Source organism: Peromyscus eremicus, chromosome 18, assembly GCF_949786415.1.
Source record: "Peromyscus eremicus chromosome 18, PerEre_H2_v1, whole genome shotgun sequence".
NCBI classification, from domain to species: Eukaryota; Metazoa; Chordata; class Mammalia; order Rodentia; family Cricetidae; genus Peromyscus; species Peromyscus eremicus.
In genome coordinates, this window is record NC_081434.1 from 10,638,035 (window position 1) to 10,710,123 (window position 72,089).

A 72,089-nucleotide genomic window follows, 5' to 3' on the forward strand; every position below is an offset into this window, starting at 1 on the left:
TCTCTATTGCTAACATATGGTAAGGAATTTGGACTTTATCCTGAGAGCAATGCGAAGCCATGGAAACATTGAAATACAGGAGTAACAGGGCCAGCTTTGCATATTAGAGCACAATTTCCTCTGATTCTCGAGGCGTGTTTTTAACTTCAGTAATCTGGAATGAACCCTGAGTATAATCACAATGCTGCCCCTTCGTGCTTTGAGGAAAATGAGAACAGAAGGCTATGAATTTTCAAAACGTTGCTAACCTATGTTTTAAGCATGAGAAGAAGAAGTACTTCAGGGAGGTTTTATTTTTTTTTTCCAATTTAATTGCAATCCGTTTATATGGCGCACTTAGAGCAAATATTCAAAATGCCTAGTGAGAAAGCAAAAAAAACACATTTATAACTTGACATGTGGGGAGACTGTGTTTACACAGATGTGTGGCAGAGCCAACTTCACATGTGACTAGACTCCATGACCAGGTGAAGCCATGCTCTCTGTGAGCCCTGAGCCTTTCCTGTCTAAACAGCAGCTGTTCTGTAACACATTACCATCAGGGCTACAAAGTGTGTGGACAGCAACCACATCCACCCTCTTCCTGTGTCCAGTGGTCTCATTAGAGCCGCTGAACTAGATGTAACAAAGGCATTCTGGGACATGGGACCTGCCGTGCCCTTATGCCATTTTTTTTTCTTAATATTACATGATAAGCTAATCACCTCTGAGATGGTAGGGAAAAAGTCATTTCCATAGGAATTTATTTATTTACTTGAGGTTAGAGTTTTGCATTTTTGGATCGATTTCCCTGTTTAAATATTATCATCAAATTCACAATAGTGCTTTTGAAACTTTTTAGGTCTTGTTACTGGAGATTGGACCAATGCCTTTGTGTGCTGCTGGCAACTGTTTTACCACTGAGACGTAGTGTCAGTGCTTTACATTTTAAAAATTTTGTTATGAGGCAAGATCACAGGATGCTTCGGCTGCCCTGGCACGTTCTCTGTAGCCAAGTAGGCCTTAAACTCGTGATCCTCTTGTTCCAGCCTTCAGAATAACTAGAATTATAGTCTATAGCACTGTTTCTCAACTTGTGGGTCACAACCCCCTTGGGGGTCACCTAAGGTCACATGAGAAAACACAGATGTGTTTACATTACAATTTATAACAGTAGCAAAACTTCAGTTAGGAAGTAGCAATGAAAATAATTTTATGGTGGGGGGAGTCACTACAACATGAAGAACTGTATTAAAGGGTCACAGCATTAGGAAGGTTGAGAACCCCTGGGATGTAGAATTATTTCTCCTGTGAATTCTGGTCCCAACAGTGCTTTTGACTGTGCAAGGGGTAGATCTCATTATCATAGAATTAAATTTCACTATCTTGTGTCTCCTGCTGAATGCTCTGCCTTTAATTAGAAGTTTACAAATACCCAGATTAATTAGTTCCATTTGCATACTATCTCCTCCTCATCGCTTTTCCCCTCCTCTCATACTGCAATCATCAAGAACCTGAACTCTAACGCTGGGTGACTTGGGTCAAAAACTAGGTCCTGCAACTGAGTTTTTTACCTTTCTGCTTTAGTTTCCTCGATGGACAATGGGGAGGTTCGAATCCCCCACTGCCTGCCCTGTGGTCAGGTACAGTAGGACCATCCACAGTAACTATACAGCGAGAGCATGGGATAAATTGAGCCTCAGGGTTTTCAAGAAAAGCCCGTTTGAAAAGCAAACTCCACAGGATGACTAAATGCCAGCTCTGCAGGTGAGTACCAGATGTGACAACAGATCATTTCTTGACAAAATTCAACTTCTTTCATGGAGTTTGTCGGAACAGTGGATACAACCGACTCTTGTCCCCGCTAACACATCAACACCTGATAGAAACTTGAACATGTTGTCCATTGTTGGTCTTATTTAATAATCATTCAGGTTGAGGCAACAGACTCTTACACTGTTTTATATTATTTCTTACACCATTTTATTTTTTCATCTTCGGAAGATGTAAGGTGCATTTAGATAATATAGGCCCAAGAGTTGTAACATCTTACGGGAAGATGTTAAAGCAAATGTGTGTAATTCTGCTGAATTCATAGAGTAAAGACAGATCAAGAGCCATGCCCAGCTCCACAGTGGCCTATGAAGGACCTTCTTAAGATGCATGAGAATCCTGTATTGAGCTGACTCAAGTGGGCAGCCGCTGAAATATCAGCTTGAGCCCCTGGTGGCATAATTCAAAGAACAAACTTTTCTTTATTCGTCTATAGACATTCCACAAGCTTGGGACCAAGAAAAGGGCCTTGGTTTTGATAAACTAGAAATTGTGGGTCATGTCCAAAGAATGTAAGAACTAAACATTTTTATTTTGGCTGCTCTACTTCTGAAGATTGTATAAACACACGCATGATTGGATGCATACATTTTTTTTCCTTACAGATTTTAACTCGGAAAATAAAAGAATTTAAATAATGGCATTTCTACCTCATTTATTCATTGAATATTTATTAGGAAACTCTCATTCCCACGAACTATTCTAGGCACTGGAAAAACAGCAGGTGGGAAAAAAAAAGTACAGTGAGATTCCCTGTTCTGAGAAAGCCTGTATTCTAGAAGAAGACAAGGAGAAGACACAGAGGCAAAGACACACGATATGCCAGATGGTGACAGCATAAAAGGTGTGTGTGTGTGTGTACGCGCGCGCATGCATGCGTGCGTGCGTGCGTGTGTGTGTGTGTGTGTGTGTGTGTGTGCAGAGTGACTAGGGACGACTCCAGCAAACAGGTAACATGTAGCAAAGACTTGAAAGAGGTAAGGGCTTTTTAGAGAATGAACAGTCAAGGCAAGGGAGCTGATACAAATAAGGCCCTGGGCATGTGGGGGGGAGGGGCAGAGTGAGTGTGGCATGTTATTTTGTGTGTCTGTGTGTATTATATACATACATGTATGTGCACACATCTGTTCTCCCATGTCTGAGCACATGGAAGCCCGAGATTAACTTCGAGAGTCCTCCTCTATGACTTTCCAAGTTAAATTTTAAGATATGGTCTTTCCATCACTGAACCTAGCGTTTGCCTCTTTGGCTAGAGCTGACTGGCCAGTGAGCCTCGAGGATCTCCCTTCCTTCTCCTTGGTCCCCTCCTCCCCAGAGCTTGAGTTATAAGCAGAGACTGCAACACTAGCTGTTTTATGAGTGCTGGGGGTTTGAACTCACGCCTTTGTGTTTGTAACAGCAAGTGCGCTACCCCCTGAGCCGCGTGGAGTGTGGTGTTTTTTTTGAGCGGCAATCACAAAGGCCTGTGTTGCTGAAGCGGCACGCAAGGAAGGCGCTTCGCATCAGCAGGTGAAATGGGAGGATGAGAATCATTTGGGAGCCTTTCCCGACACCAAGAACTTCGGCTTTTACTCTGGCCAGTGGGAAATATCAGGAGATTTGGCGAAGTGGTGTGACAGAGTCATCAGAAAGAGACATCTAAAGCGGACACGGGAAAGATAATCTGAAGAGATCCCCGTGGTTACTATGCTGAGAATAAATGGAGCGACGCTGACCAGGTAAGAAGATATTTCTCATGATACAGTTGTGCAAGAGCATGGCCTTCGATGATGATAATATTAGTGCTAGTGAGAAGTGAGTGAATGGTAGAATTTTTTTAAGTGTAAAATTAATAGGTTTTATAGATAGTTAGGATAGATGGATAAAAGCAAAGGGGGAATAAAGAACCATGTTCTGTTATGCTCAGATCGCGGGGACCCCCAAAAGACCACCACGGAGACTGAATCCCGCATGTAAAAGCAAAGAGCCTTTATTGTTTTCAAGCTCTGACCTTGGTCTCTCTGCCTGTCCGATGCAGCGGTGAGGGCAGAGAGCCCAGAGCCCAGGTAGGGTGGGGTTTTTATCATGGCAAAGGTTGGGGTGAGGGAATTTCCAGGGTTCAGGACCCTGATTGGCTGACATTTGTCTGGGGGTATGGGGAATGTTTGGAATATCAGTTATTTCCTCTTAGATTCAGGCCCCACTGGGTGGAGTCAACTTATGACTCTTCCTGGGTCCCAGTGTTCCCTGCCAGAAGCTGTGTCTGGGCCTCTAAGCCTGTCATGGCAGCTGGGTGGTCAAGCTGTTTTGGGGCCCTCCACAGTTCTACTCACTTTTCTGTGGCGGTGATAAAACACTGACCAAAAGTAACCTGGGGAGGAAAGGATTTATTTGGCTTACACTTCCAGGTCACAGTTCATCACTGAAGGAAGTGAGAACAGAATCTTGAGCAGTAGCTGAAGCAGAAACAGTTGCTCTCTGGCTCATGCTCAGTTAACTTCCTTCCATAGAGTAGGCCCATAGTAGGCTGGGCCCTCCCACATCAATCACCAACCAAGACAAACCCTCACAGACACCATCCCAGACGACTGTGATCTGGGAATTCCTCAACTGAAGTTCCTCCTTTCAAGGTGACTCTTGGTTGTGTCAAGCGGACAAATAGAACTAACCAGCACAAACAAGGCACTTGGCCTGAGTGGCTGGAACATTGGAACTTCCCTGGGCTGAGAAGGGAAACACCCTGGGGAAAAACCCTTTGGAAAGGTTGAAGTCCGTCATGTAATGCTGGCTAGGATCTGTTTAGATGCGCACTAGATACTTAATGCAGCGCTGTTGAATAAGCAGGCTGTTTTAAGAGTCACTCTTGTCCTAAACGTGTTCATCATCTCAGCTCTTGTCCACTGTAGTGAGACACATGGGAGTTTCTACCCTTTTCAAAACACATTTATGAAATTCTACAGAAACTTCAGGCCCCTAATTACTTCCAGACAAAGCAAGCTGGTAACAGTAAGGAAACAATGTATGCTCTTACAGAGAAGGATGAATCCCCATAGAGCTGTCTCCAGGAGCTGCACCAGATCACCCCGGTAGATCTCACACAGGCCGTGGTTTTAGAGCCCCTACACCTAACTACAAAGCAAAACAGTAGTTTTTGTCACCAATATGTCTTTATAAACAAAACTGGTTTGAACACTCTCTGTGAATACTCAAATCAGCAGAGTTAAGAGAGTGTGTGTGGCGGGGGCGCGGGGCTGGGGGGATTTACATCTGCGGAACCAAAGTGATGAGGAAATTTCATTAATGACAAAACTCATGTAAGAGGTTACAGAAATGCCAGAAGAGCAGGTACCACCAAAAGCAAAGACTCTGGCACATACAAAAACAGGAAGTGGTAGGGACTGCGGTGACCTGCAAGGCACAGGGTGGAGGTGGGGATAGGGAGGCTCACGTGTATGTCCTTGCTCTGATTTTTGCGTTGTTTCTAGAAAGAACAGAAATATGGGTGTTTACATGAAATCTACTTTTAAAATGCGGGACTTGAGTTCATGTGAACAAAAGGCCCCATTTAAGAGTGGAACAAAACATCTGCAGAAATGCTATTGATTTATAGCTTTTAACTTTCACTTTCTAAATTTGCCGCTTTACATGCACACAGTTTTAATTATTGACGGAACCGATCTATTAAATCCCTACATGGCTTTGAGAATTATTTCCCCTGCACAGGAGAAACTATACATTTTATATATGACCCAAAGTTTTTATTTCCATACGAAGTGCTAATATTCACATATACAGGAGTAAAAGCATAATAATAATACAATACACATAATTCCTTACCTTTTCAGGATTTCTCAGAATGAAAGTTGTGAGCTTTGTTATTTTTTTATGTAAAAATTTCTCAGATTATAGTTCTTTGCATAAAGCTCATACAATATGGCAGATGCATGCTTGCTGACTCCAAAATAGGTTGACATTTTGAAAGATTGTCATGAAATATTTCTCCAAAGGATATTTCAGAAATTACAAAGGTTGAGGAAGAAGGACTGACTCTGACTAGATTCAGCACATGGTAGAAAGGAATTTCCTTATGATCCTGGGTGTTTTTCATAGATTTTCCTAGCAAGTCATTTTCTCCATCATTCTCTCTGGAAATCTTCACTGAAAAGAGGGAATCCAAGGTGACTGAATAGACTTCATGGGATATTTAACCTTTATTCATCCTAATAGGTGACTGGACCCTGGTTCAGGGACCCCGTGGTAACTAGTGTTAATTGTTAACTTGCTACAATCTAGACTTATCTAAGAAAGAAGTCCTGATGAGGGATTGTCTAGATTAGGTTAGATTGTGGGCATATCTGGGAGGGACTATTATGATTATATTGATCTCAGTTGGAAGACCCACCTACAGTGGGTGGCACCATTCCCTACCAGGGGATGCTAGGCTCGGTAAGAGTGGGAGAAAGTGAGCTGAGCACTATTATGAGAGAAGAGATGCCCGTGTGGGGTGAGTTCTTACAATTCTAATAGCTGGCACCTGAGGTGGGTGAATGACTTCTTTTTCCCTATAGTTAAACGCAAGGTTACACGGAATGGCAGAAGTTGCCACAGTCAGGGGATAAACTGGAGGCATCAGGACGTCAACCATGTCTTCCTCACCCAAAGCCTTTACTCTGAGTGATGAGCAATGGCGGAGTCTGCAGGGGCACAGTGCAAAGCGGGGTTCCACATCCACTACCTGAATGGGCTGACAGTCTTGGTAAGGAGAGGGGATTGTTTCAAACACATTTTATGCTCTTGTGCTATGCCTGTTACAGGGTGAGGTACCTATCTTTGATAAATATTAGTTTAAATGAATGCAATATCTTCAGGTAAATTTGTGACTCTTGTGGCAAACTATTATATACATTATCATCTGACATTTCAAATTCTAGAATATCAAAAGGCCACAATGCCTTATATCCTTTGCATGTTTTTTAAATAATTTATCTCTTTCCTTATTGTGATTATTGATGTCTGTTTTACTGGCAGAACACCTTTCTACCTCTCTTGATTTGCTAATCCTGATGGGCAATAATCTAGGTGCATCTCTGTTTACCCACAGGGTTATCAAACGATACTAAGTCATATGTATTGTGCCCTTTCTATGTGCTACGTTCTGTTGTGTGCATCAGAAACAGATTATATTACTTAAGCTTCATAGGAAGGCTATGATAAAGATGGTATTTTAGGAATTAGGAACTAAGATGGCGAAATTGAGAAACAGGCCAATGGACATACTATTAGTCCATAGCTGAGTCACAATGGTATTTAGACCACGTGACCCTTGTACTACATTTTACACAAAGCAAAGAGATGAAGAAGTCTTTCGTTAATAAGATGCCTGGATCGCAATACGTGGACTTTGCAGCACCACCTGTATTTATCTAGATTTTTTAAATGCCTTCTTTTCTTCCTCTGTGTCCTGGAGAGTTGATGCTGTCACTGGAAAGGCCGTGAAATTGCTGCCAGCCAAATGCAGCCCGATGGATTTCTTTGGCATGTTCTAGGCTTCAGGATATTAGCATTTCCCCTGACTCACTCTTTACAAACAGTCCCTTTAGAGTCCCTTTAGAGTTTAGACAGTTTTTGCTGCCAATTAGCTGCATGGAAAAGTCAATCTATTACTTTTTTTTTCTTTTTTTAAGAAAAGAAAATCCAATGCCTTTCTCTTTTCTGTTGTCTTTCCAAGTAGAGAACATTTGGACTTGGAGGACCATCATGTTATTTGTGTGTGTGTGTGTGTGTGTGTGTGTGTGTGTGTGTGTGTGTGTGTGTGAGAGAGAGAGAGAGAGAGAGAGAGAGAGAGAGAGAGAGAGAGAGAGAGAGAGAGAGAGAAATAACTAGATTTTGGCTATTTCCTCATCTAATGGGATCTGTGTTCTCAATCCATAACAACTTTATACCTAGTAATGATTTCATCACAAGTTTATGTCAACTGTTTTTTTTTTTCAAAGAGAGATCTGGCTTGATGACATGCCAACACACACTTTATTTCAAATATTTGAAACATACCATTGATTTTTGAGCATTAATTTTTTTTTTTTTTTTTGCTAGCAATTTTCATTGTTCACCAACATTCCAACTTGAAGGTGTTTGAGTTAACCGTATAGGAAATGAATGATTCTAGGCCAGCTTTCATATTGGATTGACTACTACATTGGGCCCCTGGGTCTTCATTTTCTTATATACTGTCTGGATAATTCTGATTACGCATCTTGGGTGTTAACTTGACCACATTTGGAATTCACTAAAACTCAAGCAGCTGGACACCCCTGTGAGAGATTTGTCTTAGTTGGATTCTTTGAGTTGGGTGACCCACACTAAATCCAGATAATCTGAGGTCAGAAGACCGGTCTTCCATCTGGGCCACACCTTCTGGTGGCAGCCCACATAAAAGGACATGGAAGAAAAGGAAGCTTTTGCATTTTGCCTGCTTGTCCTCACTCTGGCCAGCAAGTTCATCTGGCCTGTTGCCAAGACACCCCTACTTTGGTGTTAGAACCTACTTCTTTAGGATTCTAATATAGACTAAAAACCGACAGCTCCCTAGGACTTCCCTGTACCAGAGAGGAACTGCTGAGATGTCCAGTCTCACGGACGGGACAACTAAAGGAGCAGTGGCCTTTCTGTCAGGAGGCAGCCACTGTTGGACTACTCAGACCCTAGCCTGTAAGTCACTCTAATAAATCCCTTTTGGGTATATGGAAAATGATTCTATCAGTTCTGTCAGAGAACCCTGACTGATACAATAGACCGTATGATAGAGGGAGCAATTCTGGCCAGAGATAAGCACATTAGTGAAGGCAAATTGAGAACACACTAGAAAACAGAACCATGGAAACAGGCACACAGAAAGGATTTGACCCTGATACACTCGGGCGGGGCGTGCTGACACAGGACTTTCGTTATAGGGACTTTAACTTCCTGCTTCTCGGTCATTAGGGAAGGATGAAGGTGGCATTCGGCACTGCTAAGTCAGATGAAAATTTGCAGGCAGAGAGCAGAAGACCGGGACCTAGTCTCCATGCCCCACAACATCTGAACAACTAGCAACCTGGGCTGAGCAGGGAAGCATGAGCTCCATTAGATTTCCCCAAATTCAAATGCACTCGCAACCAATCACAAGCCCCCTAGCCATTCAATCCAGGAGTCCTTGTCTCTAAAGTCAGGCTAATGATGGATCTGCTGCACTGACTAGCTGTAAGAATACAAGGGGCAGTTCAGGCAAACCACTTCATCCAGAGCCCCGCAAGTAAGTCGAGAATAAAGCACATAGGAATTCTTCCCTTAAGTATACATTCTATGATGGGTTGCGTGGGTCCACCATTCACAATGGATTAATTAGGCACAGGAGTCCGTGCTGTATGAGAGTCGAGAGAGGAGGAAGACAGAGAGCAACCTCCTTAGTGAGGGAGCGGACACAGATTGCCAGCCAGGGGAGGAGACCAAAGCAAGAAAGCCCTTGAAAGATGAGCTCCAGGCAACGTGTATGACTAGAGAATAGTTCAATCCCAGGATTCGAATCACGTTTCTGTGTTCTGTTTTCTTACCTTTTATCTCATGCACAGCCTCACCTGACACTTCATCACGCACTCATCAGTCTTATAAAAAGTTTCTATAAAGCTCCTCTCATCCTCTCCCTCCTTCCCCTCATTCCCCACATACCCCCATTTTCTTGTTCTCCCTTCTGTCAAGCACCCCCTGATGACTTCTTTCCCCTCTCTGTTCTCTTAGAGCGTACTTCTATAGAGCCCTCCAGCTGCTTTATGGTTTGCCTCCTCGAAATCATAAGAAAGCTGTCCGCTTCTTCTTCCCCAGAGCAATGCTCACGCAGCAAGCTCCCTCTTAATCTTGTTCCCATTTCAGTTATTTTCTGCCTACCGGCAGTTCATTATTTTTTGGCTAATTTCTATTATTTGTGCCAGTTGGAGATGATGATCCGGGGCTGTTTGTCCCCGTGTGTGCTGAATGCAAGTGTTTGTTTTAGAGTTTCTGGGTTTCAAACTTTGCTCAGAGGATGATGCTTATGGGTTTCTGAAGTGTCAACCCTGGAAAGATGACTGACAAGAATGAAATACAGTCTGTAATGATATTGGAAGTGGATTTTGATTGATCAAAGAAATACGGGGAAAGTTTTAAAACTTATGTAGGGCTGTAAACAATAGTTACTCAAATTATTCAGTCACTACAGATAATTCCTCTTGCTCCTGACCAATTAATTAAACACAAAGGCTTTTGTTGTTGTTGTTTTTTATTTTTATTTTTCTTTCGGGCAGTGGGGAGTGGTCATTGCTCTTAGCTGCTGATTATAAATAAGTCAGCACACTATCAACCTAGTCTTTAACTTGAAGAAGAACGTAGGTACGGACAAGTGTATACTTTATTTTTTAAAATAATTTATTTTTACTTTATGTGCATTGGTGTTTTTCCTGAGGATGTCAGATCCCCTGGAACTGGAGTTACAGACAGCTGTGAGCTGTCATGTGGGTGCTGGGAATTGAACCCCGGTCCCTGGAAGAACAGTCAGTGCTCTTAAGCACTGAGCCACCTCTCCAGCCCTGCATACTTCATTAAAAGCAACCCTATAAGACTCTGGTGTGTAGATTACTGAGTCAAAGGCCACGTTGGTAGAAAACACTCATTCCTAGTGCCGTGGAGACCTCTTCTCTGTTCAGTTGAAGCACAGGGCCAAGATTTTCTATAATAAGGTCATAGGAAACAATGAACTTATGTTTAGTCATTTGTGTGTGAGTATGAATCTGACAGACTATTTTTAAAAATCAGACTCATTTGGGGGAATCATAGGAATCCCACCCCACCCTAAGTCAAAACATCATCACAGATTTGACCAACCTATGGCAAGTGATTTTAAGAATCCTTGGGAAATTTTGTAAAAAAAAAAAAAAAACTTAGGGGCCAGCAAAGTGGCTCAGCAAGCAAAGGTACTTGCAGCAAAACCTGGCAGTTTGAGTTCAATCCTGGGGTCCACATGATGGAAGGAGAGAGCCAATTACAGTTTGTCCTCTACACAGAGCCATCACACACACACACACACACACACACACACACACACACACACACACACACGCACACGCACACGCACACGCGCGCACACACACACACACTAAATAAATACTGTAATAAAAAATTTAAATTTGATTTATTAGTCGCCATAAAATATGACGTCTAACTCAATGCTCCTCTCCCACGCCTATGACGCTGAGCATGTGGCTTCATTCTTTGTACCTCACTGAGCATCTGTGGAGGAAGCTTGCCCTGGGCAGTGGGTTAAAGATGGCCGTATAGGCGTAAGGCGCTGCACTGGAGAGTTCATTTTGTGCTGAAATGTTACTCGTGGTGATAAGGAGTTTGAGGCGATGCTGGTAGTTAGCTGACTGGTCAAAAACAGTCTGAAAACTAACTACATAGACTCTTGTTATGGATCTGGGGAAGGTAGTTAATCCCTCACTGCTCTGACAGTCTTGTCTTTAATGACTAATAGTATGTAATAGTATATGTACATGAGATAGTCGATATAGGCAGAGTTACAAGAACAATAACATAATAAGTGTGGTGTGGTTTGGATCTGAAATGTCCCCCCACTGGGTAAAAAACTTTTCCTGGAGAGATGCAGCATACATATCTACTCACCCAAGATAGGGAGCCCAAGACAGACCAAAGTAAAGATACCACCAAAGTCCAACTTGGTGAAGCAATGCGTTTTATTGGTGCTATTTGCAGGAATATGGGTGAGGGGTCACTTACAGGAGCAGAAATGACTCAGAGACAGCTACGTCACCACACCCACCCCACCACGGGTGCCGTCCCACAAAGCTAGGAACCTGGAGCACAGTGCACAGCCTGCAGGCAGCTCCATAGGTTGGAGAGTCTTTCCTAGGTGCCTCAGTTGGTCTAAACCTCTTCCAGGTAGTGTGGCTGGTGTTTAGCTTTCTCTGGTTGCCTGGTCTGGTCTCAGAGTCTTCTTCACAGCTTGGCTCTCTTCTGTCTCAGGTACTCTCGGCTTTTATTACTTGCTCTGGCAGGAAGGGGCCTAGTGAATCTGGCCAATTTCAGGGACTTCCTGAAGCTGTTTTGTGTGTTTGCTTTCCTGTAGGATGAAATGTTTTGATCTTGGAGGAAACCGTTTTTACCCCCTCCCCACCCCCAAAAGGTTCAAGTGTTAAAAACTACCTATTGATGCTATTTTTGTAGGTGAAGCCTAGCTAGAAGGTCAGTCATTAGGTAGGACTTTGAAGAATATATATGTGTGTGTGTGTGTGTGTGTGTGTGTGTGTGTGTGTGTGTGTGTATGAAAGATATATATATTATATATATAGTATATGAAGGATATATATGTGAAGGATATATATATATAATATATAACACATATACATATGTATGTGAAGGATATATATATATATAATATGCCCAGTCCCTGGTTTCTGCCTTGCTCTTTATTTCCTGGTCCACCATGATGTGAATATCTTCCACCACATACCTCTGCCACCATGACCTGAGTTGTTCCATCCATCATGTCTCGTTAGACTGAAACTCTCTGAATCCGTCAATCAAAACAAATTCTTTTCTCCCTTAAGTTGTCTCTGTCAAGTATCTGTCTTGGTGACACCAAGGCAATCTATACAAAGTGTCACGTAAAAATAAAAATACTGTGTACTGTTGTGAGAGCACTCTGGAAGGGCCCATTCGCCTTGGGTCTTATAGCATCTCTTTCCATCTAAACTAGTCTAAGATGCCCTTAGATTGAGGGATATTTTAGAAATCTTGGGTTATACCCCTAATAATTAGGGGGTATAGTGATCTGGACTTTGCTGTACTTTCTTTAAAATGGACCTGCATTCAAAGACAGAATCAATTTGTGTCCTGTTCTGAGCTATGCAACCTGGAGCTGGAGGACCCGAGCTTGTAGTAGGCTGTATCACATCCACAAGCAGTGGAAACTCTGCGGTCCAGGGTTTCCAGGGAACCAGGGTTGTTCTAAGCATCTTACTCTTCCTGTGTCTTCTCCATCCTGCCTTCCTTTTAGCTCTTTTAAAAGCAAGATGGTAGAGGGGCATCTTCTGAGTTTTGCATATTCTTTTAATTATATTAACTCTTCAATTTATAATTGAACATTCTAGATACAATGCCATCCAGAAGCTAGTGCACCAATCCATTCTTGGTGTACTAGTACACCGTGAGCCAGGAACCCAGAAGGGCTCCAGAACACAGACACTATTTCTCCCTCATTTGTGGTCTCTCATAGCCTTCTCTTAGGTCTGTGCCCAGGCTACTAGGAAAGAATGTAACTAGCAGGGCACTTTGAATTCTAAACCTTTTTTCTTTTCCTTTCTTTGTTGGTTGTCCAGCCCAGGCTAGACTCTACCTCTGAGGCACAGCCACAATCCCAAGATCATTCACTGGCTATCTTGCAATTGTACCTCATGTCCAGTAACTACGCCAGTCAGCTTTATGATAAGCAGGCTGAAGAAATAAGGTCAGTTCTCAAAGCATATGGTATCAGAAAACAAAGCAAAATAAAAACCACCCGGCCTCTTTAGGCCTCTCCTGGCGTCAGAATGTAGGCAGGTCTCTTGGACCCCAGAGGAAGCATCAAAATAAATGGCACTGATTTGGGTACCACCCTCAGCTCTTCCTAGAAATGGCCTCCAAACCGGTGCCTTGGCTGCAGTCTGCCTTCCATGGCAGTCAAACCAATGCACAATGTATGCTCTACACTTTCCTGTAGTCAATGCATGGCCTGTGAACTCCATCTACAGCGTGCGTCAACTCCTCCCCAGCGTTCAATGTGCCTGACCTGCGTGCCTTGTACCCTGCCCCTCAGTATCATTGTCCGTTTTAGGGATGATATAGTTTGGATCTAGGTGTGTGTATGTGTGTGTGTGTGTGTGTGTGTGTGTGTGTGTGTGTGTGTGTGTGTGTATGGTTTTCCTTTTGTTTATTGAAACACTGTACTGTGTAGCCTTGGCTGTCCTGGAACTCACAGTATAGAGCAGGCTCGCATTGAACTCATAGAGATCCACCTGCCCCTGCTTCCCGAGTGCTGGAATTAAGGGCTCTGTGTGGCAGGCTTTGTCTCCTTCATGAAACTATCCAAAAATGTTAGAAACGGTGGAAGCTTTACAAGGTTGGACTTGTGGGAGGTCCTTATGTCACTGGGGAATTCCCCTGAGGAAAACTGGTGACATCAGCTCCTTCTTCTTGTGCCCTTTCACCCTCTGATGATGACAGGAATGGTCTTGTTCTACCACACAGAGTTGCCATGATGTTGTCCTCATCACAGGTCCCAAAGTAACGGGACCATTGATCGGTGATTAAAAATATCCAAAACGGAACAAAACAACCATTCCTCCTTAGAAGAGAGTTATCCTGTGGATTCTGGCAGTGGTGGAGAGCTGAGTCACACATGAGCATCTCTGTCTGTGGTCCTTACTTTTTGTCTCCATCTACTCTTTGCCTTCTGCATGGAATGCCCATTCTTTTGCCTATGAAAAGCCTGTCTGTCCATTTTCTTAAGCCATGATGCAATTCTCCCTCTTGGAGGAATCCACTCTGACTCCTCCAAAGAACCCATATTCTCTAGCCGTGTGTAGTTATCTGGTACTTAGCCTCTGCAATCTACAGGGCAGAGTACTTAGAGAGGTGCTTTTTGATTTGCTCTCAGGGTAAAGTCAGATAAAGCCATCCTAAACTGAAAATATCGTTAAGTCAAAAACCACGTTAAGTCTGCCTAATCTAGGAACCCCCCAGAGCTCAGGCAAACTGGGCCTTGAAGAATATCGGTGGCTTACCCTTGAGATCTCATGCCTGCTGCGGCTCACTGCTGCCGCACATTCCGCTGAGAAAATTACTCCACATGTCGCTGTCCTGGGAAAAGATACAAAAACCAAAGAGGTTTCTACTGAAGTCGTCTCACTTTCGCACCCTCATAAAAGTGGAAAAATCCCAAACCAGGAACTGTATGAGTCATGATCAGTATCAGCCAGAACATGGCGTAACAAAACACGGCACAGTCGCTGCTTGACTGAAGGATTCTGCCCAGTAGTGTAGGGCAAAGGGCCACTGATAAAAGAAAATCAAGAACGCCTGAGTTAGCGACTGCAAGGAGTCCTTGCTACCTCTAGGCTTGAAGGGGGCAGGGGATGGCAAAAGGGCTGCCCAACAGGGGCTGAGGGCCTTCAGTCAAGGGCACATCCAGGGCTGGAGTGTAGCTGAGTGGTGACATTATCACTGGACATGCGCAAGGTACCAGGCTCCATGCCTAGCACACAGAACGAATAAGTTGGGAGATGACAGCTCACTGGTGGGCTGACATGGAAGATTCAGGGAGATGTGTGGCTGACCTCATTGTCCCTAGGCCCTTTGATCTCTGGCTGGGAGTGCCTGTTGGTCCAATCCTCTGGGAGCCAGTGGGCAAGAGAGCCCTGGCTGCCGTCCATCAGGTCTCCTGCCGTAGGGAGTGGGTGGAAGTGTAGAGAGCGAGTTTGAGAGAGAGAGGGTATGTCTTCAGTGTGCAACAGATGCGTTTGTTAATGGTGGCTTTTCTTCTCCTAGTCTGCCCTGGAAGTTCCTTGAGAGCTGAGACCATGTCTTACACTTACATGGTTCCTAATATCTCATAATGCTTACTTAGATCAGTGAGAATTGCAGTGTGCATGTGCATGTGTGTGCATGTGTGTGTGTGTGTGTGTGTGTGTGTGTATGCGTGTGCGCGTGCACGCGTGTGGGGAGAGAGAGAGAGAGAGAGAGAGAGAGAGAGAGAGGTGTGTGGAGAGAGAGAGAGAGAGAGAGAGAGAGAGAGAGAGAGAGAGAGAGAGAGAGAGAGAGAGGGGTGGGGGAGAGAGCGAGTTTTTATCCTCCATCTTCCATCCTGGTTTGATGCGTCTCCCAGCACCCATCTTTCAAATGCTCCTGTGTCCAGTGGAAGGTCCGGTCTCACCATGCGGCCTGTCACCTGGCTTTCTGCCTTGTTCACTTTGTCCCTTCAGCTGCCTGATTTCCTTTTATTGTCCTCCAAATGTGCTGCGAACTGAACACCGTGTGTCTGGTAGGCTCTCTTCTGAGAGATTTACACTTTTTCCTCACCTCTTTCAAGTCTACTGCCATGTTGCCTTGAGAGAAATGCCCTAGCAGTGACCCGCAGTGACCCTCAGTGACACTGAACCATGTCCCCCTCTCTTTGCCCTCTCTTCATTTTCTAGGGAGTACCATTCCCCACCAGACATGTGATGTATGGATTGTGGGTTAAATGTATTCTCCTTATGCTAGGGCAGTGGTTCTTACTCTTCCTAACACTGTGACCCTTTAATACAGTTCCTCATGGTGTGCTGACCCCAACCACAAAATCACTTTCGTTGCTACTTCATAACTGTAATCTTGCTACTGTTATGAATTGTAATGTAAATACCTGTGTTTTCCGTTGGTCTTAGGTGACCCTCCCAGTAAAGGGTTGTTTGAGCCCCAAAGGGGTCGAGGCTCATAGGTTGAGAACCACCATACTAGATTGTAAGCTGCACGAAGGAAGACTTTATCTGGTTTGTTCCAAATACCAAATCAGTACCCGACCCAGAATAATTCATATGCCTGTACACACACACACACACACACACACACACACACACACACACACACGCACACACAGACGACAGAACCAAAGAATCAAGTTTTATTTTTACCAGAAGTCCCGACAGTCCAAAGTTAGATGATTGCCCATAGCTGAACCTTGCCCACCTTTAGCTAAAATAAACTAGTTCCATTCAGTAAATTTTATTTAGTCTGTGCTAAGACAAGCCAGCAGCAACATCTGGTGTAAGAATGTTCCCAGACAGATTCCTTCCTCCTCACCTGTCCCTCACTACTAGAGGCCATCACTTCTGGTAAATGACACCAAAGACTCAGAACACCTGAGCCACGGGACCCTTCCCCTCTCTCTTCTCTGTGAGGTAGTCATTAGTTCCCCAACAGCAAACTCCACGCTGGTTTTCATCATTTCCGTTTCTCCTTCTGCAGGTTCATCTCCTCCCAGGTGCAGCCGTCAGCAGAAATTCCCCGGTGCCCTGGAATCATCCTGTTCCAGGCTGGTTGCTTTAACTGCAGCCCTGGGCTTCTCTGTGGGAGACTAGCTCCATCAACCACCGCTCTCTGGGATGGCAGTGCTGTGGCCGGGCCCACAAGGAAGGAGAGGGGGTCCAGCTGCTGGGAGCCCCATGTAGTCACAGCACTCCTGTTCCCCAGCAACTCTGGGACAGCTGGGCCTTCCCAGGCTAGCATTTGTCTGGGTGCTATTGAGGTAGAGGTTAAGTAGAAGTTCCTCTGGGCTGTGTCTTCCAGCCTTTTTATCTAATGGGGCTGGAAAGATGGCTTAGTAGTCAATGTCATTTGATACTCTTGTAGAGTACCTAGGTTTGGTTCCCAGCACCCCGGGGTGACTGACAAGCATCTATAATTCCAGTTCCAGTGTGTTCAATGCATTTTTCTGATCTCCTTGGAAACCAGGCATGTACATGATGCACACTCATACATGTAGGCAAAACACTTACATATAAAATGAAATTATCTGAAAGGGTTTTTTTTTCAAATAAATCTCTGTGTGTGTGTGTGTGTGTGTGTGTGTGTGTGTGTGTGTGTGTGTACATGTGCATGCACCCCTGAATGTGTATATGTTCTCACATATGAATTAGTACAGGCATGAGCTTGCTCCAACATACATATGGAGGCTGTCTTAGTTAGGGTTTCTATTCCTGCGACAAAACACCATGACCAAAGAGCAAGTTGGGGAGGAAAGGGTTTATTAGGCTTACACTTCAGAGTTGCTGTTCATCACTGAAGGAAGTCAGGACAAGAACATACACAGGGCAGGAACCTGGAGGCAGGAGCTGATGCAGAGGCCATGGGCGGGTGCTGCTTACTGCCTTGCTTCCCATGGCTTGCAACTACCTTCTTATAGCACCCAGGACTAACACCCCAGCAATGGCCCCATCCAGCATGGGCTGGGCCCTCCCCCATTGATCACTAGTTGAGAAAATGCCTTACAGCTGGATCTCAGGGAGGCATTTCCTCAACTGAGGCTCCTTCCTCTGATGACTCTAGCTTGTGTCAAGTTGACACACAAAACCAGCCAGTACAGAGGTCAAAGGGCAGCTCCTTGGGTCAGTCCTTGGCTTCTACGTTGTTTGAGACAAGGTCTTTTGTTGTTTAGTACTGCATAAGCCAGGTTAGCTGGCCATGAGCTTCTGTCAAGATCCCTCTGTCTCCACCTCCCATCTCCATGTAAGAGTGCTGGGATTACAGATGTGCTACTGTGTCCATCTTGGTGTGGATCCCGAAGATCTAAGTACAAGTCCTCAGGCTTGACTAGCAAGTTCTTCACCCTTTGAACCATCTCCCCAGTCCTCGGTGAGCCCTTTATTAAAGCACCTGTACTTCTAGGACATGGCTCCCCCCCCCCCCCCCCCCACCCCCCCACCCCCCACCCCCCCCCCCCGTGTTGTTGGTTCCATCGCGGTGACAAATTACCTTAGGTGAACAGTTTATATGGAAGAAGAAGTTATTTAAGCTCGGTGTTACAGAGGGCTCAGTTGATGGTTGTGTGTGTGGGGGGTGTCTGTGGCAAGATGTTATACCATGGTGAGAAGTATGTGGTAGAGCAAAACTCCCCACCTCTAAGTTTGGGAAGCAGACAGACAACAGATGTAAGAGGAGACTGGAGTCTCAACATCCACTCACAGGACACGTCTCTAAAGACCCAATTTTTTCCATCAGCCCATGTCTTAAAGGTCCCACCACCTTATTGCCCCAGCCTAGCATTACATATCTTCTCTCTCCTACCGGACACTGAACTCTAAACAGGGTTCTGGCAGCCATGACTATTTGCTTAAATGTGTAGCCTTCTGTCTTAGTCCACTCAAGATGCTATAACAAAATACCAGAAACTTGATAGCCTTAAGAAAGCACTAAAATTAATTTCTCACAGATCCAGAGGCTGAAAAATCCAGATAAACGAGCCAGCAGATTTAATGTTTGGTGAGGGCCTGTTTTCTGATTCACAGATGGCGTCGCTCACTATAAACCCACCTAATGGAAAGGCTACATGCTTCCTGGAATCTCTTGTGTCAAGGCACTATTCCCAATCTTGAGGGAATTGAGTGCCTGCTCTTGGGATTGAATCGTCCCCTAGAGACCAGCCTCCTGAACAGTCATTTTGTTGGCTAGGATCAGAACATATGCATTCTGGGGTGATAGAAACATTCAGACTTTAGCAACCCACCACTAATGGGGTCAAAATATGCTAGTTGATTACTATTGTTTGCTTAAATGGATAAAGGAATGCGGTCCTAACAGATTATCAGACTGAAATCTAGCCCACTACGTCTGATGAGTCCTTATGTCTTCTATGCCTAGCATATACTAAGTTCTTTGAAAATGCTTCCGGGATAAAGGGGTTAAATGAGAGTGGGTAGTTGGAAGCCATTTTCTTGCTCATTTACATGTTGTTTCCTGTGATCAGTATTTTTCCCAGTACAAAATCAACTTCTTTCTACAGCTGCCATTCTAAGCTCCTGTGAGTCTCCCTCTTTGCTCTTGCCAATACCTGTCTACCTGCTGGTAATTTGGCTTTCGAGATTATGAACATTCCAGAACACAAAGAGGATCTACAATGGGCAAAAGTCAAAAAAAAAAAAAAAAAAAAAAAAAACGGGGCTGCTAACTGAATGGAGCCCCTGAGAGGGTTACTGTCCAAAGTCAAATCAGCTCTGGTCTGGTTGCAGGTTATGAAGATTAAGTACTAGTTATAGCATTTAATGAAGAGATACATGTATCCTATGATTATATAGTATAATTACTACTGATACAGTTTGGGGAAAGTATCTCCCAGAATTTCCCAGTTTCTTCTTTCTCCAAGGCCTATACTTCTCTTGGGCAGTCATCAACGCTCAGATCACCAGCACATAACAGAATGAGGGAAATCCAAGCTATTTTAGAAGTCAGTATGAATTAATATGGTTTTCAAAAGTGTGCCATTTATAATCAAAATAGCTAAAAATTAGGTTGGCTGCAAATTTCCCTTAAGCATGCACACACACACATGGACATGGACATGGCATGGACAAACACACACACACACACACACACACACACACACACACACACACACACACCATTGAAATCATGTTTGTCCTGCCATCTAAAATAATATCCTAAACTTGGCCTATTTGGTATAGAGCAGTAATTCCAATTACTCAAGAGCACAAGCTTAAGGCTTGCATGACTGGAGTGAGTTCAAGGCCAGCCTCTGCAGCTTAGCAAGACTCTGTCTCAAAATAAAAAGTTAAAACAGCAACAATAGCAAAGCAGACCCCCCCCCCCAAAAAAAAAGAAGAAGAAGAAGAAAAAAGCAACCCGGATCAGAGTATAGATCAGTTGTAGGAGTGTTTGCCCAATATGCATCTGGCCCTAGGCTCAATGACCAGAACTGCAAAAAATTTAAACATATTACGTCTATCTATCTATCTATCTATCTATCTATCTATCTATCTATCTATCTATCTATCTTCTATCTAGCTATCTCTCATCTATCTATCTATATCTATGTTCCTATGATTTATTGGTCAGGGAAGCCCAGAGGCACCCCAAACAACACAGGCCATTGTCTCTGTCCATGGTTGCCTACCAGACCTAGAGAGTAAGAGGAGCTTACTGCTGGAGACACAGCGCACTTGAGTGTAGGATACAATCATGGTGGAACTGACCTGAAAATATCTTCCGTGCTGGCTAGCTAGGGGATAAAGGTGCTAGAAGGTTCTATACAGACCACTGGAGGAGAAGAGCCTTCAGTGACATTACACAATAATGAATTACACAGTAATGGATCCTGCTGGTTACAGTACCAATCTGCCAGGAACAGTGTATCTAGTGGTGCAACAGAGGCCTGAAGGTTATGGGGGGTTACCGATCACCCTTGCAATGGATTTGAGACCTGCTCCATCACAAGGAATCCATTCCTGTTATTGTTAACCTGCTCAAAAGACCTTGGCTTGGGGGAACCTACTTCCTAAGGGGAATCTCCTACTACTAATTGTCATGATAAATTGAGGTATTCTCAAACTGCTTCTAAGTGGTTACATTTGTATACATAGGGTAGTACTGTTGAGTCTTTGCCCTGAAACACTTCACATCAGTGACCTGCAGTTAATCCAGCAACTGAGTGCTGCGAATAAGTGACTCTACTCAGTAGTCACTTAGCTCTAAATGGGGAGTCTATATTGATTCCATCCCTCCCCCTACAAGGCTTAGACGACATCTTGGAAGATAGGGCGGAAAGACTGGAAGAGCTGGAGGGTTGGGAGGAAGGCTGTGAAATGCTGTTTGCTAGACATAGCTGCATGACGTGGCCATTTCACCCATGAACTGTCTGCTGGACATGATGTGGCCATTTCACCCATGAGCCGTCTGCTGGACATGATGTGGCCATTGCACCCATGAGCTGTCTGCTGGACATGATGTGGCCATTGCACCCATGAGCTGTCTGCCAGACGTGGCATGGTCATTGCACCCATGAGTTGTCTGCTGGACATGGCATGGTCATTACATCCAAGAGCCGTCTGCTGGACATGACATGGCCATTGTACCCACGAGCTGTCTGCTGGACATGACGTGGCCATTGCACCCACGAGCTGTCTACTGGACATGGCATGGTCATTGCACCCATGAGCTGTCTGCTGGACATGACGTGGCCAGTGCATCCATGAACTCACGGGAGCTATGTATGCTACCTGCACAAGACCACACCAGACAAGAGCACTCAGCATTCTTACAGACAAGGCTAGTTGGATTCACTGGGTAAAGGAAAACAAAACAAAAGCACATAAGGAGAGGTCAAGAGGGAGGAGGACATATTGGGAGTTGCTGGGGGCGGGTGAGTGAGAGACAGTTGGGATGGGGTGTGTGGGGGAGAGTGGGGGGAGAGCTGGGGTGGATATGATCAATACTGTTTGCAGTGTGAAATTGTCAAAGAATAAAAGATAGTCTAAAGTTCACTAAGCATGGCGTATATATTTTTATTTAATTAAAATTAATAATTTTGTTTCTTGTGTTCCTTTTTCCTTATTTTTAATCTACCAATATATTATTAATTTGGAAATCAAGCTACAGCCTACCATACTTGAGTATTTCTTATTTATGAAAAAGCAATGGTGTTTGAAACACTGTATGGATACTTTGATGCTGAAATTGATATTTAATTTTGAACATCAGTAGTACGGAGTATTCAACAAGGGTAAGGAAATAATTGTTTGGAAAGACAAAGGGAGCAGGAAGCTGTGTGCACTTTCTTGAAAGCCGGCAGAGTGTGGGGGAACTACAGTGAAAACACACTGAGAGTCTCAAATACATTGTAGCCTTGTTTCTGCTACTTAGTAGCCTTTTTCGGTTAGTTAATTCTGAACTCTACACAAGCTTTCCCTGGTGGGTTTGAATGTAGATAGTCTCTTGTGATAAGTACAGGGAGGGATTTCTTGCTAGGGGAAATTTAGGTCATGATTCATTTAAAGGTGCGGAGTTAAACATGAGCCGGTTATTAATACACCACTGTGGCTCTACTTTCTTTGGAAAGGACTCCAAGAAGGAAGGAAGGAAGAAAAGAAGTTAAGGAACTTAGTCCGTTTGCATGTCTCTCCTGTCTGTCTGTTTCCCCTTCTCTCCGAAGGTGGAATTCTCTTTGCCAAAGGTTTCCACACCCCCGTGCCCTCCCCTTATTGCTCCGTAGGAGCCCCAGAGGCTGCGAGGCTCACACTGTACCGGGGAACGGATCTTTTGGCATTTGTATCAAGCTGAGGTGATCTTTGTGGGAGGTTGCTATGACAATTTGCAAACAGCAGAGCCCATGGAACTCTGCAGGAGGTAGCTCCCCCTACACTGAGGTCTGCACTAGTTGGGGCCTGCACTCTTAGTCCATCCAGGGACCTGGAGACACGAGGAACAGGACAGAAAAGAATGGATACATGGACTCCAGGAGCGCTTCAGAAACTGGGCACCTCCCAGGAAGGAAATGCATGCAAGACGGCCCAACTTTCTCCCCTGATCGTAGGATTTGTTGCGCTTTCCCCTCCATACCTGACGGTTGAAGTGGACAGCGGTGCACAAGCATGCTATCCATACACGACAAAGCACAGGTGTAAGACAGAGAAGCAAATTTTTGTTTTTCCTGGGGGAAAGAGGCTGTAGACCACAAATGAAAAGGGCGGGGGAAATTCTCCACGTGTCTGGGAAGGAAAAGGGAAAAAGATACCTTTTAAACCTCCGAGGATGAGAGGAAGCAGAGGTGCCCTACCCTTGCAGCCAGAAAGGAAGGTGTGTGGTGTCTCTCCCAGCGGCGGTGCTGGGGAAAGGCTTGAAGTTGTAAGGAAATGGGAGGTGTCTCTGATGTTTATTTTTGCCTAGCAACCCACAGCCAACTGCTACCCCAGCTGCGGTCCACAGGCGCCCGTCTGACTCCCCTTGTCCTAGCGACTGGAGGGCAGCGGTCACCCGGTGTCAGTGAATCAGGGAGGAGGGCGTGCGTGGCCGAGATGGAGGTGGAAGGGCAGCCCCTTCCTTCGTCCATGCTTGGGTCACCAGGCTCAGCCGCAGTCCCTCCTCGGGGCCTGACTTTCCGAGGTGACCCTCACACAACTAAGTTCTCTCTAGGTTTAACTGGGGAGAGGGGCTGGCTGAGCCACTGGGTCGGGGGGGCGGCAGGGGTGGAGGGGGGAGCACCGTATTGTCTGGGAGCAGCCATTAGGAGCGGTGTTTAGGGGTGTGATGGGAGAAGGAGGGGGTCTCTGCAGCAATTTCGGGAGGAGGCTGGCGGCGGTAGGTTGCGCCGTAGTGTCGGGAGGGGCGTCGCAGGGGCGCGGGGGACCCGGGGAGCGGGCAGATGGCCGCAGGGGAGGCGGAGGGCGAGCCGGAGCCGCAGTTTTCCCGGGAGCGGAGGGCGGCTCTGCGGAAGATCGGAGGGGGAGGGACTCCCGGGGTGGCGGGTGGGGGTGGGGGTGGCGGCGAGCCTGTGTGGCTGGGGCCGGGGTGGGGTGTGTGTGTGGGGGGGGGGGAGAGTCCGGGGCGGGGCCTCGGCGGGGAGGGGGGCGGGGCTGGCCTTTCTCGGGCGCGCGAGCCGCGGGGGCGAGCGTGGAGTGGAGGGGGTGGGGGGGTGGGGGCGGCGCGAGCGTGTGCGCGGGCGGGCGCGCGCGCGCGGGCCCGGGGAGGAGGGCTCCCGAGCGAGTGGGTCCCGGCGGCCACAGCCTGCTCCCCGCGGCCCCGATGTGAGGGAGTCGGGGAGGCCAGCGGTGCGGCAGGGGAGGGCGAGGCATGTGCACGGGCCGGGGGGTACAGCAGCCGCCCGAGGACGAGGGGGACGACGGCGGCGGCGGCGGCGAGGAGGAGGAGGAGGAGAGCGGGGGGCTCGCGGCGGCGGGCCCGGGCCGAGGGGATGCAGCGGACTGCGTGTGTCTGGCTGTAGCGGGCGCGAGGAGGCGACGAGGCGCGGGGGACCCGCGTGAGGGGCGACCAGGAGGTGGCGGCGGCGGCGGCGGCGGCGACGAGTAGCGGCGGGACCGGCGGCGAGGGCAGCCCTGCCATGCACGTTCCTCTCCCGCGGCCATGTTAGCCAGGAAACCTTCGGCCGCCGCTCCTGCCGCCTACCCGACCGGTAAGGGCTCGGGGACCCTGGCTGTGCGCGTTGGTGCCCCGGGTAGCCCTGGACCCGGGCGGGTTGGGCGAGGGGCGTCCGGAGCGCAGGGCCCCCGTGTCGCTGCGCCCTCTCGGTTGGCTCGCCCTCCCCTCCCCCGGCCCCGGCGACGTGGGCCACGGAGCTCCGGCCCAGCGCTGCTGCTCCCAGCCGGGTCGCGCGAACTTAACTTTGCAGCTGGCGGGTGCGCGCCGGGGAGCCGCGTCCCGGACCCCCCTCGCTTCCCGCACGCTGCCGGCTTTTCCCGGGCCGGGTGTCTCTTTCCATCTTCTCCCGGGGGGGAAAAAAAAATAAAGGGGGGTTCGCTGCCCACCGGGGCGGGGGCCGGGGGCGGGGGGGGGTCTGGTTGGCTCTCTTCCCCCACCCTGACCCTCTTTTGTCTCCTCCCGCGCGTGGCTCCCAGGCCGAGGAGGGGACACCGCCGTTCGCCAGCTTCAGGCTTCCCCGGGGATCGGCGCGGGGGCTCCCCGAAGCGGAGTGGGGACCGGCCCACCCTCTCCCATCGCCCTGCCGCCTCTCCGGGCCAGCAACGCTGCCACCGCAGCCCACACGGTGAGACCCGGCTCCGGGAGGGTGCCAGGCAGATCCTGGGCTTGTGGGGTCCTGACTGTGGGAAGAGAGGGCCGAGTGCTCCACGCCCCTGGCAGGGGCCTGTCCTCGCCGCCGCCCTCTGCAACTTGGGCGAGCCCAGAGCTGCTGCCACAAAGGAGATTCGTGGCGTGGGCCCCTCGCTTCCCTCTGGAGCCCGCCCACCCCAGAGCTCCTTTTCCTGGGAACTTCCTCCTTGCGGCTGGCTTTCCTTCCTCCCCTCTTTTTTCATCTCTGCTTCCCAGAGCTCCCTTCCCCCGACCCGGTAAACATCTCCTCCCAACCCCAGGGGTAGTGGATATTTATAGAAACATATGTGTTAGGGGACATCTAGGCCACCCTGCCCGGAAAATCGATCCCCCAAAGAGCCTCCGAGGCCTGGCTCCAGCCAGCAGGGAGCACCCGCCAATTGTCCCCCGCGTGTGTAAGCATGTTTTATGAGAGCTACAGGTTTGAGCACAGCAGAAATTGTAATTAACATTAACAAAAATAAGAGCCACAGCAGTAGTCAAAACAAAACAACCCACCTCTGTAGGATTCTCTACATGGATATTACTCAAATGGAAAGGGCGAGCTTTGCTTTGTAGGTGGCCAGAGAAGGGCACCTGACCAGGGCTGTGGTCCCCTGAGGCCCTGGGGGGGAGGAGAGCCAAGGCTGGGACTGGCGGCTGCAGAGACTGGATCCGACTTCACCATGTACCTTTTCTCAGCTCCTAGAGATGGCCTTTGGATGGTGACCTCCAGCTTAGAGGAGGTGTACGCTTTGAGAAGGTGACGGTTTCAGAGGTCTCTTTCCCAAAGGCTCTTTGACAGTGTGAGGACCCTAGGATGGTTCTGCGTGAGGTTGCTTGCAGGATGGACGATTTTTTTGTGGCTAAGTGAAAAGTTGCTTGGAAGCACCATGTGTGATCTGCAGGGAGCATCTCTGGGGGGTCATATGTGACTGAAACTTGTTTAGCACGGGAGACTTGATGAGAGGAAAGACCTCAGTTGTGATCCCAGACATGGAAGAGAGGTAGACCAATTTCATCGAACACGTTTTGTTGTTAGCTCTCATTTTGTTTTTCTCGGTGTCTCTATCCTAGGGGCTGGGAATTCATTACACAGGGTTAGACTATTGCTGGGAAAGAGAGAGCCTACAGGTAGGAGGGATGTTATTGTCACAGGGGCATCCCTAGTAAGGAACCACCATCGCTTTTAGAGGTTTGGATTTGCTGTTGTTTGGGCTGGTTTAGAATCACCTGACAGTTTGGAAAATACAACATCCTTTTTTTTTTTTTTTTTTTTCCTCCCCTAACGTGTTGATGTCATCACGTGACATGATGTGACCAGGGAAAGATGACTTGGTTTGCCTCTGACTCCCAGTTTTTGTGTAAGGATGACCTTTACCTGATCAGAACTTCTTTGCCATGGAAATATGTATTAAAACCGGGAGAAGACAAGGTTGCCGGTAGCCTAGTAGCCTGCAGGGAGACAGCGGGAAGGTATTTCTCAGGAGAGATGCCAGTGTTTTGATGCGGCCTGTGTACGGTGTGGCTGTTGTTAACTGGAGGGTAAATTTCAGCCATTCTGCATCACTAGATGCTTGGATCTGAAAGTGAGGCTTTGTGTTTCCCACGTTGTTGGTTTTGACTTGGTTTGTGTAACAGTACGGTTTGCCCAGATCAAGGGCATTCAGGACCACAGAGTTTATCTGGTTCTTCTCCTGCAGTTTGACCTGAGGATTCAGACTCCACAGGTTAACTGAGCTGTCAGGAGTCCGTAGCCAACTCAAATATGTGCTACAGAGTTGCACACCGTCCTGCCTCTGCGCTTAATGTACTGCTTGGGACTGACTAGTTCTGGGAACCAGTGTTAACTGTGTTGTAAATGCTTGCGTCTTTACAGGTGTATGCTCCCATGTCATCTACATTTTCAGAAGTGTTTACATGTTTATTTCCAGAGCAGTTACATCTGGAACTGTTGGGAAATGAGTAGTGAGAAGAAAGGGCATTAAGTGAAAAGTAATTTATCATAGAAGCTTTCTCGTCTTTGCTCTTAAGCACATGATAGGATTATGAACTTTGGAATTTTCCATGGTAGTTTGTTTTCTACTTCTTGTGTGATTTTTATACCGTAGTAATTTAGTTTAGGTCAATTTGTCCTAAAAATAAAACCAACAAGTATCATGATTCTTGTTAGGTTTTTTTTTTTTCCTTATAATAATATGTGGCAGATAACAAGGTATTTATTTTAAAATTTTTTCATTTCTATAAATTCCAAAATATTGGTATATACTTTTATAACTTTGAATATTTAAATTACTCATCAATGTTTTTTGTTGTTGTTGTTGTTTTGTCTGTTTTTGTTGTTGTTTTTTTAAGCTCAACTTTATTCCCATAACACCCCCAAAATTTCTAAGATGACTTTGGGAGGTTTTGAAACGCCCAGAAGTCATAGCACACAGAAGCATGTGTTGCTTGCCATTTTGGTACTGCAAGAGAAAAAGAAGCGCCCGACTTCTGAGACTTCTGTTCATGCAGAATTTTCAGTACTAAAATATCTCATGATTAGAGGAGGGGTTTGTGGATCCTTCCACTTTAACACATCCAGTTGTAGGTATGTAAACCACTGGGTTCTTTTCAGCTCGTAGTCATGAATGTGGCACATTGTACTACATTAGCAAATAGGCCCGACCCATGGTTTCTGGCTTCCAAAGGCTGAAGTAGGAGCGAAGGGTCTTCAGGGTCCTTCAGTTTATGATATGGTCCTAGCATCTCTGACTTTTCTGGACATCCCTCCTATTAGGTATCACTTTTGTGCATTTGATTTTGGTTGTGATTTCGGGGTCCTGCACTGTTCGGGACCCCAAATCTTCTCTTTTACTGGAACCTTCAAGTCAATATCTTCAACTCCTGGAATGTGTAAGGTTCTTGGGTGTTGTAAGATGCCCGCTACAGGTACTTTTTAACCAGCCATCCTTTGCCTTGGAGGCCCGGCAAGATCTTATGACTTGGGCCTCTTGGGATATTTCCCAACTCCCTCAGTGTTGACTTCATGTTTTCTTTTGAAGATGCAAACACTATTGCTGAAGAATGACTTGAAGGGACATTCTTGACTCCGTGCTTCTAGTCAGGAGCTATTCGGTGTTTACTGTGTACCTGAGTTTATGTTAATGAGGACTTCAGAAAAATAAGAGGTGATCACCACCACCCTCACCCCAGTAATTTCTTGCAGCCAGATGGGTGCACTTTTTGTCAAAACAGAGTGAGCTGAAGCATTAATGATGAGACAGTTCACTGTAGGTACAGAGGGAGTTGTTTAATAGATCGGAGGAGGTGAGAGTTCTGGGCATTGAAGAGTGTGTAGGAGTTTGTCATCGGAACAGTGGAAAGAAGGAGATTCGAAGCGGCGTGAGAAAAGGATAGTAGCAGAGTCTGTCACTTGCTAAGTACTACGCCACACACTTTACACACACACTCAAGGTCTCTAATCTCCCCAATAGCCCTAACGAGGTAGCTTGGAACCTTTCTGCACACAAGGACAGTGCAGTTCAGAGAGATAAGGTAAATCACCCAAGGTCACAGAGTAACCGGCAGAGCCAGATTCATGTCATGTGTGAAAAATATCCGGGCTCTTATCAAACTGACTTCATCAACAAGAGAGGAGTGTGAAAGTGCATGGTGTCCCTGGGTCCTGGGGGTTCAGCCTTGTTCCTCTTAGGGGCATACCAATGTGTAGATCAGACTGCAAGAGCTCCGGCGAGATGTGCTCTCACTGCATGCTGTGGTGGTGGGGATGTAGTCATGGGCACAAGCAAGAGCAGTCTCAGATGGACAATGTGTACATTCCAACTCAAGAAGTAGTGTGGGGAAAGGTGTGAGGAGTTTAGGCGTGTGTGTGTGTGTGTGTGTGTGTGTGTGTGTGTGTGTGTGTGTCTGAGTCTCTGAGTCTGCCTGCCTGCATATCTGCCTCAGTTGTCCCAGTGAAAACAGCAATATAAAATATAGCTGATAGCACCTGAGTGAGGGGGCTTCATGATAGTGTGGAAAGAGGGTGAATACTGAGAGTGTTTTTCAGATATATACACTGTCAGGGATTCCTAGGTATTCAGCCAGAGCAATTATGTGGGGAGAGGAGGTTTTTCTTTTTCTTTCTTTCTTTTTTTTTTTTTTTAATTTTTTGATTTTGAAGTTGAGGATTATGATAACAAGAAAACGTTGTGAGTGTGTCTGTTTGAGTTGCCTGTGGAAGTGGAAACGCGTTAGCAGTTGGGCATGGGGCATGAGTCCAGGAGGTATGGATGGGCAGGTCTGCAAAAGGACACAGAGGAGACTGCAGCCAGTGATGGGTACTGCTGATATCCCAGCTGTGCATAGGAGTGACCAGGAAGTAGTAGGAGGGGAAAACCAAGAGAATGGAAGCTGAGACCCACCTGTCAGCAGGAGTCATAGCTGATACTGGAGAGAGAACTGGTGGAGAATTGATGGGCAGGCTCTTTAGTTCTGGTCACTGAAACATTTGAAATAATTTTTTAGTGTATGCAAAAATTGATTGCAGTAATCTAAATCAGAGTAAATTCTCGATGCTCAAAAAGTTTTATTTTGCTAACATTTTAAGAATCTTTAAAATCCCAAGGTTGGTTTTGTGCTTCATAAGTTAGTTGTATTCTTCTGAAGTACCCTCCATCTTGCCCTGAGGAGAAGGATTTCTTTTTTTAATTTAATTTTATTTAAATAACATTTCTTTTATTTATTTTACATACCGACCACAGTCTACCTCCCCCCCCCCCCAACTCCAGCAAGAGAGAGATTTCAAACCTGAAGTCCTTTCATTGAGCACAGAGGTGAATGAGGCTTTGGAAGGAAAAGCAGTGGGCAGATAAGAGCATGATGGAGCACTCAGCCACCTAGCAGTTGAGAGGCCGGTGGCAGTGGAAAGATTGATTCTTTTTTTCTTTCCCCAAGGCTAGCCTTTGCTAGCAAGTTCTTAGCCAACTCTGGCATCTTAAAAATATGGAAAAGGGAAGGAAAGGACAGAGAAAAGGGAAGGAAGGAGAGAGAGAAATAGCAATCAACAAGTTTGGACTACTTTTATATATGCTCAAGGCTTTTCCAGTGTCTTTTATGGACTGCCTTGCTTTTGAAGTGGAAAAGGTACCAACTACTATATAGTGGAATATAAAGTCACCTTCCCTGGCGGTATCATCTCTGAGTTCAATAAGAGAAATCTGCTAGAAGTCTCTCTGAGAAATACAATTCTGGATCCTGTGAAGTCAGAGTCGGGCCCAGGAATTGGCTTCTTTCTCTTTTAGAAGGGAGCAGAGCCTCTCTCCATAGATGGCCATTATGCTTGCTGCTTGTCAGTTAAAAAAAAAAAAAAATGGGAAAGATTATAGCCTGCTAGTAAGGAAGGTTTGGAATCTCGTTTTCTAATCCAGGGGTTCCCAAAGCATTTCTTGAATCACTCTGCTCCTCTCCCTCACCTCTTTCTTCCGGGAGTCTGGATACCCCCAAACAGAGAACTGAGCCCCGATGACAAAAGACTCGTCTTACTTACTGTAAATTCCCAATGGGCAGAGTTCCTGCCACTTTTAACTAGTCCCTCATTAGTGCTGGCTGGGTGAGTGAGGTGGATGTTGATGACAAGTTGTTTCTTTGAGATTTCAAGGAAAAGTTTCCCCAGAAGGCTGCTTGAAGGAAATCCCGAGCCGATTCAGGGTAGGAGAATGGGGGATCGGCCTTTGTCCTCTCTGTTTTGTTTAGACAGGACTATTCTGGGATGGAGTGTATGCCAGAAATAGACATTGCCACTTTGTATTTGTAGTGGTTACTGTTTCCTTTGCTCTGAGCAAATACCTGGTCAAGAACCAACTGAAAAGGAGGAAGAGTGCGTTCTGGCTGACGGTTTAAGAAGGGTCACACTGTCGTGGTGAAGGCATGGTGGCAGGAACCCGAGGCGGTGATCATATTGCCTCTTCAGGGAGGAAGCAGGAAGAGATGAAGACTGGTACTAGGCTCACTTTGTTTATTCAGTCCGGGACCCCAGCCCATGAAACAGTGCCGACCGTGTTTAGGTTGGATTGTCCTGCCTCAGTTTACCCAGTCTGGAAACTCTTTAGGGGACATGCTCAGAGAGGTTTGCCCCCTAGGAAGTTCTAGATGCTGTCAAGGTGGCAGTATTAACGTCATGTGATTCTCTGTTGGAAAGCTGAGTATCCCAGCAGCCTGTAGAAACAGAAATACGTGCGTGGGTACCGAGCCGTGGACCAGAGGCCCAAACTGAATGGCAGTTGCTCGGCTTGTTGGACAGAATGACCTTAACTGATTGAAGTCAGTGACACCCAGAAACTGTAAAGAAAGAAAACAGGTCTGAAGTTTGCCGGGTAACTAGGACACACGTATCTACGGGAGACTCTGTCAATAGAAGCTTATTTTGTTTGTCACCGTGTGCATTCCGGGGGTTAATTAGAACTTCCGGGGAAGAAGGAAGCGTCAAGTGTTTCTGGAAGAGTTCCAGATATATACGAGGGAGTGCTGGACAGGTGTGACGCCCCATCCTCACAGAAATAAAGAATGCTTCAGTGAAGTGTGGAAGACACTGTGGTCTGGGCGTGGGCAACGGTGTAGATGGCACTTATTTGTGCGTTGCCTGTTTCATTTCCAGATCTGATATGGCTTAAAACACCTGCCATGTGCCAGGCCTCTTATTAAACCCTAGGTGCAGAATGGTAACATGAAGGCTTGATCCCTGCCTCCAGGAGAACTTACTGCTGGGACCTAGGCTCTGTAGCTGTGGCATTCCCAGGACTGTCCTGTGTTTCCTAACCTTGTCCAATCCACGATTGTCCATCCTTCTTCTTTACTGGCATGCCTATAAGCATCCTATTCATTCTCCCTGCTGGTGTATTCATGGGACTTCTTGGGGACACAGCACTTTCCATTGACTAAAACTGACGGTGGCTGTGGGTTCCTGCCAAACTGGGAGTCGGGTGATGAGGACTGATTTCTGACATCGCATTGGGGGAGCAGGGCCCCCTTCCTTTCTGTTGATGCTTTCTGGTCTGAATTCCAGATTGGCGGCGGTAAGCACACCATGAATGACCACCTCCACATCAGCAGCCACAGCCACGGACAGATCCAGGTTCAGCAGCTGTTCGAGGACAACAGTAACAAGAGGACAGTGCTCACCACACAGCCCAATGGGCTGACAACCGTGGGCAAGACGGGCTTGCCTGTGGTGCCAGAGAGGCAGCTGGAGAGCATCCACAGACGGCAGGGGAGTTCCACCTCTCTGAAGTCCATGGAAGGCATGGGGAAGGTGAAAGCCACCCCCATGACCCCCGAACAAGCGATGAAGCAATACATGCAAAAACTCACAGCCTTCGAACACCATGAGATTTTTAGCTACCCCGAAATATATTTCTTGGGTCCAAATGCGAAGAAGCGCCAAGGCATGACAGGCGGGCCCAACAACGGTGGTTACGATGATGACCAGGGGTCCTATGTGCAGGTGCCCCATGATCACGTGGCTTACAGGTACGAGGTCCTCAAGGTCATTGGGAAGGGGAGCTTTGGGCAGGTGGTCAAGGCCTATGACCACAAAGTCCACCAGCACGTGGCCCTGAAGATGGTGCGGAACGAGAAGCGCTTCCACCGGCAGGCGGCGGAGGAGATCCGGATCTTGGAGCACCTACGGAAGCAGGATAAAGACAACACCATGAACGTCATCCACATGCTGGAGAATTTTACCTTCCGCAACCACATCTGCATGACGTTTGAGTTGCTGAGCATGAACCTCTATGAGCTCATCAAGAAGAATAAGTTCCAGGGCTTCAGCCTGCCTCTGGTGCGCAAGTTTGCCCACTCCATCCTACAGTGCTTGGATGCTTTGCACAAAAACAGAATAATCCACTGTGACCTTAAGCCCGAGAACATTTTGTTAAAGCAGCAGGGGAGAAGCAGTATTAAAGTGATTGACTTTGGCTCCAGTTGTTACGAGCACCAGCGTGTCTACACGTACATCCAGTCGCGCTTTTACCGGGCTCCGGAAGTGATCCTTGGAGCCAGGTACGGCATGCCCATTGATATGTGGAGCCTGGGTTGCATTCTCGCGGAACTCCTGACGGGTTACCCCCTCTTGCCTGGGGAGGATGAAGGGGACCAGCTAGCTTGTATGATTGAGCTTTTGGGCATGCCCTCCCAGAAACTCCTGGATGCTTCCAAACGAGCCAAAAATTTCGTGAGCTCCAAGGGTTATCCTCGATACTGCACTGTCACGACTCTTTCGGACGGCTCTGTGGTCCTCAATGGAGGCCGGTCCCGGAGAGGGAAACTGAGGGGTCCACCAGAGAGCAGAGAGTGGGGGAACGCACTGAAGGGATGCGATGATCCTCTTTTCCTTGACTTCTTAAAACAGTGTTTGGAGTGGGATCCCGCAGTCCGCATGACCCCGGGCCAGGCTTTGCGGCACCCTTGGCTCAGGAGGCGCTTGCCAAAGCCTCCGACTGGGGAGAAGACGGCGGTGAAGAGGGTCACGGACAGCACTGGTGCTATCACGTCGATTTCCAAGTTACCTCCACCTTCCAGCTCGGCTTCCAAGCTGAGGACTAATTTGGCACAGATGACAGATGCCAATGGGAATATTCAGCAGAGGACAGTGTTGCCAAAACTCGTTAGCTGAGCTCCAGTCCCCTGATGCTGGCAAGCTGAGAAATGCGTTGTAGCTGAGCCTTATTGGGTTGAAAAAGTGTAGCTCAGACCTGTTTTTATTTGCTCAAAAACTCGACTTATTTGTATCTTTTCAGCACTTGATGTAAGACAAGTTTGTTTTGTTTTTATAAATACATGGGGACAATGCTTTAAGTTTTTATACTTTCTGAAACCTCTTTTTTTTTTTCTTTTTCTTTTTCTTTTTTTTTTTTTTTGCCCCCTTCCTTGTGTTCTAAAAGTAAGATGAGCCTTACTGTAGTTAGTGGCAGAGTGATCGTATCAGTGGCAGGCCATTGATTTCTTCATGACTGACACCCACTTACAGATTGGTCACACATATTCACTATGTTTTCATGGTTCCTCCTCTACGCTCCCCAGGGAGGTGGCCCCCCCGGGGGCCCGCCCTCCTTCTCTCTCCGTGCTCCAGGTTCACACAAGAGCAGCACGCCTTGCCTCCATTTTTTCCCTCAGTTAACCTGGGTCAGAGTGGAGGTGGAAGAAGAAGAAAAGTCCCAGTGAAAAAATCTCTAAGAAAAACTGCACCTTAGAGATTGTCTTTTTTTCCTTAAGGTGTGTTCAAACAATTACAAAATAGATTGCCCAGGTCTAAACCCGCCCACTTAACATTCTGAAGTTCTTAAGCCACCAAGCAGCATTTAGGGGATGGATGGAAACTGAGATGTGTGAGTTCCTCCTGAGGCTCTGGGAAGTCGGCAGGCTGTCATAATCACGAAACCCTCTGATTATGGAATTGCTTTTTCACCTAATTTTAGGACTTCCCCCCACCACTGTCCCCCGCTTCCCCTTCTCCTGTCTCTGTCCCTCCTTTATCACACACCTGTCGCCTGCATTTCGTGCGTCTTTTCCCTTCAGCTGACTGTTAATGCAGAGAGCCTTGTCAGCTGCCATTGTGTCCGGAGTGTCATTCCCCAGTTTCCAAAAGAACAGCGGCCCAGCCGCCTAAGGTAGGGATTTGAATAGTTCCGAAGGAGATTTTGCCGGCCGGAGTGAGTTCACCCTGTAGGCGCCACTGAGGTTCCCTTAGCCTGGGAAAGCATCAACTCTTTCGTTAGAAAGAAAAGGGGTTTTGAAAATCCTCCTGGTGAAGTCACTGTGGCCCCTAACAACACATTGAAAGGAGGAGAAACTCAACCTCGAGTTAAATGGTTTGACTTATTCTTTGATTCGTTAGAAGAGGCACGGAAACGGCATCCCTCTGTTCGGTTTTACTTTCTTTTGTATTGCACTGAGTGTTTTTTGTGGGGATGACACTTTTCCTGAAAGTAACTGAGAGTTAGGTAAAAGAATATTTTCTTCGCTGAATAATAATTATTTTCACAGTGAAAATTCCAGTATTTTATCGCTAATGGATGAACAGTGATATATATCAATTTCAAGGCACGTGGAAAGAATTTTTTTAGTATGTGCAATTTAATAGAGAAAGATTTCTGCCTGTTTGGACAATAGGTTTTGGATAGTAAAAATTAGGATAAATAATCTTTTATATGCACAGATATTATTGTATTGCCTGTAAATCGATTTACAAGTACTTAAAGCATGGTCCCCAGTGAGGCCAAGAAAGTTTCCGGTTAAGAGTTTTTTTTTTTTGTTTTTTTTTTTAAATTCTATGTTTTCTCTTATTTTAAAAAAACAAAAAGCAAAAAAACAAAACAAAAAAAGTGTCATTTTGAATAAACATTTTTCTTATCTTGAGGCTTTGCCAGTTGATGGTGGAAAAATATGCTCAGGAATTATTTCAAATATTTGCCAAAAATGAGTAATAAGATTAGCTTATTAATAAGTTAGCGATATCGCTGTTTGCTTTACTATTTGAGGATGCCATTGGTAAATTAATTTGTACCTTCTGTACTTAGCAACGATAGCTTAGTTCCCTAGTCAAATTCTTTAGCATACTATACACATTTCTGTGTAATCTGTGAAGTGCAATAATATGTCAGTAAGTTACATTTTAAATGATGCTCATGTGACAGTACCCCCAATCAGTGGCTTATAGGACTTAAAAATTTGTGTATTTATTTTTTTAAAAATTGGCTTAAAGGCATGAGAGGTTTGGTCTGGGGACTTTTGTAAAAAACTACGAGTCTCTTAACGATGGCTAGTGTCTTTAGGTCATTACAATTAATCTAAAAACTACAAAAGCTGTTTTCCCCTCCAAGGCTCCTGCTCTGTTTCCACGGTCACTTAGTTGTGAGGCTGAGCCCGCTCTTAACTAACCCCCTGTAACACAGCTAGCTATACTTGCCACAGTAGAAGTGGACTAAACCTGCTTGTCTTCCCCCCACCACCACCACCACCACCACACAAAACTGGTTCTTCTGAGGCCAGCAGAACATTTATGAGGAGCTTTATCCACAAATGCAACCGGAAACTTTGAAGCCAAACTATAATGTGCAGTGCTACAGGGCTTTTCTTTCTTTCTCGCTTTCTTTTTTTTCCCCCCAACCACAGTGAAATTTCCTTGATTCCTAAAAGCCGACGTGTTTCAGCATTTCCTGATACGGCTGCTTTGAGAAGAATTCTATTTAATTATTGCGTCTCAAATGAAACTGTTGCCTCTCTTTGTGATCTTAAAACCTAAATAAAGGGCTCTGATAGGCTACTAGGAGTCGGCTTGGAAACGGTCCTTGGTCTCACAGGTTACCATTGTCTAGGGATGTCTGAGCTGTTTTTGGATTTAGGAATAGCACAGTGTCGTCTCGTCTTTGGTTGCAGTCTCTTTGGGCTCCGTTTCTTGCACTGCCAGAGTGTTCTTAGCACAACCGTGGAACACCGAGTGGTGCAGGACAGTGTAGATTAACATCTTACAGGAGAAATTGTGCTCTTAGTGTTAACAATGTGCCTTTTGTTCTGAATGCCATGTTGTAGGGCATGCATTTTTTGGCCTCTTTAACTCTTTGAACTAGAGGTAGTAAGGATGGAAGCCACCTCTGCAAAGATAACATCTGTCTTAAATATCTAGATTTATAGGCCTTAATAGAAACCATAAGGCGTGAATAGTCATTGGGCGCTGAGCAAGATAAACCATTTGTTAGTGACACCAGGAATTCCTGTGTTTGAGGGGTTAAAGATGGTCTTTGTTGTATCTGAACATCAGACTGATTTTTTTAAATGATATTTTTTTTGTTATGCTAACACTAGACAAAAATCAACTGTATTTGTAAAAATTTACCTCAAACCATTTAATTTTATAGTGTGATTAATCCCAGGGCATTTGGTATGAACCAAAGTGCATTCCTTTTTTTATATACCTGGCTCTAGTAAGGATGGCCAGGGATTTTTACAATTTGGGTGCAAGGCACTTAAGCCACTTTTAAACTTACTGGGTGGTGTGGAGTCACGTTAAATGGCTCCATCAGAATGTTAGAAAACACTGTAGGCATCAGTAGCATTGGGCCATATTGGAATCTTAAAAGCGTGAATTATTTTGAAGAGAACATTCATTTTTGTAATTTTTTTTTCCATCAAGAATATTTCTGGTAAGCAGAAGATTTTTAAAATAAAATTCAACTGATTTGGTTGGCAAAGGTTTTAATATCGCCCAACCTAATGCTGTGGTAGCATTTTAAAAATAAAAGTATTTGTGGACTCTTTGTTTTTAGGGGCTTGTACATCTCTCCGCTATGGACATCTATAAAAGTCATTGTAATTATACTCTGCTCAACTGCTACAGTTATGTCTAGGCAGTGGCTTGGATTTCTATCGAGCAACAACTTAGACACGTGACTGTAATAATGCTGCAACTGTGTGTACTGAAAATATGTGAAAATGGTTGAATGTGGACTGTGTATATATGTATGTACAAACTTCTGTGAGATGCTGCTGTCACCACTAAACGTGGAACGTGTTCTAGTGGGTTTGAATCCTAGTGGCCAGTTCTATGATACTGTATGTATTGTACAGAGGATGGCGGGAGGAAGACTGTTTAGTGAATATTTGTTAAATTTTATTGTTGTGGCCAGAGATAATTTCAGAATAAAATTTTAATGTCCTACCTTAACTTTTCTCCCCTTTTCTAACGATAATTTAACTCCTCATCTGTTTCTGGGGTATAATTTATTCCTGGTTTGTTAAACCTGCAGAGACGTGAGCATGTCAGATGGCTTGAGATGTTAAAATGGTCCATTTCTGCTAATCTGTTCACCTGCTGTGGCTTATTCACTATAAATGTGCAAATTTTGAGTTTGTTTGTTTGTTTTTTTTTTTTTTAAATGAGGTTTTAGGAAGAAATTCCTGCTAAATCTGAGCTCTCAAGGTATTCTATTTATCGGTAGTAATTTTGTGTTAGTTTTTCTTTCTACCACAATCTGTATATACCAGAGCTTCGTATCTTTTTCTCCCTTAGCTTGCAGTCAGCAAGGGGGGGGGGGAGGGGAGTGGGACGCTCAGTTCCTCCCTGATAACCTTCATCCTTTCCAGTGTACAGTTCTGGTCGGCTGTTCCCAGATGTCCTTGGGTCGACCCCAGGCTTTCAAATACGCATGCTTTTGCTGGTTTTATCTGCGGTGGTGTCTGTGGTTCACATTTGGGGTTTTTTGGTGGCTCCTGACATGACTGGGTCAGGAATAAGGGGTGCTAGCTGCAGCGAACTCCAGATGTGTCAAGCTGAGTTAACTCCAAACTGAAGAGTTTACTTACCAATGGCAACAAACGAGGCAATCTGTCAGACATGGCTGGGACATAAATGTAGATCAGTGTTTCCCTTGTGGCAAGAACTACCTCACACCTTGTTTACGTCCCTGCTGCTGAGGAATTCGGTGGCTTCCCGTATCTTATGCATAGTAAGTGGATTTGCTGAGAGAAGCGGGTGTGAGATACCGAAGCCCAGATTTTGTCCTCACACACAATGCAGAGGTTTTCGTAGTTGCTTCTCTTGCTGCGCAGAGTTCACATCCGGTGTGAAAACACAACAATCAGAAGAGTAACTGACCAACCCAGAGCTAAACAAAACGGAAATGTCTAAGTGATGGGCCTGCTGCGGATGGAAGCCTAGGCAGATCCATAGTGCCCTTGTCCAACCCAGGAAAGATCAGTGGCCACTCTTTCATCATATCTTTCTGAACTCTGAAGTCGATTAATGCTGTATTCTGTTTGAGTCCCTCTAATCATTTACCCTTTGGAATCAGCAGCTATAAAAAAAATAAGTATTCAGAAATGAGGGACTTCAAAATTGCTTTCAAAGCAGCCCTAGAGAACGTTCCTTGTTCACGTCAATATGGGTCTTTTCAAGAAGGGGGGACTTGGATGGCTTTTGTGCTTTGGGAAGGGCTTTAGAAGGGACCCCAAAACCACAGGTATTTGTGGCTTTATTTCTCCCCCCCCCCTTTTTTTTAAGTTTGAATTACACTGCTCTTCCTTCAGACTTTATGCAAATAAAACACTTGTCACTGGTGGTACATAAGTCCCTCCCAAAAGAAAGTTTGACTGCTGTGTTAGGTGTACATGAGAAAATTCTGTCTTCATGCAAAGTGGTTAGTGTCTTTGCTTTCACTTCGACTTAACTGATTGGCCGTGATCTCATCCTTAGTAACTGTGAAGGAGACAGGAACTGCCATTTTCTCGCATCTCAAGGAAGTTTAGTACGTACTTCAAGAGTGAGTGTGACTCTGGAGTGTTAACTGACTATACCAAGGACATGCAGAGATGTACTGTAATTGCATTGGGTTTGGCAGAGCATAGGAGCATTGCTCCCTGCAAAGGAGAGATCCAGTGTCATATGGGCATCATCCGTATACATTCCTCTGAGCTATAATTATCCTCAGTTCTGAAGAAAATGAAATGATTGATGTCAAAGAGACTGTGTCAAAAACAGAAATAGGTCTAAAGTGAAGAAGTTTAGAAAGAAGAAAGGGGTTTTTACTAGCTATCAATTTCCAATTAAATCTTTTCCATTGAGAAACCACAAAAAAAAATTGATGACTATAACATTTTAGTCTCTAGGTAAACCTGTAAATTTAGATGCAACTGCACACACCCCCATTAATTTGCAGGAAAGTCGCATGTGGCCATTTGTGGGAAAGGTGACTAGCTCTGTTTCCTGTGTTCTTAAGATGTTTCTTTCTTACATTTGAGTGTATGTAAATATTTTTGACACATTACGTCTCAGGGAATTAAAAAACTTCACCGATTGTAGCAGTAGGTAAGTCCCTCAAATTCAGATTTACTCAGGTTCTCTACCCTTTGCCTCCATATTTAAGTAAATATAGCATGCTTACCAGGGAAATATATAAATATAAACATCTCAGATGCAGTTTTAAAACACCAAATTGTAAATAAATCAGTTTTGACAAACTAAAGGATTGTGTCTTTCCTTGCTTTCTATTAAAGGTTACTTACCTCCTACATTTAAGAAGATTTAAATAAAGAGACCATTTCTTCATGGGTAAAAATGAAATATTCTTTATAAAACCAAGGCCCGTGAAAAGATCATTTAATAAAAATTCTGAATATTTAGTTGTTTAGGGGGAATCTTGGTGTGTAAGTGATTATAATCAGTTTATCTAGACTTAGTAAATACACATATGATTACATTGGGGCTAACTTGTCATCCTTTTCTCTGAAAGGCAGTACCTTACTTAATTTCTCCTTTCCCAAGAATTAAAATCATTGGACTTCCGGCCTGAGTATGCTTAAATTTAAAAAGAAACACATTGACACCATAGAATCTTTTTTAACATCTGTTGCAGACTGCGTTCATTTGCCAAGATCGTCCTAAATGCCTACGTGTGAGGTTGGGTCATAGCACTAGAAATGAAAAAGTATTGAACAGAAATAGACCTGGATCCCGTCTTCAGAGGGTTGTTAGACTGACTGTGAAGGCAAGCCTAATATAAATAAATACATGAATGAAGAACTACAAATGCAGTCAAGTGTGAAAAAGAAGCACGTGGTGGTGAGTGTGTGTACAACCGCAGAGCGGTTGTGTTGGGTTGCGTTGGGTTGCATTGCATTGTGTAGGTCATGAGTGGCTTCTCTAGGAAATAGCCTTTTCTGAGGAAGCAAGAACAGGGTTGTTAGATAGAAGTGATCAAGCAGCTGAAGGAAGGTCCTTGTGGAGGCAAGCAGTCCGGAGAAGGAGAAACTTGGTGTGAAATGGAGCTGTAGTGGTCGCGTGCCCGACCAGGCCAAGCTTGTGGGCGACGTTGAAAGTTTGACATCCTTTATCTCAGGTACAAGGAAGTGACCATTATTTATTATGTATACAGTGTTCTGCCTGCAGGCCAGAAGAGGGCGCCAGATCTCATTACAGATGGTTGTGAGCCACCATGTGGTTGCTGGGAATTGAACTCAGGACCTCTGGAAGAGCAGCCAGGGCTCTTAACCTCTGAGCCATCTCTCCAACCCCAACCAATAAATTTTTAAGAAAAAAAAAAAGATGTCACAAGCAAACTGGCTCTCCCTGGCTGTCTGTGGAAGACTGAAGGAAGGAAAAGCAGATGAAGAAAGGCCGCTTGAAAGCATTGATAAGAGCTTACAGGGGTCGGGTGTGGAGAGACCTGCAGAAGACAAGTGGATAGGAAGACTATGAAAAGAGAAAGAGCAGGTGTCTGTGTATGAAAAACAGCTGTAGCTCTTTGAGGTGTGCTTCGTGGAATCGAAGGGAACTGTAATGCCCTATTTGTTCAGAGCGAATTGGAGATTAATGTGTTTGGTTAAACTGTGAAGTACCGGTGAACTACAGTTTGCCAAAGACTTGAAGCCTCAGAGTAAAATTCCACTTAATAATTCACGGAAAACACGTTGAGGAACTTTCAGATTTAAGAGATGATTTAACAAACACACACAGGCGTAGGAAAAGGTTATAGAGACCAGCCAAGCCAAATTCTCCAACAAACAGCCATGATCTCCCTGGTTAGGGTACCTCTCCTGCCCCCCTTTCTCTTCTAGAAATTAAACATTCTAGGGATGGAATTGGATAGTGCAGATCCATGCTCCCTGAATATCTGAAGCTGTTGGTTATACCCAACGAACCCGGCATAGATAAAGTTCTTCACAGACTTGCGGTAAAGTTTAATTTGTAAATTCGGTTTGGAAAGAGATGACCAATAGCTAATAATGAACTAGAATGATATACCGTGATAAAATGATCAGGGTTAGTACTTTGGTCATTGAGGCTATATAAATAAAGGTCACTTGAACACCAGCCTTGTGAATCTGGTAACAAGGTGGCTACATCTGAAACACGTTTGATGTGTAGAGCATGTATACCTTGGACACAGCGGATGTATCATGTCCTAGGTGGTATAGTATGAGATCTCACACTGCTCAGAGTGATGTACAGTTTAAAGTGTATTAATTATTTCTGTGATTTCCCATTTAGTATTTCCAGCCTGTAATTAACAGCATGATGGTAACTGGCACCATGGGAAGAGAAACCTCAAATAAGGTTTGATAGAGAAACTTTAAGGATGGAACACAGTAGCTGTATGTGGAGTGTCTGGTTTACCAAAACAGTAATAATGACAAAAGAAAGAAGTAGCTTGCTGACCTCAAGGATTTGATGTTGTCTTTGGAAGGTCATTTGTGTTGTTGCTGGATGAAAAACTTCAAAAAGGTTTTGTTTGTTTCCAGCCAGGTCTCAGTGGAATTCAGACGGGTACAGAGCTAAGGGGCAGTTTGAGAGAAGAGAATTGTTCTCACAGAGGTGTGTGTATTGTTCATCATCCAACATGTATGGAGCTACAGTATAATTTTGGGCCTAACCTAGACAGAGCAGGGGAGTGAAGCATAAGTCTTGGGAAAGTGCATATCACCATCCCGTGGTTTCTTCAAATGTGCAGTGTCCCAGGCACATCACAAGTGCCGTCTGTCTGGAAGGCACGGAATTGGACAAGGTGGTACCGCCGAAGCCCAGCCTGGGATCTCCTTCCCTCTACCTGGGGAGAAGATCTCAGTGCTCGGTGAGCGGAAGTGAGATGAGAGAGACAGCATCCTCCTCCACCACTTCCTTCCCTCACTGCTCCCGGGCACACGCTGGCACAGAGCACAAGTGTTGTCTGTAGATAACGCTGTAGTCTTGAAGGTGGGTGACTGTAGCTAGAGTTTTCCTGCCTGGCCCACAGTCAGGACAAATCTCTCTCACCCACCAGTCCCATAGCCACTCAGACCCAACCAAGTAAACACAGAGACTTATATTGCTTACAAACTGTATGGCTGTGGCAGGCTTCTTGCTAACTGTTCTTATAGCTTAAATTAATTCATTTCTATAAATCTATACCTTGCCACGTGGCTCGTGGCTTACCGGGATCTTCACATGCTGTTTGTCATGGCGGTGCCTGGCAGTGTCTCCCTCACTCTGCCTTCCACTTCCCAGAATTCTCTCTCTCCTTGTCCCGCCTATACTTCCTGCATGGCCACTGGCCAATCGGTATTTTATTTATACAGAATGATATCCACAGCAGGTGACTAACAGGTAATTGCTAGAAGGTCAGCTGTGAGAAGCACAGGAAAGCAACAGAGAGTAGAATCAGGGAGGAAGGTAAAGGTCCCTCGGGAGATGATGCTTTACAGGATGTGCCATTCTGCAGGACGTAAAAGCTCAGCCGGGGAAGAGGGCTCTCCAGGAGCCCTCCCTAGGACCTGATGTACCTCTTGTGCCTGGATGGTACAAAATGGGAAGTGGGGGCAGGCAAAGCCAGACTGTGAACCGGGCTACCCAGACCGTGGTGAAGCCCCAGAGTTGATTGTGATTATACCAGAAAGGCATTGGAACAATTAACATGGTTGTTTAAGCAGTCATCCTGGATTCTCATGGAGAAAACTCAGAAGAGAACCATGAGTGAGTCAGTGCTGACGTCCTCCTTCATGAGGACGGAGCATCGTTTGTGCCTGACTTTGAGGAGGAATTTGATAGACAGATATAAAAATGTTTCCAGATCATAGGTTTTACTCTCAAAGAGAGGAAAGGTGGGGGAGAGACCAGGTCATTCACAAGAGGCTTAGTGGCTTTTACCTTAAGAATTTGAGAAGCCTCTGAAACTTCAAGTTCCACAGATCTAATTAAACATAGAAAGGACATTTCTAGTCAATAAGAAAGACAGTAAGAAGTCAAAAAGTAGACAAAAGTCTGGTCTTAAAAGTTACATGAGAAATCAATCAAAAGGTTTTGTTGTGAACCAAAGCAATGTAAATTAAGCCGTGGGTTTATTTTTCATCAATAATCGATGAAACAGCCATGATCAATGTTTCCAAAAAGAACATCGTGGCGTAATGCACTCGTTAGATGCAGCAGGGGCTATAATTAGCAGAACCTTCTGGAAGGCACCTTGACAGTTTGCCCTAGAGCTTTACAAACTTACAGTTGTATTTGCCTGCCAACTGACCTCAAGAATGTGTCATCAGAGGAAGTCCATGATGTTCACAGAATTTGTGTACAGAATAATCACATCAAGTAGCACAAACCTGGGAAAACACTAGTGTACATCAACTAAGGATTGCTTACTAAATTACACGTCAGTTATGTTTTTATGCAATTAGAAGCAAACAAATTTTAAAAAACACTCAAAATAACAACACACTCCACCCAAAATAAGACACAAGACTGACCATTCTCCTTGCCAAAAAGTAGGGGCATAGAGCTGTCATCCGTACAAAGATTAGAAAGAAGGATATCATTATGACGAGGAGCCAGGATGGTTAACCTCGTTTGTCAACTCTCTAGGATTTAAAATCACTATGGAAACAAATCTCTGAGCATGGCTTTGGCGGAGTTTCTAGATTGGGTCGATTTTAGGGGGAAGACCCTTTAAAATGTGGGTGTCACTATTCCAAGGGCCTGGGCTGAATATAAAGGGGCAAGTGGAATGGCAGCAGTCTTTTCTGCTCCTTGACTGTGGAGACAGTCTGCTCCACCATCTTGTGTTCCTAACCACATGTCCTCCTTGCCATGAGGGATGACACCATTCAATTGTGACCCAAAGTAAATCCTTCCTCCCTTAAATGTTCCTTGGTAGGCATTTGATCACAGCAGTAGAAGTAACTCATATAGTATCTGTTTTTCATTTTCATTTTCTTACTTATTTTTCACAATGAGCATTCATTTTTTTAAGATTTATTTATTATGTATACAGTATGTTCTACTTGTATATATCCCTGCGCATCAGAAGAGGGCACCAGATCTCATTACAGATGGTTGTGAACCACCATGTGGTTGCTGGGAATTGAACTCAGGACCTCTGGAAGAGCAGTCAGTGCTCTTAACCTCTGAGCCATCTCTCCAGCCCCTGAGCATCCATATTTTATTCTTTGAAAAAACTTATTGCATTTGTTTGTCAAAGAGAACAAAGCAGAAGGCAATAACGTGATGGCAGATGATTATTACACGTGGACTTTGGCAACGGTGAGGCAGCACTCTTGGTGTCGTGATGAACCATATTGGACCTCTCAGCTGTATACTTCCTCATGCCACTCTCTATGACCTGAAACACAGCTCTTCTTGGCCTACATGACTTTGGCTGGTTTTAAGTCTCGGCTAGCCAGTGCTTCTCAGCCCTGCCCGGTCCCCACCTCCTTTGGTCAGCTCACACTGACCAAGCTCTTCCTGCCATGGTCTCCCTTGTTCATGTCAATATCTATTTTCTTAAACATTTCATCATCAGGGTGGTAATTAATTGTTGATCTTTAGATTTCATCAGAGCAAGGGATTGTCTTTTCTCTTTATTATGGTACCCCTAAAAACTAGTATAGACTTCAGGGCAGAACAGGTTTTTCATATAAATCTGTGAGGGAATGAATAAAGTTCTTGGAGAGGGTCCAGGAGAAGGCTGAGGAAGGCGACCATGGATACTCTCTCAGGAAATCTCAGGAATATAGAGGAAATGGAATGGACTAGCAAGTACCTTAAGAGGCTGGTGGGAACAAATAGGAGCTGGGTGCAGATCCACTCACAGCCCCCGGTCATAACTGTGGGCAGATGGAGTTTTGGAACCACGGAATATTTTTCCATGTAGCCAATGGTGCTGTGGAATAATCCTTTTGTACACTGTAAAGATTTGTCACTCAAATTAGCTTAATAAAACGCTGATTGGTCAGTATCCAGGCAGGAAGTATAGGTGGGGTGACCACACTAAGGATGATGGGAAGGAGAAGGGAAGAGTCAGGAGACAGGAGCCAGCTGCCCAAAAAACAAGGTGCCAGAGGGCTGGTAAAGCCACGGGACATGTGGCAATACATTGATCAATAGAAATGGGTTCATTTAAATATAAGAGCTAGTTAATAATATGCCTGAGCTATTGGCCAAGCATTTTGTAATTAATATAAGCATTTATGTGTTTAGTTAGGATGGGGCAGTTGGGACGAAAAGCTCCGTTTATACAATGGCAAATCTGAGTTTGATACCATCCGCTTCAACTCCTCAGGGGTTTCTCTTCATACTGAGGAGAAAATGCACACTTCCTTTGACACAGGCTTCAAAGCCCTTTGGTGTTTGGCTCCCGTTTCTAGTCTCATTCGGTTCCCTGATCGTCTGGCTCGGTGTGTTCCAGCCACAGCTGTCTTCTGTGAGTTCCCTGCGTGTTTAATCTCATTTCTACTTCTGGAGCTCCATGCTTCCTGTTCCCTCTGCTGACGCTCACCTCTCCTGTCTTTATGTGGCTTATGTCTTACCGTTTAGCTTGAGATTAGACACAGCTCCCTTTCTCCACACCCACCTATCACATCACCATTTTTTAAAAAAAAAAACATCGATTAACATCTGGAAAAAATCTTATTTGTCTGTTCGGCAGTTATCATTTTTCTCCTGCATCAAGTTTGTTGTGCTACTTTTCCTCCTTAGATGTGAAAAACAAAAAACAAAAAAACCTCCAGATATAATACCAACGAAAGACCAAAGAAATGATTCAACACAAGTCTAGCTTCTAGGTGAACCAACGAATGTTATTGGGGTTACGTATAGGCAAATGAGTGAGGGGGTTTACTTACAAGAGCACGACTAAGTCAAAGATAGCTACATCACTGGATGCGAGACAACTTACAGAAGTTGCACCCCAGGATCTCCCTGCTCAACTTGCAGGCAGCTTCATGGGAGAGTCTCTTCTGACCCTCCCAATTGTTTACTGCTTAAGTAATCTCGAGGATGGGGGCTTTATGAATCTGCTGAGTTCCATGTACTTCCTGAGCCTTATATGTTTCCTTAGCTTTCTGGGTCTCATAAACTTCCCCCTCACTCCGGGCGTGAATACTTCTATTGGAAGAAATATGATAAACAACAAGATGTAAACAGTATTTTGGGGTGTTTGGTTGACTATTTCCTACTGCCTTAGCAGTACTGTCTTGTTGTAGGTACTCCTATTTATAACTGAGGGTCATGTGTATTTGGAGGAAATGAGGCCAGGGAGAAGTTAGAAATTAGCAGTATGGTGTGTTTACAAAGGCAAATAGATATTCTTTCTAAAGCCGATCATTGAATGCTTGGCATTGACTACCTAGAATCCTCCATTGGCATTTACTCAGGGTTCAGTAGGAAATAATGCTGTGATTGATTAGTAATATCTGCCCTGGGTAAAGAAATGGGGAGCTGTAGAGATGTCTCTGTTTTTCTGTATTTCAGTACGCCTTGCTTGGATTCTAATCTTGACACCTGGAATGTGTTCAAGACATTGCTGAGATGAGCTGTTAGTTAAGGTTTAATTAAGTAGATTGCTCCTCTCCTCCCTTTTTTGGAGTCAACACAACACCAGGAACATAATGTATTCATCTCAGTGTAATGTATTAATTCTCTAATATCGCATTTGCCTTGCATGCTGATGGATCTGGAAGGACAGGAAAAGGACATAAAGCATTTCCTTTCATCATAAACTTCTTACTTTTACATTCTCAACGCTTTATTTTGTGAGTGGCCTGCAGCAAGCACGGCCCCCTAGTGACAACAAGGTAGACAGAGGCTGCAGCGGAGTTGTATTCATGTTTCAGATCATTGCTGCCTTCTTTCAGCCTGGGCATCTGCATCTCCCACCCCCTGAGTTACTTATTGCCTCTTGAAAACAGTAAGGCCTTTAAACCAAGGTGATCACATTCCTTTGTGTCCCAACTCAACAGGTAAACGATGAGCTGATTTAACCCAAGGACCTTCACCAATGAGCAGAAGTGACTATAAAGATAAAAGCTTTTCCTCTCTCTACACTTGTCCTGGGCACATTCCTCTGTGAGAAAAAAAACACACTGGGCTTATTTCCTATCTCCTTCATGCATCAAGCTATCTTGAAATGTGGATTTGAAAACCCAGCATAGAGTGCTTGACCCATGGGCCCCGGAGCAGGATCTGCTCAGCATACGCCATTTATTAGCATTCAGATTAATCTCTGGGCCCCCATGACTCACTCCAGAAGTGCAACGGTCATAGACCTATGGTCCAAAGGGCTTGGCACCGTGGCCACTTCCGCCATCTTCTCTGAGTAAGTGCTGCTATTGATTGTGCCCTGAGCATAAGCCAGAGAAGGTTGGATCTCTTCTCGGAAGTGGTTCAAGCTTCCATTATCGCCACTCGGAGGGCGAGCAGAATGCAACTGTCCTAAGCAACATCTCTCCTCTTTCCAGTCACCTCACCACGGTCAATCTCACCGTTGTTTCCTTATTTGACTCCAGCAGCATAAGGCATCACTGGGATTCTACTACAGACACCCTATTATACAGTCCTTCTTAGCCTCCGGAGCCTGTGGATATTAGCGGGTTATGCACTGTACGTATTGAACCGTGTCTCACCAACCTCCTATGTTGAAGTCCCCACCCCCAATGTGGCTGGGTTTAGAGACAGGCCCTCTCGTGAAAGGAGTGACATGCTCACACGCTTTGGTTTCTTTACAAGAAAAGGACAGACGCCAGAGCACAGGCATACGCAGGAAATCCCCGTGAAAATACTGCCGTGGCTGCTGTCTGCAGACAGAGGTGGGAACCCCCACAGAAACCAACTGCAGAACCACAGTGAGGCCAACTTCTCCTGTTCGAACTCCCAGTGAGTGGCATTTGATTATGGAGCTGAGATGAAAACACACAACAGAAGATTACAGTGGCAGACGGGATGAGGGCAAGGAATCAGATGGAATGGGGATGTTCTCCTGGGTTTCCCAGGTGGTCCATAAAAGTAGAAGGGGCTAGAAGGCAGGCCTCCATCCCTGCTGACACCTCAGTCCCAGTCTGGTTGAGCACAGGGAACAGATCTAGAGGAACAGATCCAGCAGAATGCATACATAATTAGGCAGTCGTTAGACTGACTTACAGGGTCAGTGGCTGTGTAATCTACAGTTGTTTTGTAGAGGACGCAGAGCAGAAAAGCCAGGAGCTACTCAGCCTATGACAAGGGAAGCCTCGGAGCATCCGGAAGCAATAACGAAGCCCCAGACTGAGCCAAGAGCCTAGAAACTTCACCCCGAGTTGCTGGTATGATGAGCCCACCTTCAAAGGCGGAAGGGTGCGGAGTGCGATGAATGCCTCGTGAGTTGGCAGCATCGGAGGACACACCTAGTTTAGAAGAGTTTCCCACCTCCCCACTTCTATCTTTTGTCACAGCCTATCAGACAGAGCTGCTCATAGTCAGGGAGAGCCTCTCTACTCAGTTCTGCGGACTGACTAAATGCCTCTTCCCTGAAAGCACCGTCACAAACACAACTTGGAAGTGTGCTGTACTCACTCTGCAGGTGTCTCTCAATCCAGTCACGGGAGACTAACGGTCAAACTAGTGTCACACTTCTAACCTATAGAACTAGAAGATAATCAGTGTGCGTTGTTTTAAAAGCCTCTAACGTCGGGGTAATTTAACACATCCATAGAAAACAGATTTTAGCCTACTAAGCCATCACATCTGCATTTTAGCACTTTGAAAGGGACATTTAGGGCATTTGCATGTACTGAGAATTCATTTGCTCCCTCAAAAAAGAAGAAAGAAAAAGAGAAAAACTGACTTGGGGAGTGCTAAGGTGCCAAATCTGAACGCCGCTGTCTGTCACCCATGTGGGTTCCTGCCAAGACCACACGGAGGAAATAGAGCCAAAGAGCATGGAATGCAACACTTTCACTTTATTTTACTTTCTCTGTCCAAATGAGACTTTACACCAAGTTTGAGCTTATCTCTCCATTTGAATAGAATAAAAATCAAGATAGTATAAAGCCTGTGCCCCAAAGGATTATAAAGTTAAACCCTGAGTCTCTAACAGTAGCCAGTACATGTGAGAGACAACAGAGGATTGTGTGTGTGTGTGTGTGTGTGTGTGTGTGTGTGTGTGTGTGTGTTGCTTGTACATACATATGTACATCATGGGCATAAGCATCTACTGGGATGGGGGTTGTTCAGGGATGAGGTAATGAGAGGTGTGTTCCAGGACTCCCAGCACCTGAAGGCAGCTCCCTCTTACTGTACAGTCTGTTGTTTGAGACAGAATCTCACTCTGTACCTCAGGCTGCCCTTACTGACTGTACATCCCAGATGGACCTTAAACTCAACAGTCCTCCTGCCTCTGCCTCCTGAGTACCGGATGACAGGATTGTGCCGCCATATCCATGTTCCCTTACATGTTTGAGCGACTCAGCCTCATCATTCTCTCTGGATTTCTCAGCCTCTCCTGTCACGGTCTGTTTCTAAAGAAAGGCGTGAAGCCCTAATTGCCTGCACTGTGGAAGGCAGTGTTATCTGTGGTGCTCTCTGGAAAGGCTTTTCTTAATACTGACCAACTTTCTAAGAACTCAGAGTTCCTAGTATTTAAGTCATCACCTCTGGGAAAGCAAAGCAAAAGAATGCGTGGTCTTGTGATTCTGATACCTGCAGCTCTTCTTTTCAAGTCTCCAACCCTCTCTGCTACTTCTGATTCCAGCATTTGCTCAGGTGGTGGGGGGTGGGGGAGGGGGGGTGGCTTTCAATACAGGTGTTTTTAAATGTCTCTTTCATGGATCACACTTTTAAAGGAACTTCAAAATATATGCGTTTAAAACTGGGTTTCAAGAAAATGATGTTATTTTTTTAATTTAATTTTTTTTTTCATTTTACATACCAACCACAGTTCCCCCTCCCTCCCCTCCTCCTGCTCTCCCTCCCACTCCTCCCCCCAACCCACCCTTCACCCACTTCACAGACAGGGTAAGGCATGGGGAGTCAACAAAGCCTGGCATATCGAGTTGAGGCAGGACCAAGCTTGCATCAAGCCCCGCTGCATCAAGGCTGAGCAAGGTATCCCACCATAGGGAATGGGCTCCAAAAAGCCAGTTCATGCAGAAAGTGATGTTCTTAAGGCGTACATGATAGACCATGTCTGTTATCTAAGCCTTCAGGCAGCTAAGACACAGGGATTGCTGTGAGTTCAAGACCAGCCTGGGTTACATAGCAAGATCCTGTCTCAAGCAAGTGGAAAAACACAAACGGATAATTATATCCATGTCCTTACAATAAGATGTAAATATTACAGTTATGTTCTTAAGGTTTTTTTGTTTTTGTAGTGTTTTTACTTCCCCCAGAGGTTAGAAGCGTCTGGCTCTGCCAGTGGTTTTAATGATAGCATCTCCAAATGCCTTTGCTCTACACTCACTATCTACAAAAGTTACGTAAAACCACCACCTAACTGAGATGTTTCCCCCCTGTTTTTTCCATCACATGAATTTGACTTTGAGCAGAAATTTGGATGAACCGCACTAAGATTTTCTTATGGTTTTGAGTCATTTAAATGTGGATATGTGCATTTCCAAATATGACCTCACTGGAGTCTCATGTGTTTGGATAATAATTAAACAGGGTTTAGAAGCTTCTTTAAAAAGCAGAAGAAGCAATTCCAACTGCCGCCAAGTTGCAAAAGGCACATTTGTGCAAAGAGCTCCTTGGCTGGTTTTCACTGGAGGCTTCTGTGACGTTAGGCGGATGAGTTCATCATTTCTTTTGATTTCTGCCTTTGGGCAAATGAATCTGTTGTTGGGGCTTAATCATAAGAATGTTTAAATTTTTGTTCTCTGACATCAGTCATTCATCAAAACCACCTGGGTTCCAAAAATCCATATTTATGGCCTCGCTCTATTATGGTTTTGCATTATTCATCTACTAAATATTTGTTGAAAGCCTTTGTTCTTCCACTGCCTCTTAGGGATACGACTTAACACTACTAGTTCCCAGCAATTAGAAATACTAATTAGATGTGGGCCCTACTGCCAGTAGCCTCCCGATGCAGGACTATTGTTACCCCTGGTTTACAGACAAGAAAGCTAACCCATTGACTTCTTCATTGGCTCGAGCTTCCGCCAGGGATGGGATGGGTGGAATGAGTGTCATGAGTTGGGGGGTTGAGGACCAAGTACTGACAAATTGGGTTCCCAGTGAACGCTTTCTTCTTGCTTTCAAATGGCCCACCTTCTTGCTGTGTCTTCATACAGCAAAGACAGGGAGAGAGTTCTTTGGGAGAGCAAGAGAGGGAAAGAGTGAAAATGGGTGATGGGAGGGAGAGGAAGAGGGACCAAGGGAAGTCTGTACCCCTGGATGTATCTAAATCCTTTTTTTCTCCCAGAGATATTCAGTGCTAATCCCATCACAAGGTGTAGAAACTCTGATAGAAGAAGTGTGTGGGGGCAGTAGGCAGGGGGAGACACACATTCAGTCCACAGACGGAGGATGTAGCTAACTCACTCAAGGCCATGTAACCAGTAAGTGGAAGAGAAGGAATTGCCACTCAGGCCCTACTCCAGACTCTGTGCTTTTTCATCACTGTGTTTATAAATACTTGGTGAGTGAGGAGCTGAGTAAGTCATTGGCAATTTCCTAACTTCTCAAAACAGAGTGAAAACTTGGCCAGAGAAATGTAGCTTGTGGGGAATAAAAATCACTTGGAAAGGCATGAAAACTTGTAGCCTGGATAGCAGTACCCCATATTCCTTAGCCTCGTAATCATATCCTATCAACAAGAACAAAGCACCCAGTGGTGCTGCATGGCTCTGCTATCATGAGAAAGACTTCTGCATGTGATCCTAGAAACAGAAACATGTGACCTAACCCGGGAGCCTATGAGGGTGACAAACATCTGCAAAACATTGAAGGGAGAGAACTAATTCTTGTGACATCTATTAATCGTTACATTTGATACACTATTGTCCTTGGGAAATGTTCGCTGTCACTGAACTCTGTTGTTCTTGGCCTATCTGAGAGGTCTGGAAAGGAGGGTGCAAGACTAGATGTAATTACTAAGGGTACAACATTAACCTCTGTTTCAAATTTATATGTTGCAACACTGTGCAGTCTTTTGATCAGGACCTCTTGATGTATCATTTACACACACTTAAATAGATGACCACTCTATTTTAGATCCTACATGAAGGATCTTTGTGAATAAAGAAAGCCTAAAATACACTTTTATTTATATAGCACTGGTTTTAATTAGAAACATCATAGGATTGTTATCCAAATGCTTTTCACAGTATGGACTGTTGTCAATCTACCTATGAGTTGTTAAGTTCGTGTCTTCCAAAAATGTGGGGAAGGAGCAGAACGGCTGAACCACCAGTAACGTTATATCCCAGCATTCCCCATTTTTCTTTCTCACAGCTGTTACTACAACTTCATGGAGCTAAATGCCCCAGAAAGTCAGAGAAATCTTCCCCTAGGAAACGGGGACTGAACTGAGCCTTGAAACTGAGTCAGAGGTCCCCAGGTGAGTAAGGACAGCCAGGGCCAGTTTCAGATCAAGAGAAAGAAGTGAACGTGCATCGCAGTCTAGGAGCTTAAAAATAGCTAGCCAGGCTGGGCAGTGTTGGTGGATCTCTGTGAGTTCAAGGCCAGCCTGGTCTGCAGAGAGAGTTCCAGGACAGCCAGAGCTACACACAGAGAAACCCTGTCTCGAAAAACAAAACAAAAACAAACGAATAGCTAGCCAGGGCAGAAGCACCTGATTCTCGAGACTCACAGAGATCCAGCTGTTAAGGCAGGAGACCCGGGAGGCTACCCCATTCTGGGCATGCCAAGCACCACACAGTTGTAGATACTGGGATATTTCACATTGTCTTTGACTGGGGAAAATGAAAATGGCATGATGAAGTCATTTTCCTGAGATGGCCTCATAAATTCCAGCTGACATTTTGTCTCTGAGTCCTCATAGCTCACATTCCAGAAATGTTACTGGCATAGTCCATTTGCCTAGAGAGTGGAAAAGATCTTAGGCTTCTTGTGTGTAAAGGCTGGCACACACGTGGACGGAATCTGAGTCTACCATTCTGAACAAAAGTCTAGTGGGGGAAAAGCCATTAACAAGTTTGAACCTGTAGCTTTCACCCACGCAAGACCCAAGAGAACATACGGGGCAGGTTTTTCCAGTATCGTGTCAAATCATTACTGCCCTGCCTGTGAAGATTTCTCCCTTCACACACACACACACACACACACACACACACACACACACACACACACACCTTAAACAAACAAAGAAATGGACACTGAGAACTTCTACTGAATTCCTACAAAAATGTCTGTTTTTTAAATACATCTGAGAGATTTTTTTTCTACATATGCCTGTAAGAAACTGATTTCATCATGTTCACAAATCTGTTTTTTAAGAAACCAGAGGCAGAGAATATTCCAAGAAACTACAAATATCAGAAAAATCTTTATGATAATTGTTGATCATAACATTAATTTTGTCCAATATTATTTTCTTTTCTTTAATTTTTAAAACTCTGCCTTCTTTAATGGAATAGCACCATAGCTGTGCTGTTTAAGGCTAATATATATATATCTTTGTCCATGTTTCAGTAACTTTTAAATATTGTATATTCTTGAACTAAGTAGTGACTTTCTGACTATCTGAGGTGCTTATTAAAAATGTTCATTTTTGCTCATGAGAAATAGGTTGGAGCTTTGAAATCGCCTTTTATGTAACTGAAAAAATATCCAGTTAGTTCAATGCATGTTTCCATCAATGTAAGAATAATTCATTCCAAATTTAGTCCCCAGCACACAGTGCCATCTATAACCAAGAGGTTCTGGGTGACTTTTGTTCACGGTGACACATCTGACTGTGGACACATTAGAAGCTTTGCCAGCATCCTAGGAGTTCTTGGGTTGAAATGCTATTTTCCTATAGTTTCACAGCTTTTAAATATGTCATCACTGTAAAGCGTCTTCATAGCAGCAACAGCTGATACAACATTAATTTTATCCGTCTGGGATGGAGAAGCAAGAGTAGCTGCTCACTGTAGATGTGTGACGTGGTAGATAGGACTCGGCTTCCATGAACTAATGTGGCTTTAAATTCCTTTAGGAAGATGGAAGATGTTCAGAAGAAAATTACCAGAGTAATACAACTGAGCTTTCAATGAACCATGGTAAAAAAAAAATCTCTGAAAGGATAGGAGACTATTAACCTATCTCTCAGTATTTAAAGAACTGACAAGAAGAAGAAAAATTAAGAAATTGTTCACACGACCCTGTGGCCCAATGGAGAAGCAACACACACACACACACACACACACACACACACACACACACAGAGAAACAGACAGACAGAGACACACACACACAGAAACAGACACACAGACACACACACACAAACACAAAGACACACAGAAACAGACACACACACACAGAGAAACAGACACACACACACACACAGAGAGAAACAGACACACACACACAGACACACACATAGAAATAGACAGACGGACACACAGAAACAGACACAAACACACACAGATACACACAGACAGACACACACACACACATACACACTGTCTCAAAATAAAGAAGCAGTCATAGAGAAGCTCAGAGATGCAGTGGTGACAGGCAGGTATGTAGCTGTTTCTGTCATTTCTCACATCTTTTGAAGTCACTTGTTTGTACTTCCTGCTTACTCAGTTAATATTATTTCTTTCTCGGGTCTCTGAGGGAGTTGAAGACTAGATAGTTATAGTTTTCCTTGTTAACTGATTCAGAAAAGAACCTCACTAAAGAGATGTAAAGTGTGTAAGTTTGAAAGATATCAGAAGATAGTTTTCGGTTGGTAATGTAAGTTAGGATAGAAAGTGAATTAGGTCTAACACTTTGGACTCACCAAAAAATGGAGTATTTTCTCTGAATTTGTCAATTATTAATGGACTGGACATTGTTAATGTAATTCTTGACTATATATATTGTAGATAGTTATTGTACTTGTTGTATACAGTTTTTCTTATATTAATTATACCCTTCTTTTATCATTTTGGAAAAAAAAAGGGGAAATGTAGTGATATTTTGTTGTACTCTAATAAAATTTGCCTAAAGATCAGAGGACAGAGCCAGCCATTAGATTAGACATAGAGGTCAGGCAGTGGTGGCACACACCTTTAATCCTAGCACTCTGGAGGCAGAAATCCGTCTGGATCTCTGTGAGTTCAAAACCACCGGGACTACAGGAGATTAATTCAGTCTAAAAGAAACAGAGCCAGGCAGTGGTGTCACACACCTTTAATCCCAGCACTTGAGATCTCATGCCTTTGCTACCAGTATTTGGGAAGCACACATGCCATTAATCCTAGCACTAGGAAGGTTGAGATAGGAAGTGAAATGGCTGGGTGGAGAAAGGTATATAAGGCATGAGGAGACAGGAACTAGGCCTTTTTAGCTGAGGACTCAGAGGCATTCAGTCAGAGGATTCATGGAGTTGGTGAGGTGAGAAGTGGCTGTGGCTTGTTCCTTTGTCTCTCTGATCTTTCAGCTTTTACCCTGATATCTGGCTCTAGGTTTTTATTATAAGACCATTTAGGATTCGTGCAACTCAGGTATACATGTAACAGTCCCTCCCTGCACCCCCACACCAGATCCATTGAATGAAGAGTGATAAGAACAATCCTGGGTCTTTAGGGGCAGGGACATCAGGGAACTAGAGAGGTAGACAAATGTCTTAAAATTGTAGATACTTAGGATTGTATTGACAGATTAAATGATATTAACAAGAGAAGCCTGTAGGAGGGGCCAGGGCTATTTTTCTTGACAATGGATCCAGAGAGATAGAGCAGCAAAAACTGGAAGAGAAGAGGGGTTTGGAAGGGATTCAACTGGAATAGCCAGGAATCATAGTCCACAACCCTTCCCCAGTGCTGCAGGCTCAGGCAGCAGCTGAGGACTTGCCTTTGAGGAAGAGCCTGGCAAGGTGAATCCCATTGGAGCAAAACCATGCCCGATTTTGCAGAAAACTGGGAGAGGCTGGAGCAGGGGCAACTCCTTCCTCTATTATTACAAAGTCTTAAAGCAAAGGCTGAGGATGGCAAGCGTCCTTCCAAATAAAGGAAAGGCCTGTGCCCAACAAAGGCAGTTAGGTGTGTTGAACAAGCTGGCCCTTCCCAGTTTAAGTAGGAATCAAAAGTCATGGATCACAAAAAGTGAGAGGGGAAAAGTAAGGATGAGAAAATCAGGTGGAGAAAAACACGCGGACCCTAGAGGGAATAGGTCGTTCAGGAGTAGAAACCGTCTTCGAAGTAATTGCATTCAGTACCCTCAAAACTTCAGTGGAAAGCATTTGTAGAGTAAGACTTGGCTGCCAAGAAAAAGAAAAAGTAGAAACCAAATTGTCTTCTAAGAATATCAAACTAATTGTCCAAATTAGAAATTTAAGAGGCAGCCTAGGAGGGAAAAAAAAAAAAAAAAAAAACAAAGAGGAAAAAATGATATCAGAAATATCCAAAAGTCTTAATATCTAAAAGATGTTCAGAACAAGAATATAGACAAAACAGAGGAGGAGACATATTTCCAGACGTGAAGAAACAGGACTTCATATTAGCAGAGCCCAGAAAATGCAGAATAGAATAAATGAACATAATGAACCCAAGGCATTATTCTTGTGACATTTTAGACAGCAAGGGTAAAGGGAAAATTCTAGAAATTCAGAGTAAGTCATCCTCTGGAAATGAGAATCTGATTGGCACTGGGTAGACAGTCAGCAACTGCAGGAGCCAAGGAAGACTAAGAGGGAAGTGTGCCTTCTGAAAACTTGGAGCCCACCGAAGTTTCCTACTGGTTTTACCCAGCAGGACTGCGTAAGAGGATGATTGGACCCTGGGTCTGAGTACCAGGTGTTTGAAAGGGCCTACACTTGGCTGTATCTAACAAGGGGGAGGTCTTTTGCCCCTCCCCTTGGCATTGTTATAAAAAAGACCTTTTGAATAAAGTTCGGGGCCAATGGATAAGAATCCAGGCCCTTCCCGAGGCTATCCTGTGTTTCTATCTGTTTCTCTCCTGTCAATTTCTATGTAAGCCTCTTATCCCTCACTCCTCAAGAGTCCCTGGGGTAAATAAATGTGGGAGCTGGTCTCCCACAGAAACCAAAGGGAAATGTTTTTTAGCCTAACATGATCTACCTAGCCAAACTCTCAATCAAGAGGGAGGCTGTATTCAACATGCAACAACTCTGAGCATTGGTCACCCACACACAAGATCCCAAAGAGTTATTCCAGCCAAAGAGGAATCCAAGAGGAAGCCATGGCCCCAAGGAGGAGTGCGTCTTTCCCAGATTTATACTGAACTGCAGTTCTAGGACAACAACCGTGAGGCAGGCATGGAGAGCCTCTAGTCCAAGGTGGAACTGAAAGGTGTTGGCTCTGTGAAGAATTCCTTTCAGGAGGACATGAATTTCCTCTACAAATAGGATGACTCAGAAGCCGAGTAGCCGTGTGACAAGGTAAAGGTCCTCATGATTTGGCTCATCTTAACTCTCTAAGACCCATGCTACTTATACTAGGGAAGACCCTGGCACAGAGACATCTCCTCTGTAGACTCAATGGGCTTGTTGTGACCAGGAGTTCCCTACAGATGCTGTGGTGAAGAATACATTAAAAAAAAACAAAAAAATAAATTTATAGACAATACCTCTAAAATGAATTGTAGTTATAGAACAAATGCCATAGTATACGGAACTAAAGACTGGAGAGAAGAAAAAGTAGTCAAACATGAAGGGAACCAATGTTAGATAGTATGTCCATGTTAGAAGGGCTGGATAAGGTTTTTAGTGTATTATTTTAAATGGTGTAATCACAATAATATCATATTGAGGCAGTACAGCATCCTTGCTTACAAAGAGTGTACTTCTTAAGAGTAAGAATTCTTGCATTTGAAATTTTACTCCAGTTTGACAAGCTGCTTTCTAATGCCTTGGTTCTTACAGTAGGTATCTCACCAAGTTATTCTGAAAATAAAAGAATATATGTATATATGTGCTTTTATTATATATATCTTATATATATATATTATATATCTCATATATGGGATAGAATAATAATGTCTGGTATCTGGAAGGAGATACATGAATGTTTTCAATGATGATGAAGAAAAACCAAATTGAATATTAAGATTTCAATAGGTGGAATTCAGAAATCAGACATAGTACTTTTACAAAAATCTACACACACACACACACACACACACACACACACACACACACATACACACACACAAATCTACAATCATTTCAAGAAATATGGGTGTAATTATGCTCAGAGTTATGAGGCAATCCTCAGAAGAAATTTTACAGAGCTATTCTTTAAAGCAACTATTACTGGAGAGCAGAACTCTAGGGAAAGAGAGGGTAAGTTTGTTTTCTATTTCTACCTTACTTTCCTATAATTTTTATCATTTCCAACTTCATCAAGGTATAATTGACATGTAACAAACTGTAAATGTTAAGTATTTATTGTTTCCTTTTTAATGAACTGAAATTAAATATATATATATATATAGCCATACCCATGTCCCCTACCTCTAACCCCTTGTGTGCCCCCTCCACTTGATCTCAAGTAGAGGGCCTCTTTTTATTATTATTATTGCTTTTGCATCTATAGCTGTACTGTTTCTGGGCACATAGTGTGGCAGCACATTACAGAGGAGAGTAGGGAAGAGCTGCTCACTTCTTGGTGGAGACAGGAAGAGGCTAGGTTCAAAGTTCTTCTTTCCAGAGCATGTTCCCAGTGACCTACTTCATTCAACCAGGTCGGACCTCCTGCTACCTGCCAAATAATACATTCAGATTCTGACCCTCAGCGCGTGACGCCATTGAGATTAGAGCCGTCATTTTCCAAGTGTTGCCGGAAATGCCCTCACAGACACACAGAGAAGTGTGCCTTCCTAATGCCCTAGTCATGTCTCAGTATGATCCAGTCAACAACCATGATTAACCGTTAAAATGACCAAAGGCAGGACTGTATCCTTCACACTCAAGTTTCCTCAGGTCTTGAAATCACAGCCTTCTTCTCCTCTGTCTCGGTCCCTTAGATCATATTTTCTCTTTCTGCATAAATAAAATATACAGCGTGTACTCTTATGGCCTCCTTCTTTCTCCATCATAGCTGTTTTGAGATTCGTTCATGTTATAATATGTATTGCTCCGTTGCTCATATGCATAAACACAATCAATATATTTACCCCCTCCTGGCTAGTTTCTCTGTCACCTTGGCACAAGCTAGAGTTAACTGAAAAGAGAGAACCTTGATTGAGAAAACGCCTCCATATGACTAGGATCTAGGCAAATCCATAGGGTGATATTAATTAGTTATTGATGAGGAAAGGGCCATCCCCTTGTGGGTGGTACCTTCTCCTGGGCAGGTGGTCCTGGGTTCTATAAGGGAGCAGGCTGAGCAAGCCATAGTAGCAAGCCAGTAAGCAGCACCCCTCCATGGCCTCTGCATCAGCTTTTGCTTCCAGGTTCCTGCCATGTTGGAATTCCTACTCTGACTTCCTTTCATGATGGACAGTGATGCAGAAGTGTAAGCCTGATAAACCTTTTCCTCCCCGATTGCCTTTGGTCATAGTGTTTCATCACAGCAATTGAAACTATAAGAAGTACTCATTGATGATTCTTTTCTGGTTTTGTCTATTAAAAAAATAGAACCACCATAAACATTCACATACAAAGCTTTCTATGAACATAGGATTTTATTCTTTTAGATAAGTGCTTAAGAATTGAATATCTGGATCCTATGTTAGCCATATGCTTTCATTTTAAGGACACTATCTATAATGGCTATTGTTAATTGCCAACTTGACAGGTTCTGGAATTACCTAGGAGATAAGCCTCTAGGCACACCTATAAGGGATTATTTAGTCTCTGGTTGTATCTGTTAAGAATAGTGTTGAAGGCTAGATGTGGTAGCATATGCATTTAATCCCAGTACTTGGGAGGCAGCGGCAGTTGGATCACTATGAGTTGGAGGTCAACTTGGTCTACATAGCAAATCCCAGGCCAGGCAGAGGTGCATAGTGAGATTCTGCCTAAAATAAAATAAAATAAAATGTTGATTAGATTACTTGAGGTATGAATTGCCACATAAAAGTGGGCAGTGCCATTCCATGGACTTGGGTTCTGGATCCCAGAAAACAGAAGAGGAGCTGGACACAAGCATTCATCACTCTCTGTTTTCTGATTTTTGCATGCAATGTTACCAGCCGCTTCCAGTTCCCGATGCTCTGACATCCTCGACATGATGAACTGTATCCTTGAACTGTGAGTCAGGATAAATCTTCGTCTTTTGAGTTGCTTTGGTGAGGATATTTTATTATAACCATAGAGAAAATACCACCAAGCTATTTTACATTTCCACCAATAGTGTCTGAGGATTCCCGTGTCTTTAAATCTTTATCTGGGCATAGTATTTTTTCAGCCACTCTAGTAGATCTACATTAGTATCTTATGGTGGTTTGTATTTACATTTCACTAGTGACTATATTTATTGCTCTTTTTTTCATACTTTTCTGATTTGTATAATTGTATGGAAAAATATCTAATTAGGTCTTTGGCCTTTTTATAAAATTGAGTGGCTATTTTCTTATTAGTTAAATGTATTGCTCTTTATATGTTCTGCATGCAAGTCCTTGATCAAATATATGATTTATGAATACTTTCTCTCACTCTGTGGATTGTTTATTATCTTAACAACATTTTTGTTTAGAGATTTTTTTTAACAAATTCAAACATTTGTTTAAAGACATTTTCTTTACTCCTCCCCTTTATGAATTATATTTTGGTCTTTTGTTAACATAAGTTTTGCTATGGTTATAGTTTTTCCTAGGTTTTATAGGTTTATGTTTATGTTTATGTTTAGGTCTGTGACCAATTCCAAGTTAGTTCTTACTCGTGGTTAAATATGGAACAAAATCTTGTTTGTATTTTTTTTTTAAAACAAATGTCTTACTTTCTTTTCCTGTTGCTGTGATCAAATACTCTGGCAAGGAAACTTAAGGAGAAAGGGTTGATTATGTCACACTGTTCAAGGGTATAGTCCATCATGGCCGGGAAGTCAAGGTGGCCAGTGCCTGAAGCAGCTGGCCTCATCGTGTCCACAGTCCAGAAGCAGAGAACAATTAATTCATGCTAGTTTTCAGCCCAATTTCCCCATTTCATGCAGAACAGAATCCCCTGACTAAAGAATCGTTCTACCCACAATTAAGATGAATGTTCCCACGTCAATGAACATAAGCAAGATGATTGCTCAAAGACACTCCCAGAGGCTCTCCTTAGTCTAGCTAATCCTTCATAAGTGTGCCTGAGGGCTTGTCTCCTTGATTCCAGATTCTGTCAAAATGATAACCAACACTGACTATCCTAGCAGACACAAGCCGTTGTCCCAGCACCATTTGCTGAATGACTGTCCTTCCTTCACCAGATTTCTTTTGTAAATTTCCTTTGTCAAGTATCTACTGTTCAAATACATGTGGGTCCATGCACGGACCCTTTATTCTGATTCATTGTTTGTCTTGATACTGACATTACAACGTTTGTTAGACTCACAAGAAATCCGGAAGATCTAGTGTGTTACGTTTTCCAAAACTTTGTTCTTTGTAAAGTTATTTTGACTGTTTGTCTTTTGCACCTCCGTAAGAATTTTAGAACCAGCTCATCAGTTTCTTGGTTTGAGGACTGCATTGGATTTGTAAGTTAGTTCAAAGAACCAACATCTCACCAGTGATTTCTCTACTGTTTTTCAAAGCCACATTTCACTGAACCTCATTCTGAACTTTATAACTTCTTCTTTCTGTTAACTATGTTTTTTCAGTTAATTTGTCTGGATTCTTAAGAGGAAGCTGAGGTCATTGGCTTAAAATCTCTCTCTCTCTCTCTCTCTCTCTCTCTCTCTCTCTCTCTCTCTCTCTCTCTCTCTCCTCATAAAGACATCTAATACCTCCAGTTTTCCCCTAAACTACCACACTTCCTTAGTGGCATCACACAGATTTTGATCAGCTTTTTTTGAACTTTCAGTTAATGTAAAGTACTTTGTAATGTTCCTTTTGAGTTTTTTTCTTTATTCATGTGGTAAAAGAAATATGTTATTTTGTTTGCAAAACTTGAACATTTTCCAGAAAAGCTTTTTGTTATTTATCCTAATTTAATCTGAATAATAGAACACATACCTTTTTGGACTGGAATTCATTTGTATTTATTAAGACACATTTCATGGCCCAGAATACAGACTATCTTGGTAAACATTCCTGTGCACTTGAAAAGAACGTGTAGACAGCTGTGGTTTGGTGGTGTGTTTTTTAAATATAAATTAGGTCATGTTCATGGATGACTTGCTTTCTATCTGTTTACTTAATTTTTTTATTGTTCTATTGATAACTGAGATTGATTATTAATAGTTTACATACAAATGTAGATTTATATATTTTGCAGTTCTATGAATTTTACTTCATATATTTTGAATGCTTGTTATTACTACATAAGCACTTAGGGTTGTAATATACTTTCAATTAATTGACTTCTTTTTTATTATGATTTTTTTTGTCCAGGATGATATCATTTATTGTGATATATTCTTTGTCTGAAATTAGTATATCTATTCATCTTCCTTTTGTTTAGTCTATTGTATATTTAATATTTGGGGCTTGTCTTAGTTAGGGTTTCTATTGCTATGAAGAGACACTATAACCATGGCAACTCTTATAAAGGAAAACATTTCATTGTGGTGGCTTACAGTTTCAGAGGTCCATTATCATAATGGCAGGACATGGTGGCATACAGGCAGACATGGTGCTGGAGAAGGAGCTGAGAGTTCCACATCTTCATCCACAAGCAACAGGAAGTGAACGGTTAACACTAGGTGTAGCTTGATCATAAGAGACCTCAAAGCCCGCCCCCACGGCGACATACTTCCTCTAACAAAGCCACATCTACTCCAACAAGGCCACTACTCCTTATAGTACCACTCTCTTTGGGGGCCATTTTCTTTCAAACCACCATAGGGCTCATTGCTATATAGAGCAGATTCTGTGGCTGAAACAACAGAAATCAATTTTCCCCCACAGTCCTGGAGACTGGAAGTCTAAAAGCAAGGTGCCTGGTTAGTGTTTGATCAGGCCTTTCTTCTTGGTTTGTAGTTGGCTGCCTTCTTGCTGTGTCCTCAAATGGCCCCTTTTTTTATAAAAGGAGAAAAAAGGGAAAGAGAGAGAGAGAGAGAGAGAGAGAGAGAGAGAGAGAGAGAGAGAAAGGGAAAGGGAAAGGGAGAGGAAAAGTGAAGGGGAGAGGAGTGAGGAAGAAGATGGAGAAGGATGGAAAGAGTCAAGGGTATCTCTTCTCCTCTTACAAGGATGCTCCTCATAGTGGAATGAGCTTCCCCCTTTAGAAACTCATCTAGCATTAATAACCTCTCTCTGAATATGTCCACCCAGACTCAGGGCTTCAATAGCATTCTGGAAGAACACACTTCAGTCCACACTAGCATGGTATATATCTTCCAACTTTCCACGTTGAACTTGTGGTTTTGTTATATGTGAAGTGTATTTCATGGGTACTAGAGTTAAATTTTGCATTTAGGAACCCAATCTTACAAACCTCAGTTGTGATGACTACATAATAATAATTTTTGCTTGTTTGTTTTTCAAGACAGGGTTTCTCCGTGTAGCCCTGGCTGCCCTGGAACTCACTCTGTAGACCAGGCTGGCCCTGAACTCACAGAGATCTGCCTGCCTCTGCCTCCCAAGTGCTGGGATGAAAGGCCTGTGCCACCACCACCCGGCTACATAATAATTCCAAATGTGATTATTAACATCCCGAAATTCATTACTTTACTCTTTGTTCTCCACTTATTCCACACGTAAGTTGTGAAAATCCTTCCCTCATTTTCCTCTCTTCTTTTAGGTTCCTTTTATTTTTCCACTTCCTGTCTTTCTCTGGCACATGGGCTCTTTGTCGATGTATGTGTGTGTGCTTTTATGTTTATTTTATACATCTATAGCTTATTACACTCTGTCTTTAAGAAATACTTTTTCAGGTTTCATACAATATTTTTGTAGTCATACTTTTCTTTGGGGGCTGCCAGCTTACAAAAAAAAAAAATGACATGGAGACTTATTATTAATTATGAAAGCTTGGCCTTAGCTTAGGCTTGTTCCTAACTAGCTCATATAACTTAAATTAACCCATATTTTAAAATCTATGTTCTTTTACCTGCTTGTTACCTCATCTCCATTATGCATATCCTGGTTATTCTGCCTCTGGCTGGCAACTCTGCCTTTCTTCTTCTCCTGAGACCTCTCTGTCCCCAGAAGTCCCATCAAATCTCTTCCTGCCTAGCTATTGGCCATTCAGCTCTTTATTAAACCAATCACAGTGATACATCTTCACACAATGTAAAGGAATATTCTAAAATGTGTTTTGCACAGCATTCTTGTGGAACGTTGTTGTTGTAATTCTCTATAGGCTCAACATGTTTGAGCAGTTGGTCCCCATTTGGAAAGGTTCTAGAACCTTTAGGTAGTAGAGACTTCCTAGAGGAAGTGAGTCGCTGGGGTTAGATTCCCCAGGCTTTATAGGAAGGCCCTATTTCCTGTTTACCCTCTACTTCCTGAGTATGGATGCAGTGGGACCAGCCAGCTTCCTGCTCATGGCATGGTGTCTTCTCTTCCAGTATTCATTTGTTCCTTCTGAAACCATGAGCCAAAATAAATCCCCTTCCCTTGAGTTGTCTTTGTGAGGTTGTTTTATTACAGAAGCAGGAAAAAAAGTTAAGACAATTGTTATATCTTCTACTGTTGCCTGTTACAGAGGCAAGCCCCCTCTGAGTTCGCTACTCAGTGACTTATCATGTATTTCTTAGCCTGATCGGTGAGCATGGTATAATTCTTAGTCATATGTGAACTTGATGCTATCATTCATATCCTTCAGGTAGGTAGGTAGGTAGATAGATAGATAGATAGGTAGATAGGTAGATAGGTAGGTAGGTAGGTAGGTAGATAGATAGATAGATAGATAGATAGGTAGGTAGACAGGTAGGTAGATAGGTAGATAGATAGAAGATAGATAGATAGAAGATAGATAGATAGATAGATAGATAGATAGATAGATAGATAGATGTGTGTGTGTGTGTTTGTGTGTGTGTGTATTGATGGATATATCCTGATATATTTGGGTCAACCAGTAGTCTGATAACAGCTTGAGAGCAACTCTATAGAAAAGATACAGCAACTGTATCTTTTACAGGTAGTTGAATGGCATATCTTGCATTAGCTGATTAAAAAGCTGTCCTCTTGCCTAGAACTTGGCAATCCTGCTTACCACATTTCCTGTAAAATGGACCATCACTGCCAGCTTTCAGGGTGGATTGGAGATAGGTTGGCGGTTCCCGCAAACTTTTGAATGAGTAGTTAGAAATGCCATTGGTTAGGGTGGTGACTTGTTTTGTTGTTGCTATTGCTGTTCATCTGTCTGTTTGTTCATCTTTTTTGTGGAACGAAATGGTGGCACTGGAGAGGTGGCTCTGTGGTTAAGAGCACTTGTTCTTGCAGAGGACCTGAGCTCTGTTCCCTTCACTCACACGGTGGCTCACAATCATCCATAACTCCAGTTCCAAGGGTTTCCATGGTCACCAGGCACACATGTGGTGCTCATACATACACACATTCAGGCAAACACTCATATACATGTAATAACATTAAATATAAATATTAGAAAAAAAAGGAAAGAAATGATAGGGAAAGCATGGCGTCAAGGAGTCTGAGCAGGAAGCTGAGAGGTCACATCTTTGACTACAAACACAAAGCAGTGACATATTTCCACCATCAGGGCTGTGCCACCTCCCCAAACAGTGTCACCAACTGAGGACTTAGTGTTCAAACGTCTGGGCCCCTAGAGGCTCGTTTCTAATTCAAACCACCACAATGTATTTGACTTATATATTATGATGAATATTCAAAACAATAATCAAAGCAAAACTATGCCCACCCCACAGCACCAGTTGTTCCTCCTTCTCACTCTGTTTTCTGACTATTGACCTGAGGGCTACCTGCTGTCCACTAATGGACAGCAAGCCATCAAGACCAAACCCATCTTCCTTTATAATATGACCTTGTGCCTCTCCTCTTCAGCTATGAAAATTTTGTGGGTCTCCCTCCCTCTTCACACCTGCACAAAGAGACCTCCAAGTCCTGTAGAGCAAGGTGTCTTGGTATTTGGCCTTATCTTTTTTTTTTTTTTTTTTTTTTTCTCAGCTCAATCCTGCTGTCTGCTTGGAATCACACAGACTGCTTTCATATAGCTTTGCTTTTCCTTACTAACCACACTGTCATGCTGGTTGACATCTGGGAAGGAGGAACCTCAACTGGGAAACATTTTAATCAAATTGGCCCACAAGCAAGTCTGAGAGGGCATGTTCTTCATTACTGAATGTTGTGGAAGGGCCTAGCCCATGATGGGTGGTGCTACCCCTGGACCGGTGGCCCTGGAGGTACAAAGAAAGGTAGCTGAGTGCAAGCCTGAGCAAGTCAATATGCAGCATTCCTCTCTGGCCTCCATATCAGTTTCTGACCTGGCTTTCTTTGATGTCAGACTCTGACCTGTAGGTTGTCATAAAAATTCTTTCCTTTCCAAGGTAGTTTGGGTCAGTGTTACATCACAGCAATCGAGAGCAAGGTAGGAAGACCGTCTATCTCTACGTCATGCCCTCCTGCCTGTGTTTGTGCCCTATAGAATAGTTTTGAAAGTCTGTTTGAACTCACCTCTCCTCTACTTAGTTTGCATCATGACTGTGCCCTTTCCCTCTCCTCCTCCTGTACTGAGTCCTCCCATTCCCTCCTGTACTGAGTCCTCCCATCCCCTCCTGTACTGAGTCCTCCCATCTCCTCCACCTGTACTGACCCCCTCCCATCTCCTCCTGTACTGAGCCCTCCATCTCCTCCTCCTGTACTGAGCCCTCCTATTTCCTCCTTCTGTACTGAGTCCTCCCATCTCCACCTGTACTGAGTCCTCCCATCCCCTCCTCCTGTACTGAGTCCTCCCATCCCCTCCTCCTGTACTGAGTCCTCCCATCTCCTCCTCCTGTACTGAGCCCTCCATCTCCTCCTCCTGTACTGAGCCCTCCATCTCCTCCTCCTGTATTGAGTCCTCCCATCCCCTCCTCCTGTACTGAGTCCTCCCATCTCCTCCACCTGTACTGAGCTCCATCACTGCCCCCTTCCTTGGAGACTGGACTCCTCTGTCTCTGAAAATATTGCCTTTCTTCCTTCTTACACTTTCTTTTTCTTCCATGGATGCTTTGAGATGTGCTTGTCTCTTATTTTCTGTGCTGTGACACTGAACAAAACTGAGGCACTTGAGATGTGACAGGGTCGTCCTTCCTCCTTCAAGCAAAGCTGCCTCTGCCTTTTGTTCTCAACACGTTTATCTACTACTCTCTGACCACCTTTTCCAATCCTACCTCCGACCTGCGTGTTCGCTACTCCAGAACTCCTAGAGCAGAGCCTGACACATAGTATACGCTTGATAAGGAGCTGTTGAATAAAATAACGAACGGAAGAATCAGCTGTTGGTTGGTTGGCTGTTGTGCCTTCGGTTGTTTGTCCTTCGCTTCTGCTTTGGCTCCGTGAAGGTGCTCCAATTAGTTCACCGCTGTCCACGGAGTAGTTCTTCCATGTGGTCTGCTTTAGCTCATGACACGGAGACGGGGCTGCATTTCCTTCTCACTTGTCCTCATTGATTATTTTAGTTATACGTTAAAATTTCAAATTTAAATTAGCAAAAACAGTAACGTGTCTGTTCAAGTTGCCAAGTCATTCTAGCGTCTCTAGAGGTGGCTCCTTCACTGATGGCTGAATGACAGCTCTCTCAGTCTCTTTCTCTCTCACTCCTCCCTCCATCTTCCCCTGCTTTTCCTTCTCCCTCTTTCTCTACTTCTGATTCCAGTTTGGTTCTGCCTAGCCTTTTGGCTTAATTCTTAGTGTTCACCCCCCCCCCCCGCCCCCTCGTCCCCCTGCCCTATAGTATAGCAACAAAGCTCCACGCAGCTCGAGGATCACGTGACACTGACAAGTATCAGGCTTGAGTTATATATTCGGCTCTGGACCAATCTCACTAAGGCCTAGGAACTGGGGTATTTCTGAAGCATAAGCAGCTACCTTCGCCACAGGGGGAGGCAGGGCTCCTTGACTGACAGGTTCCAGAGAATCATCCAGAGATGGGGAGGGGCACTTTTTCACAGTAAACGGATGCCAGGCAGATAGAGAGTGGCAGATGCCCTCTACAGCGCAGAATCAGTTCAGACAGATTCATGAGATTCGCGTGTGCATCAAGTCTTTCACTGTGTTTGCTGGGAGCCTCATCTGTCCCGAATGGAAAAGCAGGCTTCCGATTAACCCCATCCCCTCCACCTTGGCGCAGCAGCGCTATTCCATTTCCGAGTTGCTCAGTTCCTCCGAATCCCATCTTCTACTTCTCCTGGAACTGCTAATACATTATGATCTTTATCCAAGCCGCACAAGGCCTCCTGTGTCTGTGTTGAATGTCGAATCATCACTGATGAATCATCAGTAAGCTTTTCTAGAATCAATGGTTCTCAGTCTTCCTAATGTTGCGACCCTTTAATACAGCTCCTCATGGTGTGCTGAACCCCAAACCTTAACACTATTTTCATTGCTACTTCATAACTGTAATTTTGCTACTGTTATGAATCGTAATGGAAATATCTGTGTTTTCCGACAGTTTTTGGAGACCCCTATGAAAGGGTCAACCACTACTCACTGGTTGAGAACCGCTGTACTAGTGGTTTATCCAAGGTCACATATCTGATATAAAGCCGTATCAGTCCAGCCCCAAATGTCCTGGTCATTATATCTGTTATTAGAAACATGGACTAACACCTTCATTTCCCTAGTCTTGTTCCTTCTTTTTTGTATGGATTTTGCTTTGCTTTTCAGGCTGCTCCAAACATGAATGGCACTTCCCCTTCTGTTAACCATTTAATAGACCTAGACATTCATTGATGAAATAAATAGCTTTGCAGTGAAGTTATAGCACCCTTTAAACTTATGTTCCCATGGTGATGGCCATTAGATACCTTCAAACATAAATGGCACTCCCCCTTCTGTTAACCATTTAATAGACCTAAACATTCCCTGATAAAATGAATAGCTTTGTGGTGAGGTTGTAGCACAGTTTAAACTTATGTTCCCATGGGGATGGCCATTAGATGCCTTCAAAGGTCTCTGTAAGAAAAATCCACTGTTGGTCTTCCCATTTTTAAATCTTAGAAAATCAGGCATAAACTAGGCCTGGTGGTACATGCCTGTAACCAATGCCAGTGCTCAGGAGGATGAGGTAGGGGGTTTTTAAGTTCAAGGCCTGAATGTGAGCACAACTGGAACCAGGCTTTTTCCTGTCCTGTTTACTAATGCATACCAGCATTCAATGAATCTTAGTGCTATAGAGGAAAAAGTGAATAAAGACTTTCATCGGTTCATGTATTCAAGAGACATTGACTACAGAGGATGAGCCAGCCCCTCCGTTTATAGGAGAACCTCAAAGAGGACAGACATCTCAAGCACAAAAGTTAATGTCAGAACGAGGGACACATTATTAAGATAGCATAAGATAGTGTTCTCGATTGCTATGCCATTAGAAAACTCCTGTTTGACGCCAGAAAAGATCTGAAATCCAGGGCTAACCAAGAAATCATGGGTGAGGAACTTGAGAGACAGACTCTATCTCCTTAGCTCCAGGCTAGCATGTTGCCTTCTGTTTCCTGGGACTCCACCAGGCAACTTACACCACAGTAAGGATCAAGCAGTTTACACCAGCTCTTGATTTATATGTCATTGCTTTGCACATTTTGGAGTAAATTTTATTAGTATGCAAGCACTGATATTGGAATAATTCATTTAGACTGCCTGCCAATGATGCAGGGGGATTGATTCTGTAGGAAGGAGAATACTGCTTTTCCTGGACTTTAAACAGTATCCCACCTGGAATGGGGTGCTTTTCAATTTGTTTATTTGAAAGTTGAACAAAATCATGGATAGAAAATATCTGTTAAACTACCAGGGAACTCATGAATAAAGGAAAAGATGGTTGCCATTCTCTGTGCCCAATTGGAAAGTCTTTTCAGTGACATTTAAAAAAAAAAAAAAAAGCCAGCCTGTCTCTACAAGCCTCAAGTGAAGTGGAGTCAGGGCAGTGGACAACAATGCCACCAAGGTGAAAGGCAGGGCTAATCTAGGAAACTTGTGACTAACAATTAGCGTTCCCGTCAGGGAGACCACCTATGAGCCTTGCTGCCAGCTGGAGGCCGATGATGCTGAGGCTGTGGCTGCAGATCCCCAGTTAATGCACTGTTTAAGCACTGCAAAAGTTCTTTTTCCAGTGATGCATTTCTTATTAAATTTTTGTGACAGAAAAATAACCACTCTTCATCATACTTGGAAATGACCTATTCCTTTGAAATAGTTTTGCATGAGAGCATTCATCTTCATTTTAATCTTAAAAATGGTTCACATAAAAAAAAAAAAAACCTCTCTACATTGGCTAAATGATGGTTAAAGCTTGGAGTCAACGAGCAGCCTTATAACTGTCGTTATAAATATGTCCATCATTGAGAACACAGGTCAACTGGACCACAGCTCTGTGCCACAAACACAACTGCCATTGGCTTTTGTAAATAAAGTTTCATTGATGCACCATCAAAACAGTTCACTGGGTATTGTCTGTTGTCTAGAGCTGTTTGTGCTGCAGTATTGAACTTCAGAGTTAACGGAGAGATAGCAAAGCCCAGAGAGCTTCACATTGCCACGTAGCCCCTAAGGCAATAGTGGCACAAAATGGGAGTAACCAATTACATTTTTTTTTTAATTGGAGTTAAGACCAGTTCCCTAAAATGGAGCCCGTACCTGACCTAGTTAATGAGACCAAGACTTTGCGACTTAATAGGTCTTGGGGCAAACCCTGCTACTATTATTTGTAGCACGAATCTTAAAAGGTCTTATTAAAAACAAACCTGGAGCCAGGTATTGGTGTGAACGCTGAAAGATCATAGAAACAGAACCAGCCACAGCTAAC

General features: G+C 44.1%; 1 protein-coding gene across 2 annotated transcripts; it reads left to right on the plus strand.

Moving 5' to 3' along the window:
- Window positions 1–24,414: 24,414 nt before the first annotated feature.
- Dyrk2 (dual specificity tyrosine phosphorylation regulated kinase 2) lies at window positions 24,415–33,993 on the plus strand. 2 transcript variants are annotated; one of them, XM_059245600.1, is made up of 3 exons: window positions 24,415–24,529; window positions 24,972–25,120; window positions 32,210–33,993. In XM_059245600.1, exons 1-3 carry the CDS (start codon window positions 24,481–24,483, stop codon window positions 33,815–33,817), a joined length of 1,806 nt encoding a protein of 601 aa, XP_059101583.1. In that variant the 5' UTR covers window positions 24,415–24,480; the 3' UTR covers window positions 33,818–33,993. The 2 variants fall into 2 exon arrangements, with proteins under 2 accessions (XP_059101583.1, XP_059101584.1); XM_059245601.1 differs by lacking the exons at window positions 24,415–24,529; window positions 24,972–25,120 and adding an exon at window positions 31,338–31,679.
- Window positions 33,994–72,089: the final 38,096 nt, after the last annotated feature.

Coding starts and splice junctions, on each gene's coding strand:
- Dyrk2 (XM_059245600.1), top strand. CDS start 24,481: ATGTTAGCCAGGAAACCTTCGGCCGCCGCTCCTGCCGCCTACCCGACC. Junction 24,530..24,971: donor TCCTGCCGCCTACCCGACCG/GTAAGGGCTCGG, acceptor CGTGGCTCCCAG/GCCGAGGAGGGGACACCGCC. Junction 25,121..32,209: donor CTGCCACCGCAGCCCACACG/GTGAGACCCGGC, acceptor TCTGAATTCCAG/ATTGGCGGCGGTAAGCACAC.